This window comes from Aristolochia californica, unplaced genomic scaffold, assembly GCF_029961685.1.
Source record: "Aristolochia californica isolate CCGP_79_NKW_82.1479 unplaced genomic scaffold, dmAriCali1.0.hap1 SCAF_11, whole genome shotgun sequence".
Classification (NCBI taxonomy): domain Eukaryota; kingdom Viridiplantae; phylum Streptophyta; class Magnoliopsida; order Piperales; family Aristolochiaceae; genus Aristolochia; species Aristolochia californica.
The window spans coordinates 29,251,495-29,323,583 of NW_027181782.1; the positions used below are offsets into that span (position 1 = coordinate 29,251,495).

The window sequence follows — 72,089 nt, forward strand, 5'->3', positions numbered from 1 at the left end:
CAATTACAATAAAACTACCTTTGTCTCAATTACACCCAAATTCTAATACTTAAAGATAAGTCCTAGCATAATTAAATAACTCAATATAGATAAAAAACAAACATAACTCAAACTAGAACTCTTCTAGGACGTGACCATATGATAAAGATGCCTTTGTGAGTCTTTTTTGATCTTCCAACCTATGTAATAAGGATGTGAGTTTGTGGTAATCATGGTAGATCCTACTTCTTATGTGCTTGGGCCCATCTTGTGGCCCTTCCTTGGTTGTGTGGCCCATCTTATAATACTCTTAGATATGTGGGTTTTCCTTGGTTGTGTGGGCTTGGACCTATCTTCCAACAATATTGTTGCCACTAAAGATCTCTATCTAGAGCAGTTGGATGTGAAACTGTATTTCTTCACGGAGACTTGGATGAGGAGTTATATATGCATCAACCAGAAGGTTTCTTAGAAAAATGAGAAAGAGAATATGGTGTGCAAACTCAAAAAGAGCTTATATGGTTTGAAACAGGCCCCAAGATAGTGGTACAGAAAGTTTGACAGTTTCATGCATAAAGAAGGTTTTCAGAAATACAATATCGATCAATGTTGCTACTTCAAAAGGTACAAGTCCAGTTACATCATTTTGCTACTTTATATCGATGATATGTTAGTAGCTGGCTCAGATATGGATGAAATCAGAAGCTTGAAGCGGCAATGGTCAAAAGAATTTGACATGAAAGACTTCGGTTCAGCAAAGAAGATTCTCAAAATGCAAATCACATGAGATAAGCAAAAAGGAGTTTTGAAATTATCTCAAACAGAGTACATCAATCGTGTTTTGTAGAGATTCAATATGAGCAATGCCAAGCCAGTTGGCACACCCTTGGACAAACACTTATGCCTATCCAAAGATCAATCCCCTCAGATGGAAGAAGAGAGGGAGATTTTATGGATAAGATTTCCTACACCTTAGCCCTTGGTAGTTTGATGTATGCAATGTTTTGTACGAGACCAGATATTGGTCCCGTAGTGGGAGTGTTAGCAAGTTTAAGTCAAACCCAGGAGAGACCCACTGGAAAGCAGTAAAGTGGATCTTGAGACATCTATGAGGCACCACAGATAAGTGTTTGTACTTTGGTAAAGGTGAATTGAAAGTACAAGGGTACGTAGATGAAGATTTTGCAGGAGAAGTTGATCACTGGAGAAGCACCACTGGTTATGTGTTTACGGTGGACACAACGGTTGTTAGTTGGAAGTCGCAGATACAGAAGATTATTGCATTATCCACCACTGAAGCTGAATATATGGCAATAACAGAAGCCAGTAAAGAGATGATATGGCTTCAAGGATTGTTAACTGAGCTAAGATTCAAGCAAAAGAAGAATACTTTGTATAGTGACAGTTAGAGTGTGATACATTTGGCAAAGAATTTTTCATTTCATTCTAGAACCAAGCATATTGGACTACGTTATCACTTCATCAGATCTCTATTAGAGGATGAGGTGCTAACACTGAAGAAGATCCAAGGTAACGGGAATCATGCAAATATGCTAACAAAAACAGTGATTATAGATAAACTGAAGTTATGTTCAGCTTCAGTTGGCCTACAAGAATGACAAGACCAAGAAAGAGCTGCTACATTGATGTGTATGAAGACAGATTGATATCAATATTCAAGTGGGAGATTGTCAGAGGAGGCATGGGCATTGTCAGTGAAGGCACTCAGATAAAAAATTCAAATTTAACCCGGAATCCCGAATATCTAAATCTGGCAAAGGAAAAGTTGCAGGCGGCACTAGACTAAGCATGTTTGGAGTGAAGAGCAAGCTGCAGACAAATCCAGAGGAGAGCCAACTGCTACGACCCCAACAGCTATTACCAGAAGTAGGGTCGAAGCATTGGTACTTGCAACTTTCAGGGCGTCGCTTACGTTGTCACTTAGCTACCCAAGTTCGGGATATGCGCTTTGCCTATAGGGGACAATGATTGAGGGTGGCTAGAGAGAGCTAACCCATACCTATATAGAATGGGAGTATTGGAAGTTGTGAGAGGCTTTGGGAAGATTAGCTTTTGAATCTAGGGGAGCATCGCCGCCAGGGGTTTGGTGTTGATTGCAGGACAAGCTGATTAGGAAGCATTGGTTTTGTTTCTGGAGGGAACTCTTGATCGTATTGGAGGTGAGAGAGCACTACACTGCTCTAGTCCACGACGTCTTTGTCATAGCGCAAGGTCAAGCTTCACACAAAGCAGAGACAGTCCATGGTAGTTGAAGCTTCTAGAGGGACCAAGACGATCTCTGCAATTTCCTTCCCGCTCGCCAGGTCCTACTACATACCCGGAATATGAAGCAGAAGAGCTCATCGGAGGAAGAGGAGTTGTGACTTATAAGTGTTGTAAACACCCTGTGTATTTTCTTCCTATAATAAAATATCTACAACAACCTGTGGACATAGCCAGAGTTAGGCGAACCACGTTAAATTGGTATTTTGTTATATTTGTTTCCTAGTTAATCTAGTCATTATTACTTAACAACAAAACAAGATGGATTGTCTCCGAATTGCAGACTGGTTCTATTCCAGGGTTGATACCGGATGCCAAAACTAGACAAAGACCGAAATCTTAGAAAATCCCTGAATTGAGCTCTTCGAATAGGGATAGTTCCGTTTGGGCTACCTCCATCTAGCAATCCTATCTTCACGACGCTCTTCTTTTGATTGTTGTTCAAAGCTGTCATTAATCTCGTATCTCCTTGATCTTGTAGCAGAGGCTACTGTTGCAACTAGATTTCCATTACAAAAACTAGAGGATACGTAGCTGGATTTTAAGATCTTATTACTTGAATCTCCTCTCCAAAATCGTCATTGCCAGTGATTTATCTCTAGACAGAATTTTTTGCTTGATCAAATTGGTCCGACACACTCCAAAAAATTTGATGCTACCGTTTCATTACTACCAATCTGGCCAATCATCCGAGGTCAACTCTGCCTTTCCATACCAAGATACAGATTCCGATCTAGCTTGTTGTCATTATTCCGAGTTACTACATATAAACGATTATCTTTGTTTCTATTTTCTGTCGTTGCCTCTTTCAGTACTTCGTTGCTGCATATACCAAGAATATTGTCGAGTTGCTAATTATAACTGGTAGTTCTTCCACATTCATCGTTGTTGCTTCATTAGAAGATCTAACTACTACTTTTAGGAAACTTTTGATTCTTCTCAAAGCTGCTTCTCTGGCATTGTTGGTTCATCACCGGCGGCCACGACGATCCCTCTCATTTTTTGCTCTGTTCGGAAATGGGGACGATGACTGTTGTTGGATTAAATGTTTCCAAAGTTGGAAAACTTGATTTATAACCCGAGCCAAGCCTGTTCCCCCAACCCAGACCAGGCCAAGTTAACCCAACGAACTTGCCAACCTGAGCGTTGCTTCTATCTACTGGGTCAACTCAGATTGGGTCAACCCGACTTGGCCCACTAATTTTTTTGCCTCGGTTATATGTGCCCGGGTCCCGAGTTTTATACCTATTTCTTCTAAGACTCAGTTATATTGATCTAATACATGACTCGGCTCAACTCGGTTCTTTGTCTCCGAATAGATTATTATTTTAAAGTATGGTCAATATATTATTTGGTTCACAAACTCGCAACAGATTATTTATGGGTATTTTTTAAAGCTTTTAATTATTTGGTCAACATATTATTTGGTGCCCAATTCAGCTATTGCTATTGTGTCTCTTTGGCTGAGACATTATTATTGAAGGACTTCTTAGTTTCTGAATGTTGTCATCATTGATTATTCTGATGAAGAAAAAAACACATGGTGGCCCCAAAATATTATCTTTCGTGTGATTACCTGTTACTAGGGGTGGCATCGAGCTGAGCCGAGCCCGAACCTACCTATGTTTGAGCAGAGCCTAGCCTCGAGCCTAAAATTTTTACCTAGCTCGAGCTCAAGCCGAGTTCGAGCTCCAACATACATCTAAAACTTTTCAAAAAATGCAAGTCTTGAGTTCAAGTTCCAACATACATTTAAAACTTTTCAAAAAGTACATGTCAAATAAATTGTATACAAAATTATGCATACATTTTACATAAAATTGGGCATAAATTTTTCATAAAATTGGGTATGTTCTCTATTTAAAATTGGGCATGACCTCTATTTAAAATTGGGCATAATCTATGTACATAATACCTGCATAAAATTGGGCATGACCTCTACTTAAAATTGGGCATAACCTATGTACATAATACCTGCATAAAATTTTCTATACACTCCATAAACACTGCATAATATTATGAATAAACTTTATACAATAATCAAACACACAAAAATTAAATGAAATGTCAATATCAATTTAGAATCACCCAAATAAAAACTATAAAAACTATAAATTTATAAACTATAACTCTTTCTCTTCATGCTAGAAAATATAATACTTAGTCCCCACATGAGCAAAATCTCTACATATGACAAAAACAAAAAAATAAAACTTATTATTGTCAGATAAAAAAAATACCTTTCCACTACTAGTTACTTGATGTAGTTAAAAATATTAAAATTAACGTGATAAGAAAAACATGAAAAATCATGTAACTGGTAGCATTATCTCCACAATCTTCTTCTCATGCTTAAATAAAACTAAAAAAGATATACTAAAAAATATCATAATAAATAATTACTCAAAAAAAATTCACATTTTGATTTTCGTGACACCGTGAAGATCCCAAACCCAACCACTGCCACAAATCAAATCTTGAACTGTATTTGGTGCCAAGGAAGAACGATATGAGTCTATTACTCTACCACTAGCACTAAAGGTAGACTCTGAAACTACTGTGGATGTGGGAATTATAAAAATATTTGTTGCCATCTTAGATAATACCCGAAATTTCATATGATTCACTGTCCACCATTCTAAAACATCAAAATCATATTGTGAAGTTTTCTCACAAATATACACACTTTCTTCAAGATAATTTTCCAATTTTGACATTGGTGAATTAACTACTTCCACTTGTTTTACATAAGCCATTAATTTTGACCAACCTGAACTTCATGAACAATAAGACCTACAACTTGTGGTAACACCCATAGAGCTAGTACTTGAAGATCTCCCTTTATTTCTAATATCAATATTATATAAGGATACATATTTTAAATCTCATATAAGGTATGTCGAACTAAGTTTATATTCATCGCAGCTTCCTCCTCAAAACATATCTCTGGAAAACACATTTCGATCAACATTAATTTGACCCTTGGATCCAAAACTGAAGCAACAACCATCAACAAATTGCATTTACCCCAATACTTCTCAAATTTATCTTTCATTCTACTAACCATTGTCCTAATGAAAACATTTTCATTTGTAGAATAAAAATTTAGAACTTCTTTTACCCTATATACATTACTAAGGTACAAATTAGAAGTAGGGTAGTCACTCCCATAAATTATATTAATAACTACATTAAAAACTTCTAGAATCTCACACACCATTTCAACCTTTTCCCATTCATCAAAACTTGGCAAACAATCATAAGTTGGTTCACTAACTTGAAATCTAGGGAATGCATCTTTGAATTTTAATGCAGAAGACAACGTGTCATAAGTGGAGTTCCAATGAGTTGGACAATCAATAACCAACCTCTTTTCACCTAGTTCTAGTTTTTGTGCAATTTCAGAAAAAGTGCAAAGTATAGCCTCATACAGATTTATGAATTTGACACTCTCATGCACATTCTCAATCATATCATTAATATGGACAAGACCATTTTTTACTAATAAGTTTAGAATATAAGCACAACAACACACATGAAATAACTTCCTACTACAAATCAATTTCTTTTTTCATGAAAAATCTTCTTTCAAAACTCTCAGACAAACATCATTATATGCCACATTATCAACTGAGATACTAAATATTTTATTTTAAATTTTCCAATCTTTCAAACGCTTGTAAATAGCATCTATTATGTCAACACCACGACAAGGAAAAGGAACATGCACAAAACTCAAGACTCGTTTTTGTTCCAATTACTGTCAATAAAATACCCAATAATAACCATGTATTCAATCTTTTGATTTTGGGACTTCCAAAGATCCATGGTAAGACTAATCTTGTTAATCTCTTTTAATAAAAAATTTAATTTCTTGTTCTCTACCTCATACACCTCTATACACTCCTTCTTAATGGTCTTACATGATATTTTTTCATAATTCACATTTTTCATCTTCATTATAAAATTAAATCCTCCTCTTCTACTATCATGAATGGATATTCATGCATAAAAATCCAATGAGCAATGAGTACTCTTATTTTTGCTTGATCATATTTGCTTCCAAAATCCATAAAAGGAAGTCCAGATGGACTCTGATCAACATTAGACCCCACTAGTTGAAAGTTTATGGTTTCTTGTTTTCTCATTGCCACTTTTCTACCAAGACAACGTTTTAAATGTCGACTCGTATGTGTGGTCACTCCACTACTAATAACACTCAAATTCGTTTTACAATCAATACATTGAGCCTATTTTGTACCATTATGTGAGACTTCTTTGAATTCAAACCACACATGAGACCTTTTTTTGTCTTTTCGAACAATGGGTAGAGTCACCTTCATCCTCATTTAGGGTACCTTCATCTAGGCTCACTTCTGTTACAATAATAGTTCTAGAGGGATATGACTCTGGTGGAGTTGAGTCACTATCTATAGCCACACTAGAACTAGTGTTAATTATTGATGTCAATTGAGGGGAGGTGTTGATATTCTTACTTCTACAAAAAAAAAATTACAAACTAAAAACATAAAAAAAAGCAATCCAAGCAACAAAGATAAATCCAAACAACATTAGTAGTTCCATGAAAACTAGTTTTAAGCTCCAATTGAACCGGATAGATACAAAAAAACCGATCGCTACTAAAAGCTGCTAGTTATTCTTCCTATTTGACAACATTTTGCAGGATTTAGTCATCTAAATTATTTAAACATGGGGCAATGATTATTACCTTTGGATTAGCATAAACCAGCAGACCTACACAATCAATCTCATTGAGATTGAGATCATCACTAATTTTTTGAGCCTAAAACATAAAATATTGAACAAAAAATAACAAGATATGACATGTGAAGTCCAAAATAAAAGTTTATCAAATGTAAATAAGTTTATTAAGAATATGACAAGATAATTGTACATAACAAGGAATGACTGGACGTGTTGAGGTTTGTTTGGGTTTTGCTTGTTTTGATTTGTATAATTGACAACCGAATTACTTCAATGACCAAAAAAAGAAAAAAATCCCCAACTAGATAGGAAGTCATAAAGAGGAAGTAGTAGTGATGAAGGAAGTTGAGAAAAGGAATAGAGTCAATAGATGAAAGCGAAGAACCATATCCATATCAGAAACTTAAAAAACAAATGAAAGCAAAGTTAAAGGATTTAAAACTCAAAAAAGGCACAGAAACATAGTAGTGGAAAACACTTACAACTGGAAAACCAAATTAGCAGGTCCATCTAAAACTATAGATAATGTCTCAAAGGCTACATAACTCCTCCCATTTACATATGATCCAGAAAGTATAGGATCACTAGATTTAGCAATCAAATATGTAAACTTAAGTTCGTCTAAGAAAGAGATTGAGGATTTTATGAAATTTTTTCCATGTCAACTATGCAAATATAGATGCACAAGTACTACATTGTAATGGGAATTGTATCCACAACCAGAACCCATGTGAGATGATAAACCAAACAATCACCTCCCATTAAGTAAAGGAAAAGGAATATTTCACAGTAAAGCTTACGAATTTTGTCCAACTAATTACAAGATTCTCTAGGATGGGTGTGTATTACGATAAAGGGATTCTGGGTTTGCCTCATTCAATACCAAATGCTTAATTTTCTAAAGCCAATCAACAAGAATATAATGTACTAACTGCAAAAGAATGTCTCAGAAGAGCATTTCATCCACCAACTCGTACAATAACAGGGTACGAGAAGCTACCCATTATGTACAAAGATGAGTTCCATATGAAGGTGATAGACCAAAGATCAACTCTAACCCTCTTGATGATTATTTTAAGTTGGTTTATTAAAATAATTGTCATCAAGATCTATTTTCATGAATGTTGAAGGTTCCTAGAACATTGGACTAAGATCCTTTTAAGTAAAAAGAAAATACAAAGTCCCAGGACAAACTTCATATTTAATACTATAATGGAAGTCTCTTTGAAATACAACAAACAATAGTGCTCAATTTGGACTACTTCATAATATAGTTAAGAGTATAAACAATGGCTACCAAAAAATGGTAAATATGGGTCAATATGGTGAGATAGATTGGTCTCCATCAACTGGTATAAAACATATCGACATGTTACTTTTTTATTTTTGAGATAAAATCAACATGTTTAAGATCCTACACATAATCTAAGATACTTATCAGCAATAAGGAGAATACTTTAATAACATTGACAGGAAAAGACAAAGCAAGATTAACAATTCTAGGTGGAACACTATAATGACATTGACAGGAAAAGACAAAGCAAGATTATCAAAAATGCTCAAGTAGGAACTTGTATGTACCTCCTTAGGGAGGTTTCTAGATGCAATTAAGTGTATAAGCTCCCAATTTCTTCCTAGATGTCCTAATGCCAATATTTAAATTCCTATAATTAGGAAATGAGGAGTCTGAGATAATTTACCACGTCTTTGAGCTAGTCACTTCTCACTTGCAACACTTATCTTTTCTAAGTCCATAATTTCTTATTTTCTTCAAGCAAGTAAAGGAATATTTATTCCATTTTTAAAATCTTTAATATAGAGATAAACCTATAGCTTTTTGGCTTTCATCTTCCACATATGAGATGTCTCTTCCCAGAAAATGGAGCTCTCTGAACCTTTTAATTTGCAGTGAAAAGGTGAAGGAAACACACAGAGTGCCGAATCTAAGGAGAGGTGGTGAGTTAAAACATTAATACAAAACAATTAAAATACAAAATACAATAGAACAGTAAGAGCTAAAAAAATAAAAATCAACATTAGGGGAGAATGAGATTACCTTTGAGAAATAAGCTGGAAGGATCTCCTAAAAAAACATTAGAGGCATTTGTCCAATCGAACATAAATAATGGAATACATAAGATAAAAATGAAAAAAAAAAAGCAATGTTAGGTCGGCGATGAAAAAAACCCAGAAGATTAAGAATAAAACAACTTACCTCTTACTATCACTTCCGTTGGAGAGGAAGAAGTTTGGAGGAAGAAATCGAAGAGGAAAAAATTGGAGACCGAGACTGAGATTGAGATTAAGGAATCGAAGAGGGAGAATGAGGAATAAGAAGAAGAAATCCCCCCATTTTTTGCTGAATCGCTGCCTGACGAGTGACAAAAGCCGATCTTTGCTCCCTAATTCCCGCCGAGAGAACACAAGCGAAAGAAACAAAGTCTAAATCAATCGACCTGTCGCTCGCTGGTCACTCTACTCAGAGCTCCTGATTCCCCGCCCGCCTCCTGACTCCCCGAATCTCAGGCCGCTCATTAAGTTAATGAGCTGGGTCACAAGCTTTCGAATCGAACCATGGTTCGGTTGAGCTCGTCTCATTAACTTAAACAAGCCTTATTCGGATATCAACAGCGCCATGAGGAAACACATGTGTAACCTCAAATGGACCTAACCACCTGGATCTCAGCTTCCCTGGAAACAAATGCAATCGTGAGTTATAAAGTAAAACATTCTGCCTAACAGTAAAAGACTTGAAAAAAATAGATTTATCATGTAAAAGCTTTGTTCGCTCCTTTTACAGTTTGGCACTCCCATAAGCATCATGACGTATCTCCTCCAACTCATTCAATTGCAATTTCCTCTCCTCACCCGCTTGAGCCAAATCAAAATTCAAATCCTTAATGGCCCAATAAGCTCTATGCTCAAGCTCAACAGATAAATGACATGCTTTGCCGAACACTAGGCGAAAGGGAGACATCCCAATAGGAGTCTTATAAGCGGTTCGATAGGCCCATAAAGCATCGTCCAATCAAGTGGACCAATCTTTCCTATCAAAGCGAATCGACTTCTCCAAAATCCGTTTGATCTCCCTATTAGAGATTTCCACTTGCCACAAGTTTGCGGGTGGTACGGAGTGGACACCCGATGAGTGATGGAGTATTTCTTCAACAAGGTCGAAAATACTCTGTTACAAAAATGAGATCCCCCATCACTGATAATCGCTCTCAAGGTACCAAACTGATTAAAGATGTTTTCTTTTAAAAACTTTACCACCACTTTGTGATCATTTGTCTTACATGCAATAGTTTCAATCCATATAGAGACATATTCAACAGCAACAAGGATGTATTGATAGCCGAACGAGACAAGAAAAGGACCCATGAAGTCAATACCCCACACATCAAACAATTCAACAATAAGAATGGGGTTAAGAGGCATCATGTTCTTCCTAGACAAATAACCAGTCCGTTGGCATCTCTCATACACACGACAAAACTCAAGGGCGTCTCTAAATAATAAAGTCCAATAGAAACCCCAGTGCAAGACTTTAGTCGCGGTCTTTCTAGCACCAAAATGTCCACTACATGTGTGGGAATGACAAAATTCAAGAATGTTGGCAAAGTCTTGCTCAGGTACACAACGCCTAATGACTTGGTCTAGACACACCTTGAACAAATAAGGGTCATCCCAAAAAAAATGTTTGACTTGGGAAAAGAATTTCAACAGATCTTGTTTACTCCAATAATCAGGAATCTTAAGAGTTACAAGATAGTTGACTATGTCAGCAAACCAAGGCAACTGGGATACTTGGAGAAGTTGTTCATCAGGGAAGGGATCGTTCCTGAGGTGCTACACAGATCCTAGATAGATGATTAGCAACAACATTCTCACAATCCTTCTTATCTCGAATCTCAAGGTCAAATTCTTGCAATTGCAAGATCCATCTAATCAAGCGAGCTTTAGTATCCTTGATGGATAATAAGTACTTCAAAGAAGAATCAGTGAACACTATAACCTTTGACCCTAACAGATATAATCTGAATTTGTTCAAGGCAAACACAACATAGCAACTCATCAAACCATGGTTCGGTCGAGTTCGGCTCGTTAACTGAAACAGGCCTTATTCGGATCTCGAGCTCAGTTCGTGATCCAGTTAAATTGAATCGAACCAAGCCGAGCTCTAGCCACCCCTTACCTCCCTTAATTGGCATTTATTACTGCTACCATTTGAGAGTCGGTGTCCTGTGGAGGGACATTGTGATGGAGGAACTTTATTACACTTCTGAGCAATGGCCTATAGACTCACTACCTACAGAGGATACGAGTATGTCCAACATCTAGCATGAGTCATTTAACTTGAGTATGAAGCAATGTCTTACTGCTAGGAGTTATTTTACTCTCACTTATATTATGCCAGTTGGGCCTCTTGGAAGAGAGCACCAACTTGAGGGGGAGTGTTGGAAGATATGGTGGACTGACATTTTATTCGAAAAGATCCTATACACCACTTGCAGTAATTTGGGCGTTCATGATGTTTTCTCACCCCTAGCATAACAGGGAGTGTTGGAAGATGGGCCCAAGCCCACACGACCAAGGAAGGTGCACACATCCAAGTATGTTAAAAGATAGGCTCAAGTCTATAAAACCAAAGAAGGCCCACACATCTAAGAGATGTGGAAGATGGGTTCAAGGCCCATAACCCAAGGAGAAGCCCATAGGCCCATATAGTGATGGCAGGATGGTAAATAAAGAGTTATCTCATAGAGATGGCACTGATGTAATTAGGTTAAGTTCTAGGGGTATTATTGTAATATTTTAGTTTTATTAATCTATAAATTGAGCTTTATGGGGAAGGTTAGGATATAAGTCTATAACCTCTTTTTCTCTCTTATTTTCTCCAAATGAATTCCTCTCTCTTCTTCTCTATGAGCTAAATCAAAAGTTCAATATAAAGGTTTGAATGATAAGAAACCAACGGATAATAGGACATGAAAAAAAACAAACTAGAATACGAACCTAAACTACTAGAGTGATAAATCAGAAAAGGATCACATTATCTCTGTGGGTTGACAAAGTCAACACACAAAACCTGATCTGATACCATGTTGAGTTTCTAGAAAGGAGAAATATTTCATTGACTTACTATAATTTGAGTACGATGATCCTTTATTTATACTTGAGAAAACTAATAGAATTCAATTACAATTAAACTACCTTTGTTCCGATTACACCCGAAGTTAAACATTAAAGATAAGTCTTATAACAATTGAACATAAATAGAAGACTAATATAACTAAAACACCTTTAATTGAGACTCTTTTGTATAACCTCCTCCTGTGAGACTATTTAAGACTCCACCATATTTGTTGGAATATTTGTTTGTATCGACTGGGCCAGTCCTTGTATAAGATCCATGCAGTTACTTTCCTAAAAGGTTCGAGCCTTTTAGCGCACTGGTTTCAACATGGTATCAGAGCAGGTTGGTCCCGAGTTCGAATCCCGCTCCCACCGAATTTGTCCTGGGTTTTTTCAGGAATTTGTCTCGGGTTTTTTCGGTGAATTTGTCCATGGGTTTTCTCCGTGCGAGGGAGTATTGGAATATTTGTTTGTATCGACTGGGTCATCCATGGGGTTGCTTTCCTAACAAGTTCAAGCCTTTTAGCGCACTGGTTTCGACAATATTAATTCTTGTTCTATGAGACTTCTTATTGTGAGAATCATGTAAGACATTTTTAATACTCTTTGACACTTCCAAGTCTAGCTGATGAACTGAAGTGACCTGGAATAAGTGAAATGGATTTAGAATCGTGAATCATGTAACCGTGGTATTGATCCAAAACACAATGCACCATGATTTTTCCACGTTTAAGAGAGTTGAGTGAATCATATCAACATTTACGAAACAATTTCCTAAACGTAAAACAAAATTTGCAGCCTAACAGCCCATACCATTTACGAAAGCAAAGATGAAACTACCAATACACCCAAACCCTTTGAATACGATCCAGCATTTTCCTTGGAAGAGTCACTCTTCCATGATCTCCTGTGCCATCACAGTCGATTCGCCAGCTTCTGAAACCAGAAGAGCGATGACATCGAAAGTCGCGTATTCGAGAAAAATGTAGTTATTTGTCCTCCAATTAAAAAGTTTTTCCTTTGAAAAATGGAGAGTGGGCCAAATATGGCTTTATTCTCTTTGGTCGTACAGAAGCTAGCTTTCAGATGGGTTGTTAGAGATCCTTGTGGAGATCACTACCAGGTAAGAAAGCCCTTATAGCCTTTTCCACATTACAGTCCCATTGTTCATTTCACTGATTGCTGACCTCTTCCTACGTCAAAATGGAGGCGAGGCTCCCCTAGTTTAAAGTCCACTTCGCCACGCCCCTCTTTTCCACCTCCATTAAATGACAAGAGCGGAGACCCCCACTCCCTCTGCCCCCCAGCTGTATCTCCGCGTCCTGCAGTCGGTGAGGATTTACCATTTTTTCCCTTTTCCCCGCCGCGTACTCGCTATTGCTTATCGCTTTCCTCCCCCACTCAAGATATACTCCTTGCGGATTTGCTATAAATAAATCATCCGGAGGGGTGCCATGGCCCCATTGCAAAATCGTCCTCGTTTTGACGTTTAAGCACCTGCAATTCTGCAATTCCACTCCCTTCTTCCAGTCTATATATATTCGAATCACTGTCAATCTTCTTCGCGCACACAAGATTCTGGGAAATGGATAGCTTTCTCTTGGGTTCGCTCTTGCTCTTCTTTGTCTCCTCTGTCACGGCCTGTGATAGATGCCTGCGTCAGGGGAAAGCTGCGTATTACTCTTCTCCTTCGGCAATCACAGGTTGGCCTGTTGTTGATTTGAGTGGGTTGTTTTCTCTTCTTGGTAGTAGATGTTTGATGTGGGTGTTGACTTGAATTTGGTTTCTTGATGCTTGATATAGCCGGAACGTGTGGGTATGGTTCCATGGCTCTTGGGTTCTCTGGTGGACATGTCGCTGCTGCAAGCTCCGCTCTGTATAGAAATGGAATCGGTTGCGGAGCATGCTTTCAGGTTTTCGTTTTCATTTCCAGGTCCTGCTTTAGTTTTGGATGAGAATTTTGTTTTCATCAATTATTTATCTGTATCCGTTGTGTCCTTGCAGATGAGATGCAAGAACAAGAATCTTTGCAAAAAGGAAGGAATTAAGTTTATTGTGACAGACCTCAATAAAAGCAATGGTACTGATTTTGTTCTTAGCGGCAGAGCTTTCCAGGCCATGGCCCGGAAAGATATGGCATCAGACATGAAAAAGCTTGGAATTGCCGAGGTGGAGTATAAGAGGTACAAAGAATAATATTTCAAGAGATTTGCCATCCACTATTTTTGTGTTATTCTGAGGCGGGCCCCATATATTCGACAACCAAATATTTAATTCCAATCAAGCTAAATTTTTAATTTTCGTTCAAATTGATGCTGATATAGATAGGATGTTAATGGATTACAGGATACCTTGCGAGTACAAGAACCAAAACTTATCAGTGAGAGTGGAAGAAGGAAGCCAAAAGCCACACTACTTGGCAATTAAATTCCTCTTTCAAGGTGGCCAAACTGACTTACTGGTAGTTGATGTAGCTCAGGTAATATTTTCTCAAACGTTTGAAACTCGAAGATGAAACGATTTATATAAATGGAAACTCTGTTCTCACATGGAGCAATTGAATTTGAAGGTTGGGTCTTCAGCGTGGCAGTTCATGTCCCGTAAGTATGGTGCTGTCTGGGACACAGACAGGGTTCCCGCCGGCCCTTTGCAGTTCCGGCTGGTGGTGACGGGTGGATACGACGGCAAGTGGGTGTGGGCAAAAAAGGTCCTTCCAGCCGATTGGAAAGCTGGGCAGATATATGATACCGGCGTTCAGATAACTGACATTGCTCAAGAGGGTTGCGCTACCTGTGAAGGAGAGTGGTAGTGGAAGTGGAGTCTCTTCATATGAATACGTAGATTTGATCAATTTCATTGGTTGTTTACAAGAGTAATAAAGAGCAGAATGTTGTTTCATGGTTCTAGTACCCAGTGAAATTAACATTAAAGCCTATAATTTTTCCGCTAACAAAAAAAAAGAAAGAGAAAATCAAAAGTGAACTTCTGTTGCTGCTTTGCTAAATAGTTCTTGCCTACGGAAGACAAAGCAGGTCTCACAGTGAGTCCTTAAAGGCGGCTTCAATGGGGGAATTGCATCACTACTATGGAATCACTACTTCAAAAGTACAATTATTGCTCTTACTGAATTCCACTAAGTTTATTGGCTAAACTAGAAATAGCTGGAATCACAGAGTAGAAACGATGAAAGAAAGAAGAAAGGCACAAACAGGCTAAAAGCATCTCTGCCTTTGCTAACAAAATAGACCCATCACCAGACGCACCCTCCAGCTATCCATTCAAGTAATCATCTGGAATCAAAAGGAAAGAAAATCCTCCGAAAGGACAGAAAGACAACAACCAAAAAGATAAGAAAAAATAAAAAAACGCAACTTCCCCCACTTGATAAGCCACAAACCGACTCTAGAACAGAACCAGCAAAAAATTGCAGCTGGCCCATCAGTAATGATTTGAGGGTAAAGAGGCGGGGGAAGGAGAGGACGGTGGGGAACACTCGGTGGGACAGAACTTTAATAGACGAAACTGAGTCGGTTTGCTCCCGAGTCCTGAAGAAGAAGAATAAATTCAGGGGTAGGATTGGTCTAGTACGACGATAGCAGCAGAAGCAGCCAGCAGGTGCATCAGCACATGAACATTGTTTTAATTAAAGAAGGCTCCATGGGGAGGAAAATGTCAGCGTTGGCTGGCAAGGAACAAGGAAGCAAACAAGATTTTTCTAACTAGTGAGTGGATCGGAGAAGGTAAGGGCTTGGACCGATTCGGTGAGTGGGGTCATCTGATTCTGATCCGGTTCTGGTTGGGTAGGGACCAGATTTTGTCCATGTCCGCCAGGTATTGATAGTTCTAGAGCATACGACGCCGCTTTTAGGGGTTAGTCAAAATTGGAATGGAGACCCAATTACCCAATCAAGTGGCCACCTGTCTTGTGTGTTTACACAAACAATATTGTAAGTGATGCGACATCTAGTTAGTGTCATATGTGGCATATAATATATAAATGTCTAAGTGAATTATCCCAATTTTCACCATTATGGACCCTACAAAATTTTTAGTACTAAATTTAAGGACATAATGTTGTTTGAGTACAAACATTGCAAAAACGCTAACATCTTCCTCATCCTTCTTCTAGGAGATTTTTTTTGTACAATAAAAGTGAGGGCAGAAGTCCCCTTATATGCATTTTCCCATTCTTATATAACATACATGAAATAAATGTTATTTATGATGCCATTGACACCTGATTGGAAGTTGGTCAGATTTATGGTTTGATGCCTAATTTGATTTTGTAATTTTTTTTTAGATGAAAATGAGGTTTAATTTCTCTTTTCCCTATGAAAATGTGAAAATTATTCATTTTAAATATATATATATATATATATACACGTTGACATCCTCCTCATCCTTCTTCAAGAATAGGAGATTTTGTACAGTAAAAGTGAGGGCAGAAGTCCCCTTAGGACTGTTAGTGTGCCTCACTGTCACTTGACCCGGATGTGTTAGGGGATTTTTGAAGTTCATGTTCATCTCCAACATGAAGATCATGTCAGTCATCTACATGATCTTCATCTTCGCACTTGGTGTTAGGGGGGGTTAGTCAACTTGAAGTCTGAGATGATCATCAACCGCATGACGCCCTTAACAGTTGAAGTCGTTAGTGAAGCGCAGATGACATTTCATCAGGATGCAGGGGATGAAACGGTCCTTCATCTCCATGGTTAAAATCCTTCATCTCAAAGAAGACCATATTTAATCTTCTTTGAGATGAAGGACGTGTTACGCTTCCTTTTCCCCTCTCTCTCCTCGCACCCCCCTCTCTCGCGCATTCTCATTTTCCTTTTTTTCTTCCTCTCTCCCGCACTCTGTTTCAGAAACTCTCCAAGCGGCGAAGCCCCAACAGACTGCGATTCGCCACCGGAGAAGCAGGAGACTCCGTCGGCAAAATTTCCACAAGGGTTCTCTATTCCGAGGGCTGAGAAACAGAGCTTAACAGGTTTTCGAGAGCCCTCTGTCTCTGAAACTCTCAATGTGGCGAAGCCCCAACGGGCTGTGATTCACCACCGGAGAAGCAGGAGACTCCGTCGGCGACATTTTCGCTCAACCTCCGTCTCGGCAGCACAACAGCAAACGACCCGTCGGAGAAATTTCCACAGAAGGAGGAAGAAGGCTTCCGATTACAAAATATCTAAGTTAGGAAAATTTAATCAGCGCAGTACGCTGAGTCACGCGCCGGATCGGGCTTATTGAACCGAGTCAACCCAGGCCAACTCGAACCTGCCCAACTAAAAATAAAAATAAAAAATAAGCTCCAATTTTGGGCGTCCAAAGGGTGGACATAGCTATCTGGATGCTACTTGGGCACAGGTGGAGACGTCGGCATACAAACCCTACTTTCAAGCTTGAGGACAAGCCGTATTGATCTGCTCCGTAAATTCGGTTGGAGCTTAATTAGTTGCCTGGATTGATTTTCTCTGTTCATCGTGATCTCTGGTTTTTTGCTGCCGTGGGAAGAAGACACTGTTGGAAATTTTGATTTTCCTAAGTTAGAAAAAAATTAATGTGGTGCCGGTTCAGCGCTTGACGCAACCCAGCAACCTACCACTATATCAATTTTATTACTATATTAAACTTCATATTTAAGTCTCTGGTAAATAAAATATAATTAAAGTATGCATTTGATTAATTAATTACTTTTAATTTTGTGAAAATATATTATTAATTAATACCATGTAAAAATCTATCTTATGTTATTAATATAATACTTTTTTATTCATTAATCATATTTATTTTTGTTTACTCTATTGTATTAATGATTTAATAGTGGTAATTAAAATATTGTTAACTCAAACACTTAGTTTAATTAACTCATTTTTATAATTAATAAAATCAATGGTTTTAAATTTCGAAGATGAAGATGAAGATGAACTTGTCCACACTAACACCCTATTTCGAAGATTTCGAACATGAACTTATCCACACTAACACCCATTTCGAAAATGATGATCATGTAGATACATGAGATGAAGATCAAGATCAAAATTTCAGTTTGTTGACTAACCCCCCCACTAGTGTTGAAGATTTCATGTGCACTGGAAAACAATTTTCAGTGTTAGTGCCCCAACATAAGAAAAACATCCAAAACAAGAGAATGCCTACCCCAAATTAAGTAAAACAACCATTATTACTACACGAATAAGTTATTTAATATATAATTAAATATATTAATATATTTATTAATTGAATTAGATATTTTATTATGCATTAATATGGTAATTACGTGAGCCAATAAAATACGCACATGATTAATTACAAGTAATAAATAAATAACGTTATAAATTATTTTTTAATAACATAAGATATGTTTTAATATTAAAAACCACTAATTTAATACAATAATAAAATTTTAATATAATAAATAAATTTATATATTTATCAATAACATAATATATTTTATGTATTACTAATTAATAATATATTGTCACAAAATTTAAAATCATTGGTTTAATTAATTATAGCAATGGGATAATTAAACCAAAATAATTTATCAAATATTTATTTTAATAATATTTTAATTATGACTATTAAATCACTATTTTAATATAGTAATTATAAATATATATATATATATTAAATAAATAAAAATAATTATTTTATAAATAAAAATTATAAATTAGTGATTTTTATGACGATAGTTTAATTTTTTCTAACTTAGGAAAAATTAAACCATCGTCTTGCGCGTTGTCTTCCTCAGCGGCGAACTAGCGAGTAATGGCGATGGCGGCGGGCCAGCGGGCAACGCAGATAGAGGCGGCGCTCTAATGGTACGCCGATAGGGAGAAGAGAGGGAGGTCGAGAGGGGGGGGGGGGTTAGTGCCCAAATGGATTCTTGAAGATCAAGTTCATGTCCAACATGAAGATCATGTCAGTTATGTACATGAAGATCATCTTCGCACTTGGTGTTAGTGTTGACGACTTTATGTGCACTGGAAAACAGTTTCCAGTGTTAGTGCCCCAACATGAGAAAGACATAAAAAATAAGAGAATCTCTAAACCTTTACAGTGCACTTAATTACAATATAATCCTTAAACCCCAAATTAGGTAAAACAACCATTATTACTACACGAACAAGTTATTTAATGTATAATTAAATATATTAATATATTTATTAATTGAATTAGATATTTTATTGTGCATTAATATGGTAATTACATGAGCCAATGAAATACGTATATGATTAATTACAAATAATAAATAAATAATTTTATAAATAAAAAAACGAAAGTAATACTTTAAGTTATTAATTTATTAATAACATATGATATACTTTAACCTAAAAATGAATATTTTAAGAGAAAAATTGATCTAATCATAACTTTAACACACAATATATTTGTACATAATATATTTTATGTATTATTAATTAATAATATATTATCACAAAATTTAAAACCATTGGTTTAATTAACTATAGAAATCGGATAATTATGCCAAAATAATTTATCAAATATTTATTTTAACAATATTATAATTATGAATATTAAATCACTATTTTAATATAGTAATTGTAAAATAAAAATAATTATTTTATAAATAGAAATTATAAATTAATGATTTTTTATGAAGATAGTTTAATTTTTCCTAACTTAGGAAAAATTAAACATCTTCGTCTTCCTCCGCAGTGAGCCAGCGGGCAACGGCGATGGCGACAGGGACGGGCTAGGCAAAGGCGATGGCCGGCGATGACGGCGGGCAATGCCGACAGAGGCGGCACTCCGACGGTACGCTGAGAGGGAGAAGAGAGGGAGGTCGAGAAGCTCTGCAACAGAGCTGGACCTCCCGTGCTCTGCGGGAATGAGAGAGGGTTGTGGGAATGGAGACGAGAGAGGTTTGCGGGAATGGAGACGAGAGAGGTTTGCGGGAATGGAGACGAGAGAGGGAGCAGAGAATGAGAGAGGGTTGCGGGAACGGAGACGAGCGAGGGCTGCGGGAATGCAATGGCAGAGAGGTGTGCGGCAGAGAGAGCCCCGAAAGACAACCCCCGTGCGAGAGTCATGTAGATGATTCTCAAAATTGGGCGGAAAACTCTTTCCCCGTTTCATCGTCTTGCGCGTCGTCTTCCTCAGTGGCGAACCAGCGAGTAATGGCGATGGCGGCGGGCCAACGGGCAACGCCGACAGAGGCGGCGCTCTAATGGTACGCCGATAGGGAGAAGAGAGGGAGGTTGAGAGAGAAGAAAAGCTGGGAGGCCGAGAGGCTTTGCAATAGATGCTCGACCTCCCGTGCTCTGGGACAGAGGTCGAGAGGGAGAGGAGAGGGAGGCCTTCCTCCCTCGGTGATGAACTGAGTAATGCGGCTGAAGTTCATGTCCTGAGTCAAGTTGCATGCACTTGCTATTAATTCAAGTAGATGAATAAGTTCATCCACATGAACTTGCCTGTGAGTAAAATGGATGAATCAGGTTTCCCACTGAAATCCCAATTCATCCTCTTGAACTCGCAAAAGTGGATCTCGTTCTCCTCTCGGCACTTTTGCTCTTGATCATTATTAATTTGGTTCATTATCAAGTATTTTTGTTTAATTATTTTATTTTTATAATTAATTAAACTAGTGATTTTAAAATTTTGGGAAATATTTTATTAATTTATATTATGTAAAAATCTATCTTATGTCATTAATAAAATATTATATTATAATTATTTATTATATTCATTATTTTTATTACTATATTAAATTAGTGATTTAAGAGTGGTAATTAAAATATTGTTAAATTTAATTATTCTATTTTTTATAATTAATTAAAATAATATTTTTAATTTTGTGGGAATATATTATTAATTTATACTACATAAAAATCTATCTTATATTATTAATAAAATATATTATTTATTTATTTATTATATTTATTATTTTTATTACTATATTAAATTAGTGATTTAAGAGTGGTAATTAAAATATTGTTAAATTTAATTATTCTATTTTTTATAATTAATTAAAATAATATTTTTAATTTTGTGGAAATATTATTTATTTATACTACATAAAAATCTATCTTATATTATTAATAAAATATATTATTTATTTATTTATTATATTAATTTTTTTATTACTATATTAAATTATTGATTTAAGAGTGGTAATTAAAATATTTTTAAAGTAAACAATTGATCAGTAATTTTTGTTTAATTATTCTATTTTTTTATCATTAATTAAAATAATGAATTTTTATTTTGTGGAAATATATTATTAATTTATACTACATAAAATATATCTTATGTTATTAATAAAATATTTTATTTATTTATTTATTTATTATATTCATTATTGTTATTTTTTACTTTTTGTTATCTATTTTTTAAATTAATTAGCGCACCAATTAATTGTCACACGTAATTATTGTACTAATTTAGACTAAACTGCAATCTATCTTAATTTAATAATAAAATATCTTATTTAATTAATTAGTACATTAATATATTTTAATACTATATTAAATTACTTATTAGGGTAGTAACTATGTTTGTTAAGGTTAATTATCTGTTTAGGTATATGATCTATTTAGGTATATTATAAAATATAATTTATTTTCTTGTTTACACTACATTTTTTATTTTGGGCACTAACACATAAAAGTGTTTTTCAGTGCATTTTACATCTATTACACTAACACCAACAATTGATCCACTTTGACTTTCACTTACACTAGGTAAGTGCTCTAATCCCCCATTATATGCATTTTGCCATTTTTATATAACATATACAAAATTAATATTTTTTATGATGCCATTGACCCCTGGTTGGAATTGAACATTTTTGCCCAAGATTTAAACTTGAGTAAAAAAACAATTAACTAGGTTGCATTGGTGGATTCACTCGGTGAACCTAAAAATAAGGGGTTGGTCAACCCATCACTTTTAAGTGATCGAACCATTCTATCCTATTTAGAATTAGGCACAACTAATATGACATCTAAATAATTTATTTAAATTTAAAGTATTAAATAAATCGTACTTTGAAATTGGAAAAAACGGAGTATGGACATAAAATCCAGATAAGCCTAAGCTCACCCAATTTTTATTTTTACCCTTCAAACTTTTACCCAATGTTTTTCCTCTTAGAGTTCACCAATTCTTGTGTAGTTTCAGATCCGCCATCCAACGGCAGACGGCACCCGTTGGCATAAAACGGACCTTCGCTAGCTTACTTCTTCATCTGTGGTTACCAAAGCGAGCAAAAGGACCCAAGAGCTGACAGAAGCACTAAGGTCTCTCAGTCAGGGCGAAAGGCATACTGAAAGTGGGAGATGGGCGGTGGACATGGTGGTCCGGGCGTCACGTACAAAGGGTTGACGCTTCACCAGCCGAAGCGGTGGCATACGGTCGTCGGGAAAGGCATGTGCGCTATGATGTGGTAAGCAGCCAGAAGCCCTAATATGTACTTCTTTCGATAAGCGATCTTCTTATTCATCCTGATAATTACCACGACTTATGAGGATAATGTTAGAAAATTTAGATAGGCGATATTTAGTTAAAATTATTCTTGAAAAAAAGTGAAGATTTATAACCCCTGGGTTGTTGACATCGACCTTTTGGGGGAAGATAGTCTTACTTGCAGTTCTGTTGGGTTCAGTAGCATTGAGACATTTTATGTCAGGTAATTGTTAACTTTCGCATTTTCCAAATACTTTCTGATTCTTGAAGTCTTCCACTTTTTCTTCCTTTTTTTCTTTTTTTTTTAATGACTTTTTATGAGGAAAAAGAGAGGGACAGAGTGAAACTTCGAGGAAGTTATTTGGACCGTGATCTGTGCCTTGTTAATGTAGATTCTATATTTAAGTGGATTTTTATTTTTTGACATTACAAAGATCTATTTGAGGTTGTCATAATGGACATTTTTGTTATTTTAACCAATGCGTGCATGAAGAATTCGTATTGTTTAAGAACATCTTGATAAAGGTAGCACGACCACTAGATGTCCTAATTTTTATGTAACCTCGTGCTGGAAGATGATTCAAAATTTTATGTTATTTTCAAATTTCTGTCCTTTTTTAAGAGAACATTTTTTGAAAACTTTGAAAGCTGTGTGTCACGAGAATAAGTGATGTGATGATCATGTTTGTGCTTCATCTTGTTAAGCTGTCTTGTGTCATTTAGATACCAATTTCTGCTGCCTTGCTACAAGTATGATTGCATTAAATGTGAAACTTGTAAGCCCTGTTTGAGAACTTGCAATAGAGTCATGCATGCTGTCTCCTAAGAGTTCTAACTGTATTAGTAGGTTATTGGAGAGTGTCTATGAAGAGTATATATTCATTTCAGATGTACCTGACTGTTTGAAGTGAAAGAAGTGAGGCACAGGTCAAAAGGTCTGTTTTTCCAAAGGTGCTAGGTGCACAGATGTAAATGAGTTGAGTTCTCTAGGTTGAGAGCCGTATATTTCACTTCTCACTTATCAAAATACTAAAGCAAGTTATTAATGTATGTAAATACCACTTAGATGAAATGGCTGCATCTGATTTTTGGCAGAGAAGGTTCAATTCTACTTGTGTATTCGTTTAAACATTGAAATTGTACTTATTGTTATACCCCAGGTCATTGTGTCCCTAAAAATCTAATGAGTAAGATATATATGTTAGAAATAGAACTTCCTTATTTTATTTTGTACACTAATTAATTTTTGCTGTCAATGTCTTTCAGATTTAAAAGTTTTATTTTTATGTTTAAAAACAATTCAGCTATGTTTCTTCTCTTGCAACTTTCTCGTAAACTTTTGTGATGTAACCTTTTAATCATATTTCTGGTTTCTAGGTTTTGGATTTTTTACCGGGCTAAGCAAGATGGTCCTGTTGTGTTGGTGAGCTCATTTAATATACATATTCCATTTTTTTTTATTTTTTTTTGCTGTTGTTGTCTTATCTAGAGTTCTATATTTTAGTTTATATATGCTTTTTGTAGGGTTGGCGTCATCCTTGGGAAGGGCACGAAGATCATGCTCATGGGCATGGAAATGAGCATGAGCATGAGCATGAGGTATTTCATTTTCTGATGATGTTTTTGGTTCTTGGTTTATGTGTTCACTTATCTAACCAACTGATATCATATAATTTTGCATGACACTTGTTTTCAGTTGAACTGGTCTAATTATAACTTTTGGAGTCTGGATATCGTGAAAGAAATTAAATAAATTCATAGGATGCAACTTCAGGCTTGATAAAATTTACTGAACAAAGGCATGTAACAAAACATTGGGGTAGACAAGATCCTAGCTACTTATTTATCTAGACTCTTGAAGAGATCTTTAGTTTTGTTCCCACTATCATATGGTTTATAATTAGCTAGAAAAAGCATTATGCACCTCACCACATTGTATCTCTGGTTGCTTGGCTTCCCCTCCAACCTCTCAGGTGGGATGGCTGAAACTCTACTTTACGGGCAGTTCTAGGGGCAATCTTGGGCCAGTGGCCAGAGGGGGAGTTGTTCGGGATTCCTCGACTAGCTGCTTCCTTGTCTTCTCTGTTCTTTTTGGCCTGTACGAGTTCACTGTGGTAGAGTGGAGAGCCTTCCTACAGGGCATTGCATGTATAGGGATCACTTTTTCTCCCTTGTGATTGTAGAAGGTGATTCTGTGGTTCTCATGTTCTGGGCCGTGGTAAAGAAAGCCCCCCACAGGGATATATTTTTTATGTATTTTGATGAGATAGAGGATATTTTTAGATAGTTGACTATCTCTTGGCAGCACATGCCTAGGTCCAGCACTGTAGCTAACTCTTCGGTGAGAGAGCTCGACGAACACCTTGTTATCGGCAGCTCATTCCCATTGTGATAGTTTGTATTGGTTACCTTGTTTTTCTTTTAGCTTTTGGCTTTAGTCTCCTTCTTTTTATGTATTTTCTCATGTGCAACTTGCTCTGTTTAGAGCCTTCTTAAAGAATTCTTCTTCTCATTGCTCTGAAAGAAAAAGCATTACCTGGAAAAATTGCTGTGTGAACAGGTAGAGCTACTCCTTCGCCTGTCTTCCAGACTATCTACTATCTTTTATTCCTTGTCTATGCAGTGTCATTACAAAAGCTGAGGCTATCCAAATGAAATTTCTTTGTCGTTAAACCATGGATAAATTCTATTAGCCATTTGGTAAGCGGATTGATGTGCAAGAAATGCTGGATGGACGGTGAAGCATCCAAAGGTTGAAAATAATGAATTTACTTTCCTCACTGAGTGTTTGTGGAACTTTGCCACAGAAAATTCTTCTTTATGGTGGCAAATCTTAAATCACAAATATCACTATGATTCACAATGCTGGTAGTCCTCTGACATTCAGTCTATAGAACACCGTGTCTTCGGTAAGTCATCTGTAGGTGCAAGGGCAGGTAGCCTGATCTGATTTGAACAGACAACATACTTGCCAGCTTTTCCTTTAGCTCAAAAATTTCAAGATTGTATAATCTTGTGTTAAATAAAGGAATTTTGTGTTAGCAATCTAAGTACTTCAGGGGGGTCTTAGGGCTGCTTGGTCCTTTCATTTCAGGAGAGCCTTAAACAAGCAAGGAAGAAACCATAGAATTTGCTGAGCATGTATCTTTACTGGATGCTGTGTATATCAGATATGATGAAGATGAACTTCCAGACTGTGCCTTGGACTCTTTGGGATTATTCTCTGTAGCTCCACTCTATTCACACCTTCTTGGAAATTCTAGTAGCACCTCATCGTGACTAGCCTCTTTCTTGTGGAAATTGCTTGCTTCTTCCAAGGTGCCAAACTTTGTATGGTACGCACAGACAAAGATATGCTGTACAGACAGAGATACCTTTGGTTGATGAGCTTCAGAGGAAGGGATGCCTGGCAGTGAACTTTTTCTGCAAATTCTATGGCTAAGTCGAGGAATTGATAGCCGCTATTCTTTATACTGTTTTGTCAGTTTTTTTCTTTTTCTATTGAGAAAAGAGAAAAAAATTATTGAAGAAAAGGGGAAAATAATACAAAGCTAAGGGGAACCATCATTCACAACCAGGAGTTTGTTCTGTCAGTTTTGAACTGTGGGGAGCTGTAGCAAATTTTGAGTTCATATCTGTATCCCAGCCTGTTTCCCAGAGTATTTATCTCAAACCTACTCCTGATGCTTACCTAGAAAAGGAAAGAGCCTATTGATTCTTGCATGCTTTTTTTGGAAGAAAATACTACAGAAAAACCTTTGGAGGAATGTCTTTTGGCATATCATTGATTTCACAACATCCTACTGTTGATCAGCAATTATAAGGTCTTTCTCTCTTTCCAAGCTTGATCTTTGGATGGCGTTACAGACTAAACTCTGCCTTTAAGACTTTAAATTCTCCTAGACCCTCTCCTCAGAGAGATGATTCAAGTTAAACTTTGATGGAAGCTTGACAGGAAACCCAGGTCACACTAGGGTTAAGGGATGGGCATTGGGTCGGATTTGATGGGGAGCCTGACCTGACCCGAAAACCTTGGGTTTGGGTTTCAGGTTTCATCTTGTGGGTCGAGGAAAAAAACCTGTTGGGTTTCGGATTGAGAACAGGTTTCCCCAAACCTGACCCATGGGGATGATATGGGGATATAAAATGGGGTAGGGATGGGCTGGGTTTATGAGGACAGGGCGGGATGGGTAGGGTTTATGAGGACGGGGCGGGTCGGGGTCGGGCTTGACTTTTCAGGTTTCTTTGGTTTTTTTTGGGTTTGGGGTTTTGGGAAGCCCAACCCATGCCCACACCTAGCTAGGGTTGATGGAATCATCATGAGACATGAAGTTCTGTTATCCTTCTCTGGTCCTCTAGGCATATGCGATTCTGTTGAAGCTGAAATCTGAGCTTTTCTCTGGGGAATCAAGTTTTGTACTGGAATTTTCACTCACCTTCGTTACAGAAGGGGACTAAACAATTGTTATAAGTTGGACTCAAGGAAGATCGACACCACTTGGAGACTTGCTTATAACTTCAATAGAATCAGCTTATCTTCTCTTGGCGGCACACTTCTGGGCTGCAATTAATTTCTCAGATTCACTAGCTAAAGCCAGAGTCTCCTGTTCTTCTCTAGTGTTGAGCGACTCCTCCTCTTATTGTTTGTGTGTCGATGGTTTCTCTGCCCCCTTGCTGTAATCACTCTTTTGTTCTAGTAACAAAAGCCAAACAGAAAGCTGCTTTTGGAAAAAAAACAAAAAATGGAAATTAAGTTGAGCTTGAGTGCTGCATTATATTCTTTACTAGTGAAACCTATACTCAATTTTGTGTTTTTTTTTTCTTTCTTGAAGTTGGTTTTCATTACTTTAAAATGCAAGACTAAATAAGAATAGAGTGTAATAAGAATAAATAAGTACGAGTAATAAAGTGATTGTGATTGTAGACATATCTATTGTTCCTTTAATGTGGGCCCTCACAAATGATGTGGGACACGGTAAACCATGTACTGTAGTGACAGCAAATTTAGTGAAGGTTTCTAAGCATGTCTTTCAGTATCCATGTGGGGCCCATGATGAATGAGTGGTGCATAGTACTATTAAGTTATAATATCACTTTTACAATGATGCTTCATACTTTTTCTTGTTGATATTATTGTTAAGCTTAACAACAGAAATTTAACAATAGGGGCATGTATGCATTTTTGTGACAGGAAATAAATATTAGTTTGTAACTTAAAAGTATTTATTGAATTTTTGATGGGTGAGTGTAAGATAGTCCTTTTATATAACTTGCAACTCATAGTAGAATACTGTGTAATTGAGTAAAAGAGGTATTGAATTCAGTTTCTGAATGTGCTCTCAGGCTACTCACTGAGCATGAAGCAGGAAGAACATGGAATGTCGATCTCCTTCTCGTTCCTTGTAGAAGCATGATATGTTCAAATAAATTTTCTTTCAGATAAGAGAAGCAAAGCTTGTGGATGATGATTATCTGTTTTTGTATGTTCATGTCTGGACAATCTATCACAATACTAACTTTGACTCGTTCAAATTCTTACATGTACTTGTCTTCCTTTTATCATAGTATCATCTTTGGTTTGTCCAAACTCTTTAAATGTGTTTTGTCTGTTGTTGTTCAAGACGACATTGAAATAGGACATAGCCTTGGATCCCTGTACAGCAGAAAATAGTGGGCGATCTGACTTTCTGCGGTTGTTGGAACAGTCTGTGACGATAGAATGGAAGTCATTTGTTAATATTGCTATGTTGAATTCTTTCTGATGGCAATGTTAGTGCCGGCAAAGATGATGATTTTAAAAGAAGTTCGTGGGCAATATATGAACAGGGAAAGTGGTTCTCGGTGGGAAGATGTGCAGCATTCCCACTTCCCAAGCTGCAACAAGTAAAAATGTGAACATGTCTAAAACTGTTGACCTTGAACTGCCCTTTCGGATTAGAATGAAGTGACTGGCTATTTCTCGTGGGAGAGAGGAGCACAGCCGATGTAACGCCCAAGTAAATGAGATTTTGGATCGCTTATCTGAGCAACTGAGATTTGTTGGAATGTTTTTGGGAAACGAAGCACAAGGTTGTTTCCAATGGCGATATTTTTTAATCTAAGCTCTATAAACAACTGCGTAAAGAGCCATATTCTATAAGTTTAATTTTCATGCCCCAAAGTTTTGAGTTCTTACGAGTGGCTACAAGAGGCATGCTAACCACAACCTCCTACTATTTTGAACTTTTAAGTGTTAATTGGCATGCAATTACGAATGTAGTGTTTCCAGGACTCCAAACAACCCTGGGACATTCTCAACTCACTTGGGTCAACAAGCTGGTGTCACTGTCTCTACAACTTCGTTCTAGTTCACCTTATAAATCAAATAATTGAGCCTATAATTAAATTAATAACTTATTCAACAAGCAATTGTTATCAGGCATATAGCGGGGATAGCTCAGTTGGGAGAGCGTCAGACTGAAGATCTGAAGGTCGCGTGTTCGATCCACGCTCACCGCAATTTTTTGAGTAAAGTGTAACTAACTCAAATACAAATTATTATGCGCTTAATGGATGGATAACAAATAAATTTAATGGCTTGTTATTGATATCTAATAATTGAATTACCTTTTTTATTATATTCATAAAATAAAAAATTATTTTGTTTATGAAAATAATTTCAATTGCAGAAATTACAAAATTAATTTAACTAAAATTTTAAAATAATTTAAATTATAGGTTTATAAAAATGAAAATTTAAAATAAAAATAATTTAAATTAAAAATATTAAAATAATTAACTGAGACTTTAAAAAATAATTTTAAAAATATAAATTTAAAAGAATTTAAATTAAGAAAAAATATTTAAAAAATTAATTATTAAAAAATATATATATATATATTTTTTAACACGCAAAGTCTAATACACATTGTAGTTGACAGGCAGTTGAATTTGTTCCCATAAATTATGATATCTAAGACAAAAATGTCATCTTAGTCTCTGTTACTTGCAAATAAAACTCATTTCTATTCAATCCAATGTAATAATCTTTGCAAACATTTCGGAGATTATACTTGATGATAGTTGAGACTAAGTCGATAGTCTCAATAATCCATGCGATTGTGCCTGAAGAAAGAGAATCAAATAGCACAACTTGCAAACTTATAATAACAAAAAAACTTCAATTCATTATCTCATCCAAATAATTGACACTCTTGGATTTTATCCAAATCATTGAAAATTGTTGAAAGGGATGGATTATCTTCTAATTCAACAAAGATAATCTATAATCATGCTACAATTAGCATACTTATGTTATATAAAACATAAAATAAAAGAAAATCACACAAATATTAAACACTTTACCTTGCATTTCATTTTTATATGTTGAAGAGCATATATGGAAGAATCTTTTATGACTCACAAAAAGATGTTTCGTACAAGGACAATTAATATGACAAAGTCTAACAAGAGTATCATGGGAAGAGTTCTCGCATAATTTTTCAAGTTCAAATGTCTTTTAATTTTTCTTTCTATGTTTGTTTGAGTATTTGTTTACTTTGATTATGGTTAGAAATTCTATTTTGGGTGTAACGTGATTTGGGTAATTTAATTTCATCATGATTCTTCCATTTCTTTGGTCTCTCAGTCGTTCTTTTGGCTTGCAACATCGAGTGTGGAGGTTAGGTGGAAGATCCGTGAGACAAGGAGGCTGACTAGTTCTGGGAAGAGCTAGGCCGCATGGGGTAGATATTCCGTTGGGCTAGACGGACTTAGCCCGAATTTGAACGCGTGACAATTGGTATGTATTTTCCCTATTATAAATAGAGGTCTAGAGTACCAAATTACATAAGCTAATGAATTACTTTTTTTTTTCTTCAGAAATTCAACATTGTCCAATCTTGTGTTCAAATTATAATTTATATTATTCTTGGGTGCAAGCAACATCGATAGTCATCCAAACCCCAACCTCTAGAGCTAAATGCAGCTTTTGATGCAACCACAAATACTAGAATTACTAATATACACATGACATTCTTACCATACTAGGATATATTGATGCATTTTCTTTTTACAAAGTTAAAATACGAAAGTTTTCCTAACTAGAACCTGTTTGGGGTTGACACATCATATTTTCCAAGTATACAAGTTCAATTTCATGTTTTCATTCATTGGTATTTCTGTAAGAAAATTACGAAATCTTTCTTCATCCCAACTACTAAAGAAAAAAGATCTAAAAGTAAATCTAGCCTCTATTACATCCATATTTTCCTAAAATTGTGAACTAAGTCAATTGAGCATTCACTTGAAGAAAAGTCTTATTCAATGTAAAGATCTCTCAATTCATTATAAATCTTTTAAAATTTGTTTTTTGCTTTTACTGAATAAATCATCTCAAAGAAAAATTACACTGGCTTGAACTTGTTTTTTGGATTCAAAATAAGAGAAATGACCAATATTTTACTAATTATATCCTAGCATTTCTTAAAAATTTTCATCACCACAGTAGTCATTGATACAATGAATGGTTCTACACAACAACAACATTTTCTTAAGAGTAAATAAATTTTACAAATCTTAACAAAGAAGAGATTTGCTATTAGAATTTTTGTGTTTAAGAAAGTGAATGCTTACATACATGATACATTTTTTCATTCTTTAATTGATGTCAAAAGGCACTCTCTCATAAGCCTCATCAGGTTAAATGCGTATTCGAACTCTAATGTTGTGCTCAACATCAAATATATTGAGTTCCATCTAGTTGGGATATCTAAAGATAATGACTTTTGTAGGCTCTAGACTTGCTTTACCACTTCTAATTAAACTTTTGTTCCTCTGCTGTAGAAGACTTGATATATTTTACAGATCCATGTTAGACAATCAAGTTAAAAATATGCATACAATAAAGCACATGAAATATAGCACCATTCAAAAAAAGTCTACGACCAAGTTTCTCCTTAAGTTCCTTAACCACAAAATCCTTATTACTATAATTATCTAAAATAAATAATGTCAATTTTTTTTTTCAATATTTCACTCAAACAATTTGCTTATTACCAGTCTTGCAATCTCCTCAATTTTTTTAGTTTTTTATTTATCAATAGAATGAGTAGTCAAGCACAAATCACTAGTAAGGCTATTGTAAGATAAAATGTCTTCAAATGAATTACATAACTTCTCTTTTCTATTATAAAAAAATGGTAACAATATGATTTGATTGTATTACATGAAGCCATATTAGGTTTCACTGTTTAAAAAGGATGCTCAGGTAGTATTATCATGTAAGGAAGATTCAATTCACTATGATCTTTGTTAAAAGTTTGTCTTGTTACATCACCTCCCTAAACACTCATAGAATTTTAATTAGGTTTTCTAGACATGTCTCAAGATGTTTCTCAAGTGAAATGCACCTAACTTATTATTGGTTTAAATATCCTATTGCAATACTTACAAATGGTTTTTTTGTTTGTCTCATCTTTTTTAAAATCAGCCTAAAATTTTATTTTTAATTTTCTTTTTTACTCATTGGTGATGTCGAATAACTAGTATTATGAATTTCATCATCAAATAAACTAACACCCTCTAGCACTTTACCAAGAAAAAAGACCCATAAGGGAAAAAAACTGAGAGGCATCATAAATTCCCAAAAAGTTCATGCCACATGGTAAAAGCATTCACTTGGCACGTCACTATACTAAAGAAAATATCATTTCTCAAACAAGATTGTGGTGATTAATGACTTTCATCATTCAAATACAACCAATCACTCATAAATTTCAATTGAAAACAAATTAGATAGCATAAATATAGACACCACAATGGGTAAATTATTTAAATATTTTTTTACCAAAATTCTCCAAAGAATTTGAATAGATCACATGTACACATCAGATCACCTGAAGTCATAATAATACTAAACATATCACCAATGAAAGTTCAAATTTGTGCACAATGCAAAATCTTTGCTTTAAGTGCACCAACAACCAATAACATAGTTGAAAACCACTAAAAGATTAGTTGATTTAGCACTATATTAGTTTCTCATCTACAAGAAGTCTGCACCAATGAAACATTTACACCTAAATTGCCCATTTTGTTAGAACAAGGTTTCAAGATTCCTCCAAATGCTCCAATTTTTATGATAACAAATCTAAGCCTTTAATAATGATGTATGAGTGTAATATTGCATAAAACAAGGGCCATTCAGTCATTCTGGGATGAAGAGTTGACTCCATACAGAGAAGTCAACCCTAACAGCATGAAGAAAGAAAAAATGAGACGAGCCCAAGAAAAAAAAAGTTTTGAAATAAAAAAGGGGTTGACCCTTAGTAAGAGTCAACTCCATTAGGTAACAAGGAACAAAAAAATGATTTAGACTCTAGGTTACAAAACATTTGAACAAAACAAGGAGTTGGTCCTTATATTTAAAGCAATATATAACAGGAGTTAGTATAGAAACAACAAAAGATCATAGAATTGAACTTAACTAGGCATAGCGACTAAAGAATTTATCAGAGGAAAAGAGAAAAATCGGTCCAAAAAACAAGAATACGATAGTAAGACAATGGTAAAAAAAAAAAAAAAAAAAAAAAAAACGAGACGACAACATACAAATATCTTAATGAGATATCCAAACCTCATGCGTAGTTAAGAAATGCTATGAACAACCCATAGTATCGTCATTCTTGTACTTGTCTAGATTAACTTTAGATTTACAATTTCAAAGGAGCTAGCTAGGGCATGGCATTAGGTAGATGGTGGAAAGAGAAAATAGGGGGTAAATGCAAATTAAAAGAAGAGACAATCTCCCTTGAGAGAGAGAGAGAGTACTTGTGCATCTATGAACTAATGTTCTATCGCTTGTTGAATCCTCGATAATTAAGAGAAAACCAAATAACTTGAGCTTTTGAATGTCATCCATCGCCAAAACACAATTTGGGAGAAAATGAAAAAAAGTAGTTGGAGCTTTGACTTAATAGAGAGAATTCGCTTATCAGGTTGAATGGATAATTCATTAGCTTAAAGGGTAAATCCAATATCGAGGTGTTAAGAAAAGGAAATCATTAAGTGCCTTAATGGATATCGAATGCTAAATGGTTCATATAAGAATATTCACTTAACAGGTTGGACTCCAACCCATTAACACTGCTAGGTGAGAGTAAGGGTGGCATTGAGCCAAGCCAAGCTCGAACTTGCATATGTTTGAGTTTGGCTTAATTTAAATACTTCAAACTCGAGCTCAACCTCAAACCTAAAATTGGAATAGAGCTTGAGCCCAAAAACTTTAACCAAGTTTGAGGAGCTCAAGCCGGGTTTGAACTTGTCTCATATTGCTTGTGAAGTTTGTCAGCAACAACAAGTTCGTGAAGGAAATGATAATCTAATTCAACATGCTTAGCTCGCTTGTGATAAACCGGATTGGAGCTCAAAAAGATTGCACTTTTGTTGCCACATAAGTGAAGAGGCCGCTATGGAATAGTAGCATGAAGATCACAAAGGAGATGCGTATGCTAAAGAAGTTTGGCTACAACATGCGCTAGAGCATGATACTCAGATTCACAACTAGAACAAGATACAATAGGCTATTTTTTAGCACTCAAAGAAATCAAATGGTCACCAAGATAAACGAAGTAGCCAAAGGTAGAGCGACGAGTGTCAGGACAACTTGCCCAGTTAACATCAGAGTAATCAACTAGAGCACCAAGAGTAGCAGATAGGCGAAAAGTGAGGCCAAAGTGAATGGTGCCTTTGACATAGCGAGGAATACGCTTAACAACGAGAAAATGATCTTCAATGGGAGCATGCAAGAATTAGTTAACAGAGTTGACCGCATGGGCAATGACAGATTGCATGATGGTCAAGTATTGGAGTGCGCCAACGAGATCCCTGTAAAGAGTGGGATAGGAAAATAGAGGACCATCAGTGGACATATGCTGGAAAACGACCATAGGCGTATGGATAGGTTTGTTGCCAAGTAACTGAACTCTAGTAAGAATATCCCATGCATATTTGAGCTGACTAATAAATAGTCCATTGGCAATTGACGAAGCCTCAAGGCCGAGAAAGTAACTGAGATGACCCAAATCCTTAGTGGCAAATTTAGAATTGAGCTTACGAGTGAAGTTGTATAGAAGAGCTGAGTTGTTTCCAGTAATAATGATGTCATCAACATAAAGGAGTAGATAGATAATATTGTAGTGCTTATGCAAGATAAACAAAGAAGTGTCAGCACAACTGTATGGGAACCCAAGTTGAGTGAGAAAGGAACTGAAGCGTTGGAACTAGGCACGAGGAGCTTTCTTGAAACCATAGAAAGATGTCTGCAATTGATAGTCATGATGAGGGAAACGAGGATCAATGTATCCAGGAGGTTGTTCCATATAAATATTTTTAGTGAGAGTAACCTTGAGGTACGCATTCTTGACGTCAAATTGTTGAATATGCCATTTGTTGATCACAACAATAGAGACCACAACTCGAATAGTGGTAGCCTTTAAAATAGGACTAAAGGTGTCAATGTAGTCAAGACCAGGTACCTTAGTATAGCCCTTGGCAATAAGGCATGCTTTGAGATGCTCAATGGATCCATTAGGCAGATATTTGGTCTTAAACATCCATTTGAAGCCCACAATGTTGGTGTTGGCAAGTCGAGGGACTAAAATCCATGTGCGATTATTTTTTAGAGCTTGAACTTCTTCATTCATGGCAACAAGCCAATCAGGATTCTTTGTAGCAGATTTGAATCCTTTAGGCACAATAGAGACAAGGAGAGAGGAGAGAAGTCCAATGGATCCCATGATACCGAGGTTGGTCGGATGGCGAGTTTTGAAAATACCAGCTTTAACTCATGTAAGCATAGGGTGAGAACCCAATGGAAATGCAAAAGCAAGAGGAGGAGTGATCTATGTTTCTGTAGGTTCTGGACTAGAAGTCGGGTATGACAAGAAAGGACCAACAAAATAATCAATGGCTTGCAAGGACTCATCTAGTGGATCAATACAAATAGCACACGGGTTAAATTTGGATTGAGTAATGGGCAGAGAATGGTGTACAGAGGCAAAAGGAGGAGGTTCTGTATGGAGAAGACTAGGTTCAAGAGAGTTGGAAAAATGGAGAGAGGAAAGGGTTGAGCCTGATAGGTTTTGATGAAAGCAAAATTGTGTTCATCAAATTGAGCATGGCGGGTGATATAGAGCCGAGTGGTAATGGGATCAAAGCAACAAAACCCTTTATAAGAGGGACTATAACCCAAAAAAATGTAGGAAATACAACGAGGCAAAATTTTATTAGACATATAATCACATAAACATGGATAAACACGACAACCAAAGGGATAAAAAATTTCATAGTTTGGAAAGGAACCATATAAAAGTTCAAATGGTGATTTACCTCCAAGAAGTGATGAGGGAAAACGGTTGATGATATAAGTTGCGGTGCTAAAGGCGTCAACCCAAAAACAAGGAAAGAGATGAGAGTGAAAAAGAAGTGTCAGACCAGTCTAAGTCTCAGTCACATGATGATGTTTGCGTTCAGCACAACCATTTTAAGGAGGAGTATATGGACATGAGGTACGAAGATGGGTTTTGAAGCAATTGCTAGTGCTAGTAAATTCTCCCCACCATCATTTTGAAATTTTTTAATATGGGCAGAGTATTAATTTTTCACAAAATTTTGAAAAAATATCATAAAAGTCAGATTTTAATTTCAAAGGATAAAACCAGGTGAATAGTGAAAAATCATCAATGAAGAGAACATAATAGGCAAATCCTAAATTGGATTTGACGCGTGAAGGGCCCCATATGTCACAATGGATAAGATCTAATACATTAGACGACCTATGTACATGACATGAATATGGCAAATGATGATTTTCACAAGTTGATTTGTTAGTCATAATGATGGAGAGGGCAATAAGGATGTAAGATAAAGATGTCCTTGTTTATATAAGGAAGAAATAACAAAATGATTTACAAGTCCAGGGCAACCATGTCGTAAATCATAGGAAGCATGTAAAGAGTTGCCACACTCCAGCTCAATATAACCCTCCATCTCTCTTATTGGTCACCACCACCCTTCATGTGAGATGATTCTAAATAGTGAAAAGACTTTTAGTAAATGTAACAGATGAAGGAAAATCAAACGTTAATTTACTAATGGAGAGAAGATTTTTGGTGAGATGAGGAACAACTAAAAGAGCCAACAACTGAATATTTGGGGTAGGAGGTGGTAGAGGGAATACCAATGAGTGGAATAGGTAAGGAGGCATCATTCCCCACAATAACAGTCTTTACTCGTGTACTAAGTGGACTGATCCAGGATGGATGGGTCATTGGATATTTGGGTCGAAGCCCTAGTGTCCAAGAACCAGTCAAAGGGTGAAAATCTAGTGAGAGAGCATGATCCAGTGAATGCCTCAACAAGATGGGCTCAAGACTCACTGTGAGCATAACGCTAATTGCAATGATCAACATAATGACCATCAAGACGACATATCTGGTTGCAAGGAGGGCAGTGCCCTAGACAAAAATGGGTTCAACCTCGATTGGCATAATAACGAGCAAAATCATTGGTTTGGCCATTGGTTTGACCAGAGCCGTGTTGGGTTGACCGGTCAGGACCACAGAGTGCTATAGTAAAAGCGACAACGTGAGGAACATAGGCCTCAAGAGATTTTTGGAAGAGCTCAAAGCTCTCGGCTTTGGAGACGAGGTCAAAGAAATAGGGGAGAGGCGTAAGTGCCATTTGTGTGGTGGAGAAGGAGGAGAAATCGACTTCGAGTCCATGGAGAAACTAGTGGAGTTTATCGGTGTTGTCAATAGGTCTATTGATCGCATGAAGTTGATCACAGAGACCCTTGAAGACAAGGGTGTAGGCGAAAACGAATTGGGTATCATGCTTTAGTTGCTGGATGTCATCCATGAGATGGATTTCTCAAGCCTTCGATTGGTGGCTGGAGGTATTTTCCAAAGTCATCCAGACCTCACGTACAGTAGAGAGGCCAACAACTTCAGCTATCGTCTCCTCGGTGAGGGAGTAAAAGAGGAGGCTGAGAAGGCATTGATTGATAGCTCTCCATTCCAAATATTCGGCAACAGAGGTGTGAGAATTAGAGGCGACAAACTGAGGTTGTGGTGATAGGGTTTCGTCCACATAACCGAGGAGATTTTGGCTCTCTAGAAGGGGAAGAAGTTGGCTTTTCTAAAGGAGATAGGCTGTAGAGGAGAGAAGTTGACTCTGATACCATGTAAAGATTAATTCATTCTTTAATCACCACTTAATTTATGGTGAATATTCATATTTAATTTATACAGTTTCATATAGGTTACAATAGAAATTTACATAGTGATTTCCTACAATTTACAAAGTGATTTCTTGTCAATTATGCCTTAGGCTAAGGCATAATATTCTGCCTTTGATGCAAGCGTAGAATCCTCACTAGGTCTTTTGTTATGCCTGTGATTCAGGTATGATATTCTCCACAAGTTCTACACCTTTCATTAGGTTCTATGTATAAGGATTTTTAATGATGTGCTTGACTTCTATGTATCAGTTTGACTCCTTTAGTCTTTGACACTTCATTTGATTGTCTTCTTTTACCTAGTTTACTTTTCTTGTGTTATGGACTCGATAGCAAACCGAGTCATCCAAAGGCAACGCAGCTGAGTTGGTAACTCGTTAAGAATTATGTTTTCATTTTATTTAAGTATGTGGTATGATGTAAACCATAATGGCAGAAGTGTAAAAACTCTTATCTTTGGGTTTGGCTTGGCGTGATTAGGCTTAAGTGACCTCACAGGGGTAAGAAAGGAATCAAGCAAAAATTACCTCAAGGATCAGCGTTCTCCTCCAAGGAACGTAGGGTCGGCATTCCCCTTGAGGAACCCAAGGTTCAGGTCTCCCTTTGACGAGCCTGGTTATCCTTCTCCACTCGATTCTCAATTCGTTCTTCCTTATCCTCCTTCCATTCCATTTTTCAATCACAACCCGTAACCATAGGTCAACCAGGAAGATCAAGACGACCTGGTTCTACCCCCGAGTTGCAAGAAGATCTCTCCCTTCGTCAAAACACTAGGTCCATGGTCAGAGACCACAACACTTTGGTATCAGAGCAGGTGAGTATGGGAGAGTCATCCTACAACGCGGAATTGTTAGCCAGTATTAGAGAAATGATACACGTAGGGCAAGAAGAAAGTGAGAGGCATCTAGCTGCATTGGTGGACAACAGAGTTTCTCAAGTTTCTCACCAGGTAAATGCACAAGTTCAAGTTTTATCTAATAAGATAGATGAATGGATGGGGGTAAGAAACCCAACCCCTCGGGAAGGAGGGAGAAGCCCTGCGACCACGCAAGGGGACCATTTTGTTGGACGAACAGATCATCCAACAAATGGCGTGAGTTTTGGTCCAGGTGGTGGGACCATTCCGAGATATACAAAATTGGACTTTCCAATTTTTAATGGGTCTGAGGACCCTTTGATTTGGCTTTATATGTGTGAAATTTTTTTTCTCACCAAAGGATGATTGAAATAGACAAGGTGGGGTTGGCCGCCTTTCACATGCTCGATGAAGCGCAACTTTGGGGCCATCAGTTAGAAATGGAGAATCCGAATTTAGATTGGGAGGAATTTAAAGAGCTGTGTACAATTCGGTTTGGGCCACCAGCTCAAAGCAACCCGTTGGGGGATTTAGTGTTGCTACGCCAAACAGGTATTGTCTCTATGTTTAGAAGTGGAACTTCTTGATCCCCCTAATTTAGCATGAGCAATGAATTTGGCCAAAATAGTAGAATTCAAACAAAAGATTCAAAATCGCAGGCCTAATTGGCAAGGAAGGAGATCTAGTGCTGGAGCCACATCCACAGGTCAACCATGGCGCACTAATGTTTCTATAGGCACCCCTATCACCCCTAAGCCCAGTCTGTCTCAACTAGCATTCACTAGAAAATTGAACAGGGCAGAGATGGAAGAACGAAGGTCAAAAGGTTTATGTTATAATTGTGATGAGTTGTACACGTTTGGGCATCAATGAAAAAAAATATTCTGGTTGGAAGTGGATGATGAGGAGGAACCAGCTCCAGAGGTAGAAGAACTGGAGGTGGAAGAACCTGCAATTTCTCTCCATGCCATCACGGGCCTCCAATCCACCAAAACCATGCAAATATGTGTCATGGTCAACGCCCAACCACTCTTATCTCTAGTGGACTCTGGTAGTACTCATAATTTTTTGAGTTTCACTGCTGCCCAGCATTTACAAGTTCAGATTCAACCTCGGCCAATAGCTTCGGTTTCAGTGGCTAATGGAGAAAAAGTTCAACGTTATGGGGTCAGCCAGGCAGTTTCTGTTTTCAATTGAAGGTCACCAATTGTCTGCAGAATTTCTCATCATACCACTAGCTGGATTTGATATGGTTTTGGGCATTAAATGGCTCCAAAAGTTGGGACCTATCTCATGGGACTTTGCTGCATTGACCATGAGTTTTGAGTTGGCAGGGGACAAGATCACTTTACAAGGTCACAAGGCGGACATTCCAGCACATTTATATGTACTTCAACAACAACACCATCCACCTACCACCTTAGAAAATTTATTGGATGAGTTTACTGACCTTTTTCAAGAACCTACGGCTCTACCACCATTGAGACATTGTGACCATCGAATTTGTTTGAAGGCTGGCTCCGAAGTGGTAGTTGTGCACCCTTATCGCTATCCACACCTGCAAAAAGATGAAATAGAATGGCAATGCAAACTTACGCTCGAACAGGTCTCATCCGAATGAGTAAGTCCCCTTTCTCTTTTCTAGTCTTAGTGGTAAAGAAACATGATAACGCATGGAGGTTTTATGTGGACTACCGCGAATTAAATGCCAAGACTATCAAGGACAAGTTTCCTATACCAGTAGTGGATGAGTTATTAGATGAATTACATGGTGCTCAATTTTTCACTAAGTTGGATTTGCGTTCGGGGTATCATTAAGTACGCACGTATCCTCTGGATATCGAGAAGACAACATTCCGTACTCATCATGGCCACTTTGAATTCATCGTGATGCCCTTCGGTCTCTCCAATGCTCCATCCACGTTCCAGGCATTAATGAACAAGGTATTTAGTGCCTATCTCCGAAAATTTGTTTTAGTATTCTTTGATGATATCTTAATTTTCAGCAAGTCATGGCCTCAACATTTACAACATCTACACTTGGTTTTCCAACTTATTCGAGCCCATCATCTTTACTTGAAGAGGACCAAGTGTACATTCGGTAGAAAATAGGTGGCTTATTTGGGGCACATCATTACCGCATCAGCGGTTACAATGGACCCAAAAAAAATTACAGCTATAACACAATGGCCTAACCCGAGCAATATTTCAGCTTTACAGGGTTTTTTGGTCTTAGTCTAGTATTATTGAAAGTTCATTCCCAATTATGCGCCCCTAGCAGCTCCATTATCCAACCAACTACGACGCAACACCTTCCATTGGAATGATGAAACAAGCACAACTTTCACAACACTCAAGCAAGCACTAGCCATTGCACCTGTCTTACTGTTACCGAATTTTGACGATGTGTTTGTCATAGAATGTGATGCCTCAGGCGGAGGAGGCGGAGGTATTGGGGCGGTGCTGCAACAATCTCAACACCCTATTGCTTATTTCAGCTGTCAACTAGCACTACACCATCATAAATTACCTACCTACGAATGTGAAATCATTGGCTTAGCTAAGGCCGTCCGCCATTGGAGACCTTATTTATGGGGCAGATATTTTATCATACGCACTGACCACTTCAGTTTGAAATATTTGTTGAATCAACGCATCTCTACTTCTCCTCAACAACATTGGATTAGTAAACTACTGGAATTTGATTTTACTGTGGAGCATAAGATGGGTAGACTGGATACTGCAGCTAATGCCCTCTCACGCAGATCCGAAGCTTCAGTTCAATTGTGTGCCATTAGCCATCCCACTCCGATCTCCAGCCTTTCCGTCAAAATTCTCTGGCCGGCAGTTGACACGAGCTTTCTCCAAAATATTTTGGGCCCTTCAAAATTACTCAGCGGATGGTTCAAGTCGCATATAAGTTGCACCTTCCTTTGGACTCTAGACTCCACGATGTTTTTCATGTTTCGCTCCTCAAGCCATTCAAAGGCCCCGACCCCCTCCCACTGCCTCTTTATCTCCCATTGAGGACGGACAAGTTGCTCTCATGCCAACTAAGATTTTGAGGGCTCACCAGAATCAGAATCGCCGAGAAGTCTTAGTTCAGTCGTCTTACACCGACGCCACCAATGCCACTTGGGAGGACTTTGATGTCTTTCAGCAGGTCTACCATACATTCGAGCTCGCAGACAAGCTCGTTTTCCACGAGGGGAGTGACGTTATGGATTCGATAGCGAACCAAGTCATCCAAAGGTGACGCAGCTGAGTTGGTAACTCGTTAGGAATTATGTTTTTATTTTATTTAAGCATGTGGTATGATGTAAGCCATAATGGCAGAAGTGTAAAAACTCTTATCTTTGGGTTTGCCTTGGCGTGATTAGGCTTAAGTGGCCTCATTGGGGTAAGAAATGAATCAAGTAGAAATTACCTCAAGGATCAACATTCTCCTCCAAGGAACCTAGGGTCGGAGTTCCCCTTGAAGAACACAAGGTTTAGGTCTCCCTTTGACGAGCCTAGTTATCCTTCTCCACTCGATTCTCAGTTCGTTCTTCCTTATCCTTCTTCCATTCCGTTTTTCAATCACAACCCGTAACCATAGGTTGACCAAGAAGATCAAGACGACCTGGTTCTGTCCCTGAGTTGTAAGAAGATCTCTCCCTTCGTCGAATCACTCGGTCCATGGTCAGAGACCACAACATCTTGCCTTTTCTTCACCAGATTACTTCACTAGTTTTTATTATTTTATAACTACACATCATTTTTTAAGTAACTAATTTTTATTATTTTATAAGAATATATCATTATTTATTTAAATACCATGAGTATATTAGCATTTTTTGTGGTTCTATAATAAATTAACTCTTACTCTAAGTATCGTGAAGTCAAAAATTAGAAACACCCATGCTAAAAAGTCATTATTATCTTTTTCTTTGGTATGGGTATGTGAATATATACAGTATGTTAATGAAGGACTCCAACATAAGATATGGCATGGAGAAATGATTATTGACTTTTTTGGAACCAATTGAACAAATAAAATTCAATTTTCTAATATTTGAAGATAACCTATTTAATTCTTTTCTTATAATTGCAAGTTTTTTTCTTTTCTCTCTAAGAGTCCTTTGTAGTTGTTTATTGTAAATTGTAACGAGAAGATAGAAGGAAAACATCTTTGTTAAAATCCATGCATGTAATAGCTTTCAAAAATTATTGGCATTCAAAACTCGTTCTCTTCTAGTTGTTCATTTGTTTTAAAAAAATATATATTTTTAATCTGTTTATACATCGTCTTCAAGGGTTTTGATGCATACATATGGAGGATATTTCGCTTCATAAGTTGTATTTGTGCCATTAGGAAAACATAGAAAAAAAGTGCAAATAATATTCATTTCCATTTTACTACAAGTTTTGGGAGCTTGTATCATATTTAGGGCATAATTTTTTTAATATAATTACTTGTTAAATATTTTCTTTTGCTTCCATAATAGACAAAAATACTTGGAGAGAGCTCCAATCATTTGTTATGGGAGCATAATTTTTTTTAAAAAAAAGGTAAAAATGATTTGTTTTCAAATAGAAATTAAAATTGTTAAACCTAAATAATTTTTTTATTTATTTATTTTCCCATGGAAGCATCCCTACAAAGTCCACATCCCAGTAGCCCACGAGGGGTTGATTAAACTAATGCAGCATAATTCTCCAAATATTTTTGTTTTCTAAAAATTCACATCAAGTAATCCAATCTGTGGTTTACGCCTCTCAACAGATGTTTGTAACCATTTATTTCAAGTAAGTAACATGACTGTTGAATTTATGAAAAAGAGAAATACTTCATTGACTTCATAAAACTTATTATAATCAGAGCACATGAATCTCTATTTATAATAAAGCAAGGTAGTAGAGTCCAATTACAATAAAACTACCTTTGTCCCAATTACACCCAAACTCTAACACTTAAAGACAAGTCCTAGCATAATTAAATAACTCAATATAGATAAAAGACAAACATAACTCAAACTATAACTCTTCTAGGACGTGACCATAAGATAAAGATGTCTTTGTGAGTCCTTGATCTTCCAACTTATGTGATAATGATGCCAGCTCGTGGTAACCATGGTGGGACCTACTTCTTATGGGGTTGACCCCATCTTGTGGGAATTCTTTGGTCGTGTGGCCCATCTTATAATACTCTTAGATATGTGGGCCTTCCTTAGTTGTGTGGGTTTGGGCCCTATATTCCAACACTCCTCCTCAAGCTGGGGGTGAGAGAACATCAAGAACTCCAAGCTTGTTGCAAATGATGTATAATTTTTTTTTGTATAAAATTGTAGTCCTCCAATCTTCCAACACTCCCCCTCACGCTGGTGCTCTCTTCCATGAGACCCAACTAGGCAATTCAGGGGGGTATAATATTGGTGTAATAATAAGTTCCTTCGTCATGGTGTCCCAACAGTTGACATTTGATATTTTTTACGGGGTATTAAGTTCCTTCGTCATGGAATCCCAACCATTGATACTTGATATTTTTGACGAGGTATTAAGTTCCTCCGTCATGGAATCCCAACCATTGACATTTGATATTTTTGACAGGGTATTAAGTTCCATCGTCATGGAATCCCAATCGTTGACATTTTTTATATTTTTGACGGGACAAATAAATAATCGTATGAGGAAAGATACCGATGCCACCTCTTCTTCAATAATAATGTCTCATCCAAAGAGACATAATAGTAGCAACTGTAATGTAACACGATCATCTTCTAACACATATAACACGAACCAAAATAATAAACCTTGTAGAAGGACCCATGAAATAATCATAATCCAAAATAAATATTTTTTCTTAGATGCATAAGCTTCATCTTTTGTGCTCCCCCTTTCTTGAATATTTTGGTCACATAAACTTATCTACAACATATGGAATAAAATATCTATTTCTTGTACTTCTTGTACTTCTCCCCCTCAAGCTAGGAGATAATGGCAGTGATCCCAACTTGAACCAAATATCATAGATGCAGCAATAAGCCCAACTAACATAGATGTAGTAATAAGTCCTTAAACCATGGAGAAGTGAGATATTTTCCTGATATAGCAACTCAAATAGTGACGCAAAACAAAGGGCATAAATTCGGATTTTTCAATACAATAGAAGACCAGCATGACCTTTGATTCTTCCAATGCGAATATATCTTTAAATATAGATCAGATTGGCATGAAACTTTCTCCTTATGAAACTAAACTTAAATACCTTTCAACGAAGTATAACTTCTATTCATAAAATATAAATAAAATAAGATAAATAATCTGATAGATTTCGGTCTCTGTCATCTGGCCGAACTAAGTATTGTTTCTCCTTTTTTTTTCAGAATTACCATTGAATCTTCTAAGATCAATATCTCCTTATAAAAAAATCATACCGAGAATTGGTTGAATAGGTAAGAAAGTATACTAACATATCTTTCTTTTTATATATAATTCTCCAAATAAAGTCTCTTTCTTGATAACATAAAATACCTCAGAATCTGAAGTTTTCTATTGTTGCTCGAACCTTTTTACAATCTGACATTTGCTTATTCAAATATCGATATCTCTCTGTAGATAACTCCAATTGGAAAAAATAATTTTTTCTTGGAAATTAAACTCAAATATATTTCCACCAATTTTTCAATATGAAAATCTCAATTTAGAGGTAAAAAACGCAAAATAATCTACGAGTGTAGGGACTGAAAAAAAATAACTACGAACCTAGACTTAGGGTTTAGGGTTTAGAGAAAAGGATCTCATTATCTCTGTAGGTTGACCAAGTCAACTCATAGAACCCACTCTGATACCATGTTGAATTTATGGAAAAGAGAAATACTTTTGACTTCATAAAACTTTTTATAATCAGAGTACATGAATTTCTATTTATAATAAAGGAATGTAATAGAGTCCAATTACAATAAAACTACCTTTGTCCCAATTACACCCTAACTCTAACACTTAAAGATCAGTTCTAGCATAATTAAATAACTCAATATAGATAAAAGAAAAACATAACTCAAACTAGAACTCTTCTAGGATGTGACCATAAGATAAAGATGCTTTTGTGAGTCCTTCTTGATCTTCCAACTTATGTGAAAATGATGTCAGCTTGTGGTAATCATGGTAGTAACTACTTCTTATGGGTTTGGGCCCATCTTGTGGGCATTCTTTGGTCGTGTGACCCATCTTATAATATTCTTAGATATGTGGGCCTTCCTTGGTTGTGTGGGCTTGGGCCTTATCTTTCAACAATGACTAATGCGTAAGTAGTGATATTAATTAAGTAAAGTAAGTATCCAAATCCAAATCGTTTTCTAATGATTTCTTCTTGGAAAACTCAGTCTGAGAGAGCCGTTTTTGGTTTTTAAACCATGTCAACTGAGGTGGTGAGGAAGCTTATGAGATGAAATGCAGAACAATGAAGTCTAGTAGATTCTCAATCCTGTCAATTGAGTTGGTTTCGCAAAGGATTTGAACTCTTTAAAGCTTCAATAACTATTTAATCATCATCCAATAAAAAGTCGTAAGTCCACCAGTATTTGTTCAATCAAAAATATGTTTTTCTTGTTTCTAAATAAATAAAAATTAATATGAAAGAGCTCCATCATATGTTAAAGTTAGATAAGCTATAAAATGTACTGGTGGAGTTGGGGAATTATTCTAGTACTCACATGCATAATTCTTTGTTCCTTTGAATAAACTCAATTATATCCATGGTAGTAAGGTCTCACTAGAAAAATGCTGCTATAACAAATTTTCCAACCTCACTGTCGCTTCTTGTCCGAGTCCCAATTTTCAATGCCTGTGGTTTTCCTCCAGTTGAGTTCTAACCAGAAGATGATGGTATTCTTCATTCTTCCGCAAGAAAATATAATAATTGTCGACCTAAGAGACTTGTTGAATCAGGTTGAACAGGACAGTGCTGAAGCTATCAACTACCTGACCTGAAATAAATGGAATTTACTAATCAAATGCAGACAACAACACAGACCATAGTTCGCAATCAGTTGATAGAGGAAAACTGGTACGAAGTAAATATCGACAACAGACAAAGAATCTAAACAGACGACGAGACGATTGCTCAAGTTCTTCCCCTCGTCTTCATTTGTCAAGCTGAACACATGCATTTCTCAGTCTGTTTCTGTTATGATTCCGTCTGGTGTGCTTCAATGGACAAACCTACTGCGGCCATTGTTGAGGTTGGACGAAACAGGGAACATTGGCTTAACAATAATCTAGACAGACAGACATGAGGGCAGGGCATAAAACTGCTAGCCTTTGAGACCCAAAAAACGGGCGTGATACAGATTACAGACAGAAAGAATCTGATTCACAACTGCTAATAAGGGCGTCAGACTTATGGAATCAAAGAGAAAAAAAGGCGTGGGAGATGATACATTCAGAGCTCTGCACGTTTCTTCGCCATTCATGAACAGTAAAGCTTATTTATTTATCTGACATCTCGATTCTCTTCATATTTTTTTGTTTGCTTTGTTTATTCTGCGACTCACACACGAAAGTCTTCTCTTTCATCTTCTTCTTCTCCGCAGCAGTGGTTGTTAAGAGAATTCACGAAACAGTAATTTCTGTAATCTGTGGTTACGGGTCCAAGTAGTAGTCTGTAACAATGGTGGCTTCATAAGAATGACGTGGTTAGTGCATAGAAAGTGCTGTTAATTAATATTTAAAAGTATCCAGATCTAAATCTAACTCTGATTATAATTTGCTTGAGCTATACAAATCATCCAGCTAATAAGCTAGAGGCGCGGTTACAGGCTGGTGTGTAAGGAACCTTGGGAGTAACAAGGGTAGAATAACCAGAAAGAATCTTGTAGATATGCAATACTGTCAACTGATTAATTGGTTTGGCAAAGGTATCCATACCTTCAAGGCTTTACTGTGTGGCTTATTGGCTTCTTTTCATCAAAAGAGGCATGCTATATAGACTAAGGATACCTGAGGTCAATGAAAGAACAAATGCTCAAGATACCTTCCCAAACTCACTAATCTCAAAGATTAAGGTAATCCTCCGACAAGGGGACGCAAATTTTGTTAGTTAGATTTGTCGATACCATGAAGCAAACAAGAAGAAGGTGAATAAGTTTCACTTTGTTAAGTAATAGTCCCATATGGATTAATGAAGAAGAAAAAAGGAAACTGGGTGTGGTCCTCACTGTTTTACCCATTAGACAAGAACCAATCTGGAAATCTTTTTAAACATGGGAATAGCAAAGCCAATCTAAACGAACTTGCTTTTGAAGGGGTGCAATTATATAAAGATTTAAACAAAAGCCAGCATTGTTGATTCCTGTTTCTTCTTCTTTGGAGTAGTTTCAAATAATGGCCATGTGGGATTCCCGTAGAAGAGAGCAAAGAACACCAGAATAAGGTTACTTTGATTAAACTGAAGCTGGATACTCGTCTACTATTATCAATCATAATAGAGCATCAGATTATTCCCTCCGTGACACTTCTTGTTTGGGTCTCAAGTCCCATCCCTTAATGCAATGTCTTCCAATAATTAAATTATAACCAGAAGAGGAAACTCTATTGATTATAGTTGGATCCTACATCAAAATAGTCAGAAAGTAAACGCTTAAATATGCTTAAAAGTTTGATTCAAGCGAAGCACAGGTAGATAGTGATAGAGATAAATATACATGTATGGATGAATGGAAAACATCGGAAAATTATTCATTCTTCTTATTCTATGTGGTGTCAGAGCTCCCGATCGATTAATCAAAACCTGTCTACCATCGCTGAAAATCCTTATCTTTATCTTTATCATATAGGGTTTTGAGTCTTCAACAAATTTGAGTTCAATTAAGATAATGAGATGGATTGAGTGACAGCATTTGCGTGACCCATGCTTCCTCTACATAAGAATGTTGCCAAAGGTGGTGGCACACAACAAAGGAGGCACAAGCCATGGGTAATGCTTCTATATGGCTGCCGTGAATCCACTCACATGCACAAGTAGAGGCATGGCCTGTAACATTACAACTCTCTCTCTCTCTCCCTCCTTCTCAGACATACTCCAACCTAATTCACCTACCTATTATTTCCTTTCTTAGCGCTTATGTCTTATGGCATGCATATTTTATTGATTAGAGGAACATTCGACAGTGAAGGGAGCCAGCATTCAGTTTCAAGTCCCTGGTAGCCTGTCCTCCAATTGACTGGGAGGGACTTATTTGCTAATCAATTTGATGACGAAGGAAGAGACTTATTAGGGAGGCTGGAGACACGAAGAATCCGATTCAATAGAAATGCGTGCTTCACGATGCTTCAAACTCCTCCAATCTGTCATGTTCTTTTTGACTGATCTCTCTCTCCTGCATCAACCCCATTTTGTTTGTTTATTATTCTTCTTCTCTCTCAGCATCTAAGAACTGGATGAATTATTTGTTTTCGTCTAAAATGTCGATGACGTGATGACGTAAGCCGGCCACGAGGTCTTATCTGCCCTGATCGGCGGTCCCACCAGCGGTCATGATTTCCGCCGGTTCCAGAGCCGAATACGCGGACGCCCTGCACGGGTCCCGAGATGCGCTTCCCCTCAAACGAGAGATTGTCCATATTGGGTCCCGGAAGACTTGCCAGCTGGAAGTCGCACTTGGTGTTCCCTCTCCGCCAAGAAGGGTGGAAAACCGGGCTCCCTCGAGCGCCCGCGAGCGCCCACATGCTGGCGACCTGACACCCTGTCGTTATTCGCGGATCCAGCTCCCTTCGCCAATTGCGCCCCGCTCGTGCGCCCTCTTTCTGTTCCTCGGTTGCCCTATATAAACACGCACGACCTCCATCTTCTCTTCCTGTTCCCTTCCTCGATTTCACAAACGAAGCCATAAGCGAAGAAAGAAAGAAAAGAAAAGAAAAAAAATGGTGGTCTCTAGTTTTCGTCGCTCGATTTCTCTCCCCAAACCGACCCCACCGGCTCCGGAGAAATCCCTCCATGTCCGCTCTACCAGTCTTCCCAATCGCTTCCACCCAGTTATCGCCCAGCTGAAGGATCAGATCGACGGTCTCAAGTCCTGGCTCTTTGCCCCCGAGCGTTCAACTTCTGACTGGGTTTGCAACGGTCTGAACCGCCTCAAGCTCATGCACCAGTCCCTCGACGACTTCATTCAGCTTCCTCAGTCAAGGGACTCCCTCCGCCGGAGAACCCACTGGGTCGAGAACCTCCTCGAACACTTCCTCCGGTTCGCCGACGCCTTCGGGATCTTCCGATCGGCGCTGGTTGCCCTCCGGGAGGAGATGCAGGTTACCCAGGTGGCGATCCGGAGTCGCCGGCGGGAGAGCGAGTCGAGGTTGGATGCATATGTCATGTGTCGACGGAGGCTCAAGAAGGAAGTGTTGCCGCTGCTGGCGGTACTGAGGGAGATAGCAAAAAAGGCTACAGTGGCAGCAGCTGAGGAGGAGGAGGAGAAGGAGCTGGCCGGAATTCTCAGGGAAGTGAACCTAGTGACAGTGGGGGTGTCGGCGGCGGTGTTCGGTGCCGTGGTGGGATCACAAGGGTCGTCCAGGTCGTTCATGGGGTTGAGGAGGAGGAAGCGGGAGGAGAGATTGAAAGAGTTTGAAGAGGCGTCTGGGGAGGAAGTAAGAAGGTTGATGAAACGGGAGGAGAAGACGGCTTTGAGAAGGTTCGAAGCATTGGAGAACTGTGTTGCCGGGTTTGAGAGGGAAAGCGAAAGTCTCTTCAGGAGCTTGATCGGTACAAGAGTTTCGTTGTTGAATGTTCTCACACAGTAGAAAAAGAAACACAAGTAAAAGAAGAAAAAAAACCACCTACCCCAAAAAGAAGGAGACAGGGAGAGCTTGTACAGTCGTGAGATTGTCAATACTGCGTTCCAATTTCTTAGCTGCCACTATATTTTTTTTCTTATTACAATTCAGTGTTGCCAATCATAGATTTCCATTTCCAGTCTTGCAAAAGTACAAACAAGACGAATTCCTCAGTTTGAAAACCGGACCATCCTTCTCCTTAACAATCCAGATCTCAGAAATTATGATTTGCAGACATGTCCAGATTTTCTATAAAATTGGTCGTAAGAGTCTGATAGAGCAGACGAAGACGAACCAGCTCCAACCGTTTTGCATGGTGGCGAGCCCACGAGATACAGACTACCGAGTATAAAGAGTACAGAGCTCCCACGTAAACTTCACATGCTGATGAAGAAAAAACTAGTATTCTACTCAGCAAAGGTAGCCCAAGAGACAGCAATAAGAGGCCTTGTGATTGGTTTTGCTCACAAATAATTGGTTTTAACGGCAACGCCGTTTTCTGGAATGATTCCTGGGTTGGTATGTAAGCTCTGGACAGAAGGTGGCAATCTGCATGCAAGTGGATATAAAAATTGAGCTCTATAGCAGTTGCACATGAAGAACTTGGAGCAGTGTTTGGCTGGCCAACTTTGCAGTTTTTTCTCTATTAACAGCTCGACATTCTTCCTTTGCAACAGTTGGGATGAGCTGGTTTAGCCCTTTAAAAGACTGATTATCGTGAACGATTAAGGAACTTTGTCCATTGTTGTCGATCATTGGCCCCCTCCTTTTTCTGACTACTCACATTTTACTATTGTCACCTTTTCAGTAGATAATGTCGTTTGGTTTGGTAATTGTAAGCTTCCATGCTCGTTACAGGAAGGTTCACTTTGGGTATTTGTGTAAGCTAACAAGAATTTCTATTTATCCACATGAAATTCATTGAATAAACACTTGGGTATTTGTGTAAGCTAACATGAATTTCTATTTATCCGCATGAAATTCATTGAATAAAAATGTAAATTGACACCTGAAATCTTACCTCCCTCCATAAGATCAGAGTCCGTAGAAATCACCGCCTTTATCTGTTTCTGTTTGGCGCTTCTGCTCTCTGATCACTCTCAGTGATGGTGTAAACTGAAAGGGTGAGTCCATGAACGAGATTGTGGACCAAACAATTTATTTATAAGTCAAGCTTCCATCAAGCTTATTGGCTTCCTGTAATTGCTGATGGGAGGGAGTTATAACTCCTGATAGACGTGGGTCATAACTTGGGTCATAACTTCCGAAATGGAAGTTGCTCCAATTTACTCCATGAGAGAAGTTGCAGTTAACAATTTGCTCTTCAGATATGAGAAAGTGAAGTACTTAACATTGTTAATTAGCTTCCATTTGCAAGTAAAGTGCATTAAAGACTGGGAGAAGATATATGTTGTAAATTAAAACAAGGGTGAATGGATCCAAGATGCTTTAGAGAACTGAGAAGCAGATTGGTCAAGTGAAGTCAGAACATAATCAAAGACAAGCACAAGGGAGTAGAGATTTGTTGAACCGAGGTTCTATATTTTCTTGTTAAAAGATAATTTGGTTGAAGTTGGACCAGCTTCCTCATTTTCAATCGTTTCACCAATTCAACCTTGGTGATCAGCTATCCAGCCCAGACGTGCCCATTGCTGCTTCAATTTAATTGGAGCATGTTACATTTTTTTTATCTACTAATTAGTCTTGTTGAAACCTTTGGCAGAGATGTAATAAGCAATGTTTAGTTTAAAATATTTTATATTTTCAATTTTTTTGCCTTTTTTGTCTAAAGCTTTGATTGGTTAATCTTGTGCCAGTTCATATTGGAAGGCTCTTATGATCTTGTTTATTTGGAGAATAATATCAAAGAAAATTTAGATAATACTTTTGGCAGTTTATTAAGAAGGTAATCTCTCTCTCTCTCTCTCTCTCTCACTCACTCTCTCTCATTCACTCAGCGAGCCATTTAGGACCAGTCCAAAAATCATTGGGCTGCTTCGACTGACTTGTGAATAGAAAATTTTCAAGTTTTCCAATAAGGTTGAGCTAGTAGGGCACAAAGTATTAGGGGCTCAAACTTTGGCCTTAGTGCCTATTTCATCTGCTATGTAACATTAGTTCTTTTAGTTTCAAAGAACTATTTCAATTGTTATCAATATTTATTCCTTGAAATGTTTTGTTACTTTCATATAGTATGTAAGATTGTATAAAAAATATCTTGACCTGTTAACTCAACTTTTTAATACTATTACTACAAAATTCTTCCCATTCTTTAAAAAGGCCCAATAAAGGTGACGTGGATATCGATTTTTATTTTGAGTAGTTTAATTTAGGATACCTATATAAAGGAAGAGGTTTGAGACATTTTCGATCACCTAAATTTTGATGAAAACAAATACTTAAATTTTACACTAATCCTTGGGTGAGGTTTTTCATAGAAGAAAGGTTTCCGAAAATTTTGAAAAAAGTGAATTTGAACCGATCCTAATGAAGAAAAGAACAAAGGGAGTCCCCTACTTACAGAAAATTTAAGGATTACAAATGGTGTGGTAATAGGATTTCTAGTGACTAAAAGAAGCATCTAAAGAAGGAAGGATTCGAACTCAAGTGACAAGATGTGAATTCCCAAGCAAACAGAGAAAGAAAAAAGGACATGAACCCTAGGTACAAAAACTTTTGGTATTAAAAGTGGATATTGATGCTAACAAAGGTTGGTTTTACGCTGTTATATTATGGGACCCACTATGGAGTCACAAGCTAGTGGGACCCACCAACATAGGTTGACTTTACTCTATTATATTGTGGGACCCACCATGGAGGCACAAGCTAGTTAGACCCACCATGAAGACATGGGCAAGATTTACTCTACACCAATGTGGGACCGACCATGGAGGCATAAGCTGGTGGGACCCACCATGAGATTTTGTGGGACCCACAAGGATAGCCACGAGTTGGCAATCTATCCTAGAAGGGCAGGCAGGTATAAGATCTTGTGGGATACACAAGAATATCCACGATTTGGCAACATATCTTGGAAGATCTCGTTTGCATTATATTAGGATTCTATTTACATCAAGTTGTCGTAATTAGTTTTTTTTTAATTGAATGTAATTAGGGAAGGGATTTATTCTACCTAGATTCTACTACGTCCTCCATTATAAATAGAGGGCTTGTACAAGGATTCGAAAAAACCTTTGATCATTATTAAAATTGAGAGTTATTCTTCTTGAGTTCTTAAAAGAACTTTTTGAACTTATCAAGGATTTCCTTGTGGCATCTAATATCGACTTATCAAATGGATTGTCCATCCCCGTGGCGTCTTCACTATACCAAGGTTCTTGTTTTGCTAAGCAACGGGTCGCGGTTTCCATCCAAACTTGAAAGGTCTTGGGGACGATGACCAGATTTGGTATTCGGTTTCGTCCCAGGTTGATGTGGTTCGTCTCAATTGGTATCAGAGTTTTGGTTTATCATGTTTGTCTATCTTTTTTGTTTTATTTATTTATTTATTTTTTATTTTTTTTGCGGTTTTTGCGTCTCTATTTTTCGTAGCCAAAGGATAACTCTACGCCTTGCCGAAGAAGGAGAAGTCTATTCGTGCCGACGCTGAAGAAGGAGGATAGGAGCTCAGCTCCGTCGCCGTCGCTGGAGAAGGAGAAGCTCTGTCGGCGCCGTTGCCGAAGAAGAAGAAAAAAAAAATTTACGCCGGCGAAGACCTCTGAGCCAGTCGGATTATCACCGAGCTCTCGGCTGATTCTTCCGAGCCATTATGAAGTTCCTTTAGCTTCGAAAGATCATTGGGTTGCTGTCGCTAGTCTTCCGTTCTCGTCGGTGTCGTGAGGAAGATTTCCCCTCTGTTCGGTGCCATGAGGAAGGTTTCCGCTTCGGTGTCGTGCGGTAAACGTGAGGGAAGATCAAGTTGTCGACAAGATTTCCCAAACTTACGGACGCCGCACTGTTCGGGATGGATCGGCAGAAGGAAAGAAGGAAGAAGACACTATTGCCCAATTAAAATTTTTCCAAAGTTAGGAAAAATTTAATAAGCTCGGGTCGGGCCTCTTCAACTCAGTGTGCTGAGTCTCACGCCGGGCCGGGCTGACTGAACCGAGTCAACCTAGGCCAACTCGAACCAGGTCAACTCAGGTAAAAAAAAAGAGAGTATTCCCTGTCCAACTCAGACCGGGTCAACTCGGGTCAAAGCAAAAAAAAAAAAAAAAAGTACTTGACCCATTCTCTTTTGCATCTTATTCTAACCTTGTTTGCAGATTTTCAATCATGCCGCATGATCAAGAGATTTCATCAACCAGAGTTCCGAATCTGCCATGGCAAGCATTAGTGGGGGAGATGAGACAAATGATGAAGGAGGAGTTAAAAGATATACATGAGAGGTTGAATAGGGCAGAAAAGGGAGCACAACGGGTGCAACAATCACTTATTCCGAATATCCCAAGGAGGAACAAGTTGTACCAAAAAAGAAGTTGAGGATATAAGCGAATTTGACGATTTCGAGGAGTATGATAGGATGTCAATGGCCAGCCATAGGAGATATGATCAGATCGAGAAGCTAGGAACCGGGTAGATCACAACTTGGGAAGTATCAAGATAAAAATTCCCACGTTTTAAGGCAAAAGTGATCCTAAAGCATACCTCGAGTGAGAAAAGAAGATAGAGTTAGTTTTCGATTGTCACGACTACTCCGAATTCAAGAAGGTAAAACTCGCTATAATTGAATTTACTGATTATGCTATTGTGTGGTGGGACCAGTTGTGCATCAACAGGAGGCGGAATGGAGAACGTCCTATTGAAAATTGGGATGAGATGAAGAAAGTGATGAGACGACGATATGTGCCAAGTCATTACTACCGGGATTATTATAAAGGTCTCTATCAAGGTAACCAAATTGTTTATGATTATTATAAAGAGATGGAAATGGCTATGATTAGAGTCAATGTGGAGGAGGATCGAGAGGCGACAATGGTCAGGTTCTTTAATGGATTAAACTGAGAGATTGCAAACAAAATCGAGATACACCATTATGTGGTGGAATTAGAGGATTTGGTGCATATGGCAATCAAAGTTGAGAGGCAACTTAAGAGGGGTGGTATACGGCCAAGACCAGCTCCATAGAATTCAAGTACAACACCTTGGAGGTCAAGCTACCCAAAGAAAGAAGAAACTTCATCCACCTTCAAGGCCAAACAAGAGTCCAAAACAGTCTCCACTACCATGGATTCTCAAGGTAAATCATCCACTATTTCGACTCCTTCTAGTGATATTAAATGTTTCGAATGTCAGGGGAGAGGACACATAGCTAGCCAATGTCCAAACAAACAAGTTATGATGATCCAGGAAAATGGTGAAATTGGTTCTGAAGACGAAGTTGATCTAGATGACATGCCACCATTGGAGGACGCCCCCATCGAAGATGAGAAGTTTGGGACAGATAATTGTGAGATGGTTGGACTAGTCGCACGAGGTGCCTTAAACTTGTCAGCTAAAGAAGAGGAAGCAGAAGTACAGCGGGAGAATATCTTTCACACTCACTGCCACATGAAAGAAGAGGTATGTAGTATTATTATCGATGGTGGTAGTGGCACTAATATTGCTAGTCCTTCCATGATTGAAAAACTAGGGTTCACAACTCTTAAGCACCCTCGTCCATACATGTTGCAATGGTTGGATGATATTGGTGAAGTAAGGGTTACAACACAGGTTGTTGTACCATTACGAATCGATAAATATAAGGATGAGGTATTGTGTGAGGTGGTACCAATTCAAGCTGGACATCTCCTCTTAGGAAAACAGTGGCAATTTGACACACATGTGCAGCATGATAGCTTCACCAACAAGTACTCATGCGTGCAATCAGCAAACAATCACTCTAGTTCATATGACACCAAAACAAGTATATGAGGATCAAGTGAGGCTGCAATAGTTGAAAAAGATCGACCATGGCTAGAATTTGAGGACAAATCCTTCTCAAGAGGGAGGAGAATGATGCAAACAAAGGTTGGTTTTATGCTGTTATATTGTGGGATCCACCATGGAGTTACAAGCTAGTGGGACCCACCAATATAGGTTGGCTTTACTCTATTATATTGTGGGACCCACCATAGAGGCACAAGCTAGTTAGACCCACCATGAAGACATGGGAAAGTTTACTCTACTACAATGTGGACCGACCATGGAGGCACAAGCTGATGGGACCCACCATGAGATTTTATGGGACCCACAAGGATAGCCACGAGTTAGCAATCTATCCTAGAAGGGCAGGTGGTTAGAAGATCTTGTGGGATCCACAAGAATATCGACGAGTTGGCAGCATATCTTGGAAGATCTCGTTTGCATTATATTAGGATTCTATTTACATCAAGTTACCGTAAGTAGTTTTTTTTAATTGAATGTAATTAGGGGAAGAGATTTATTCTACCTAGATTCTACTACGCCCTCCATTATAAATAGAGGACTTGTACAAGGATTTGAAAAAAACCTTTGATCATTATTGAAATTGAGAGTTATTCTTCTTGAGTTCTTGAAAAAAAATTTCAAACTTATCAAGGATTTTCGTATGGCGTTCAATATCGATTTATCAAACGGATTGTCCATTCCCGTTTGTGGCGTCTTCACTATAGCAAGGTTCTTGCTTTACTAAGCAACGGGTCGCGGTTTCCATCCAAACTTGAAAGGTCTTGGGGACGATTACTAGATTTGGTATCGGTTTCGTCACAAGTTGACGTGGTTCGTATCAGATATGAACCCTGTACTAAAGATGCACACTGTAAGAGTCAAACCTATTGGTGGGTTTGACTTCACCTAGGTGAAAAAACAAACAAAAAGGATGTGAACCCTAGTTACAATTTTTTTTGACACTGATGATGGATTCAAGCCCTAAAGGAAATAGAAGTCTAAGGAGTCGAACCCAAGGGAAGATTTGACTATAAAATCATATCGTCGAAAGGAATGGTTTCAAATCTTGGGCACAAGATTTTAACTCATGCTACAGATTTCAACATTGTAGAATGTCAGAGATAGGTTCATACAGATATAGGTCTCCAAATTTTATAAGTAACTTATCAACATGTTTACAGAAAAATAGAATTTATTATATATTTTTATAACTTTTGGAGCAAATTTTCACTTATCTTTAAAAAATACCAAAAACAACTTTATCCACTCATATTGGCTAGTTTTTTGAATGCTGAGAAATGTGCTATATATATCAAACTCGACCCAAACTTCAAGATATACTGCTCACATGAGTCTCTAAGTTCTCAAATGCTCCCATGTGTTTTCTAAAAGTGGTAACATTAAGAGTAAAAAAAGAAGTATTTGTTGTAGAGTTTCCCATTTTAAGCTAAGTATTTATGGGTATTGATTTTAAGATCTGATTTGAATGCTTGATTTTTTACTTATGAATGTTGATTCTCTATGGTCACATCAATTAGGCTCTAATTTTTCATACTAATGAACATTTTTAAAAAAAAATCTCACATTGTCAGCGTTTCCAAGTTTTTTGTGCTTTGAATAGAAAAGCATGTCACACTTGCATGTAGCTCAATCAAAACTTGTATAAATCAATTGGAAATTTTGAAAATCCCTCAATTGGGTCTAGGTGCTTCTATTTAGGAGTTGCTAACTATAAGTCCCAAAGTGTTTTGGCTAGTGCTGCTATTGAATCTCTGGAGACTATGTTGTAGATGCCATTTAGTTGTTTATAGTGAAAAGTTTAATTCCAAGTGTTAAAGAGAAGATATGGAAGACTCTTACGTGAATTTTACTGTAAGAAGTCTCACAGAGCCAGAATTAATATGGTGGAGTCTTATAAGAGTCTCAGAGAAGGTCTCATAGAAGAGTGTCAGTTTAAAACCGTTTTAGTTATGTTAGTCTTCTATTTATGTTGAGTTGTTTAATTATGTTACGACTTATCTTTAAGTGTTAGACTTTGGGAGTAATTAGGACAAGGGTATTTTAATTGTAATTGGACTTTATTACTTTTTTCTATTATAAATAGGGGTTCATGTACTCATATTACAACAAGTTAATAAAGTTTTCCTTTTTTTCTAGAAATTCAACATGGTATCAAATCAGTTTCTGTGAGTTGACTCCGTCGACCCACAAAGATAATGTGATCCTTTTGTGATCTATCATCTCTAGTAGTTTAGGCTCGTATTATATCTTTTTTTTTCTTTTTTTTTTCCAATAGTTATTATTTTCTTGGCATTCGCACCTCCATACTGAACTTTTCATATGGCAAATTATATATTGATGGAAAAATATTTGAGTCTACTTTCCAACACAAAATGATTTTTTTAAATTGGAGTATCCTACAAAGAGAAATCTATATTTGAAGTTACAAAAGTCATACTGTAAGAGAGGTTTGAGCAGTAGTAGAAAGCTTCAAATTTTGAGTTGTCTTATGCCATTAATAACAAGACTTTACATGGAGAATTATATATCCAAAGAAAGATCTATAAATATATTTTCTTACTTATTCAACCAATTCTCAATCTGAGTTTTCTATAGGGAGATATCGATCTTGGAAGAGTCAATGGTCATGTTAGCCATAGAAGAAAGAGCACTCGGTTCGGCTAGACTACAAATTCCCCAAACATATTAGCTTCTTTATCTCAAACTAAGTATATTTTATGAAGTTCACTAATAAGCTCTATTAGCTGAAATTTTACCCAAAGAGATTTCAGCTCTCTTGTAAGTCATGTGTAATGCTCAAATACACGATACAAATCTCTCCTTGTGATTTTATAGCAAGATTACAACTCTAGCAAGCTTCCCTTTCTAAATTCTAGGGTCTAAAACACTCTTGCTAGAAATAAGTATTCCAGACACAACTTTCTCCTAGTGATTTCTAAGTACCCAATTTTTGTATGCACAAGTGATGAGTGTTTTTAGCTTGAAATGCTAGGATACACAATAATTTTGAGAGAGGAAAGAAGTTTTTGCAAGAGTATAGTTCAATTTCTCTCAAATAGGGATTTTAAGGAATTTCAAGTAAATTGGTTTTTGAATGCAATGAATTGCCAATAAATGTGCACATGACTCTCCTATACGTATTTGGATGGGTATTTATAAGTTTTTCAACAAAACTAGCCTTTTTTGCCTGTTTTCAAAAGGCCGCAAAAAATGTTGATCGATTACTAGAAAGTAAGAACGATCAACCATATATAACGACTATATTTTTGAGTTCCCTAGGCTTGTTGATCGACCAAGTCATTGATTAGATGAATTTTCAACTTATCATAAATAGTTTGTTGATTGATCAATACATGTAGGTTGATAAATCATACTTTATGGGGCTGGCCATGCAGTTCTCAAGATGATTGATCATAATATAGAGTATAATTGATCATGCTTTATAGCTCATACTAGCAACTCTTGGAATGATCAATCATAGTATAGGTTATGATTGACCATCCTTTATGTGCTCTACCAAACTTCATTCTATATAATCGATCATGCCAAATGATTGATCGTGCTATATGCCAGAATGAAAATTTATGTTTTTAGCATAATAATAAGTTAGTCAAGGGATATTTGTAAGTCTAAAAATATTTTAATGCATTGATTAAACATGGTTTTGAAAAATCAAATGCCCTAAAGCTTTGATGCTCTTGCTTACCTTAAAGTCTGAGTTTGGTGGTTGTCCCCATACATGGTTAGAGGTCTTGAGATATTTCTAAACAACTTAGTCTCTAGTCTTCAAATCTTCGATCCATGTGCCCTCTGCAAGCCCCATTCACGACCTCACACCTCACCCATCTCCATCACCACACCACACTCCAAACCACATTCCCACATCGGCCGACCCACACCCATCATCCCTACCTGCTTCCTCACCTCCCCCTGTTATTATCACCAAATCCAAGAACAACATATACAAACCCATCTAAAAACTAAACCTCACAGCCAAAGTTCTTGCAATTGCCAATCGGAAATCCACAACTATAACTCCAGCTCTCACCAATCCCAAATGGCATCAGGCTATGTCTAATGAGTATAATGTTCTTGTTTGGAATGGAAGATGGGAACTTGTTCTCTCAGATCCCTCGCAGAATCTAGTTGGCTGCAAATGGATTTTTTGTACTAAATATCTTTCTGATGGCTCCATTGACAGGGCTTGTTTAGTTGCCAAAGGGTTTCACCAGTGCCTTGGAGTTGATTATCATGAAACATTTAATCCTATTGTCAAGCCTAACACTATCTGCATTGTTCCTAGCCTTGTAGTAAGTTGTGGCTTGTCGCTTCAACAACTTGATGTTAATAATGCTTTTCTCCAAGGTACTCAATCTGAGGATATCTTTATGACACAACCACCAGGTTTCATTGATCGTGATAATCCAATTATGTCCATAAACTTTGCAAGGCCCTCTATGGTCTCAAGAAAGCACCTCGTGCTTGGTATCATGAGTTGCGCCAGTTTTTCTTTACCTCGGGTTTCACCAACTCTTGTGCAGACTCATCTCTATTTATCTCTCATACAGGTTTAGTTGATGACATCATTATTATAAGAAACAATGATCAAGCTATGGTGACATTCATCCACCTGCTTGCTCAAAGATTCTCACTCAAGGATCTTGGCCTCTTGGCTTATTTTCTCGGTATTGAAGTTGTTCCTCATTCTCAAGGCCTACTTCTGTCTCAACGCGGATATATATTTGATCTCCTTGCTCGTACACGCATAACCAATGCAAAGCCTATTGCTACATTGCTTGCCACATCATCTACACTCACACTTCAGTCTAGCACGATACTCTTCGATGCATCTAAATATCGGACTATTGTTGGGAGTCTGCAATATTTGTCTCTTACTCGCCCTGACATTGCTTATGTGGTAAATAAGTTACCTCAGTTTATGCATTGCCCTACTACTGATCATTGGGATACTGTAAGCGTTTGTTACGATATCTATGTGGGACTCTGGATCATGGTATCGTCTTACATCGATAATTTTATTTATCACTTCATGTGTTCTCTTATGCTAATTGGGCAAGTAACGAGGATAATTTCACTTCAATTTGTGCCTATATTATTTACCTAGGTCACAATCCTATCTCTTGGAGTTCTATGAAGTAGCGGACTGTGGCTCGATCCTCTACCAAGGCAGAATATCATTTTGTTGCAACCACTATAGCTGAGATCTGTTGGATTTGCTCTCTTCTCACTAACCTTGGTGTTTTTCTTCCGCTACAACCGGTCTTTGATTGTTACAATATCGGTACTATAAATTTATGCTCCAATCCAGTCTTTCACTCGCGCATGAAACATGTAGCTTTGGATTACCACTTCATTCGAGAACACGTTCAGAGTGGTGCTTTTCGGGTGACTCATGTCTCCTCTGCTGATCAATTAGCAGATGCTCTTACCAAACCGCTTCCCCAAACACGCTTCCTCTTCTTGAAGACGAAGATTGGAATCTCCTCTCGGAGCTTCATCTTGCGTGGCATGATAGAGATAAAGATAAGGATGAGAGAAATTGAGTTTGTCTCAACTTGTAACTCTAAACCCATATAAACTCTCTTAGTGATAATGCCTATCATGTAAAACCTTATATCTTTATAACTTATAAATACATGTATCGATGAATGTAAAGTATCGAAAATCATTCATTCTTTTATTTCTATACTCTTTGTAGTATGGGAACTCTTCTTGTAGCTTAGAGCCATCATAACACATCAACCATTTGCTGCTTGATGGCCTCCTCACCCCTAGGATTGTCCATCATAATGAACCAATGATTATAGTCGTATCGGGGGAAGAGTGGAGCATCTCCATCAGCGGCCAATCGCTACTGAAGTTGGAACCTAAGTTCAATGGTGAGTATACTGAATCACTTCCAAAGTTGTTTACCCTACACCAAATAGTATTGGACCGATTGACTAATTGCACAACATGGAAGCGCGAGGGCACCACTCGGGCCTTTTGCATAACCCAGTGACAATGCTCCAACTCCAAGAGGCATCATGCTGGTGAAAAGATGCCTTGAAAGTGTCAGAGTGGTTCCGTCCACTCTTGTTAGAGTTTGTGGTCTGAGTTAGGTACTTGGCTTTCCGCACCTTAAACGGCTAGTCTTTTCGGGCTGTATTGGCCAGGTATCTGACTCAGAACTTCGTAGTTAAGCGAGTCTGGGCGAGAGTAATTCTAGGATGGGTGACCTCTTGGGAAGTACTCTTGCCTAGGACTTTGACATGGTATCAGAGCTAGGCACGCCACGGCCCGCGTTCGTATCCCGTGAGAAGCGGCTCCAGAATGGGCGGGGTGGGTGTCAGAGTGGTTCCGTCCACTCTTGTTAGAGTTTGTGGTCTGAGTTAGGTACTTGGCTTTCCGCACCTTAAACGGCTAGTCTTTTCGGGTTGTATTGGCCAGGTATCTGACTCAGAACTTCGTAGTTAAGCGAGTCTGGGCGAGAGTAATTCTAGGATGGGTGACCTCTTGGGAAGTACTCTTGCCTAGGACTTTGACAGAAAGGTGGAGAGAATTCATTTTGGATTTGGTTTTTGTTGCGGTATTAGGGACAAGGAGTTCTCTTGTTCATGTCTGAGATTTTCCTTGTCAGTGAAGAGTTTCACTCCTAATAGGAGAATCCATAGGAGGACAATGATTCTCAAGAGAGCTTCTTTGCAAATTGGAAACGAGAAAGGACTTTAACTTCAACTTTGATTCCTACTTTAACACCACATTCTTCAATGTTGTACCAAGGTAAGTGTGGAAGCTGATTTGCCAAATATTGTTTCATGTTTAAGTGTCGAAGTTGAATATTGAACTATGACATCGACTATTTGTGAGTTGATTTGGCTCAGATTAGTTCTTAATCAAACACGAGCCCAATAATTTTAACCGAATTAGAGTTTGAGTTCGAACTCCAACATACATTTAAAATTTTGTATAAAATACATGCCAAATAAACTGTATATAAAATTATGCATACATTTTACATAAAATTTGAGCTTGACCTCTACCTAAAATTGGGCATAATTTCTGTACATTAACCCTACATAAAATTATCTATACAGTCTACATAAAATCTTTTGCCCAGATAAGTATTTACTTCATTATTTACATAGAAGTTATTAAGTCAAATAAACATGAGTAAATATTATTTTGTATCTTATTATACGGTTACTTGATAATTCGAGGGACAAGGTGATGGAGGAGTTTTATTACACTTCTAAGCACTGTGTATAGACCAATTACCTATAGAAGATAGGAGTGTACCCTACATCCAACATGAGTTATAACTGGAGTATAAAGCGATGTCATATGGCTTGGAGTGATTTTACTCTCACTTATCTTATGCCAGTTGGGCCTCATAGAAGAGACCACCAGCGTGAGGGGGAGTATTGGAAGATATAGATGACTGTCATTTTATGCAAGAAGATCTTATACACCATTTGCAGCAAGTTGGGAGTTTATGATGTTCTCTCACCTCGAGCTTGAGGGAGAGTGTTGGAAGATGGGTCCAAGCCCACACGACCAAGGAAGGCCCACATATCCAAGAGTGTTGGAAGATGAGCCCAAGTCCATAAGACCAAGGAAGGTCCACCCATCCAAGAGATGTAGAAGATGGGTTCAAGGGTTATAGATCAAGGAGAAGGCCCACAAACCCATACAACGATGACAGGATGGTAAATAAAGAGTTATCGCATAGAGATGGCATTAATATAATTAGGTTAAGTTTTAAGTGTATTATTATAATATTAGTTTGATTAATCTATAAATTAAACTTAAAGAAGGGTTAGGAAATATGTCCATAACCTCTTCTTCCTCATATTTTTCTCTCAATGGGTGTCTTTCTCTTTTTCTCTCTTCGTAATCTAAAAATCAACAACTTTATAAATTTAAACAATAGGCGTCATAAATTGTTAATCATTTTGGAAAAGAATGTGACTCAAACATAACATATTCTGGTCTATATCTTCCTTCCACACTCAACACCGTGTAGTCTTCATATAGTCTCAATACCCAATATTCTCAACACCGCGGAATCGAAATATCTATACTGAAACGTATTAGGAATCATTTTCATACACTTTTGATCATCGAAATCCAGAAATCATATCCTTCAGTTTATTTTGTTTTATTCTTTCACTCTTAAACGGGCGGACTGTAACCGGATTGGGTAGTGAGAGAAGCGTAGAGTCTGAGTGAGTGGGCAGAAATGACGGCTTCAACCAGCAATCCTCTACTTTTCTCCGCCTTCCATGGCACCAAACTCCACCGTAGAACAAAATCAAGCCCGTCTTTCTTGCTTCCTAGAAGAAAACCCACAACGAATCACTTTTTCCTTTCTCCTCTGAGCAAAAAACCCGATTTCTCGAAGCCTTCAAACCTAGCGAATTTCCCCTCTCAAGTTACCTTGGCCACCTTCCTTCTCTCCAATATATCTCTCCAGGCGCCTTCTGCTCTTGCTGCAGACCCAGATACAAATCCCCCTTCGCAACCGCAGTTTATTCCCGAGCTCCAGTCGGAAGCAACGAAATCCAATTCGTCGTTTACACAGAACCTGCTTTTGACGGCCTCTAAGCCACAGACGGCAGCGTCGGACCTTCCGGAGGGATCTCAGTGGCGGTACAGCGAGTTCCTCAACGCCGTAAAGAAGGGGAAAGTAGAGAGAGTGCGGTTCAGCAAGGACGGGAGCGGCCTCCAGCTCACCGCCGTCGATGGCCGGCGAGCAACCGTGATTGTCCCTAATGACCCCGATCTTATCGACATCCTTGCGATGAACGGGGTGGATATTTCCGTTTCTGAGGGTGATTCTGGAAATGGTTTGTTTGGTTTTATCGGGAACTTGATTTTCCCCTTCCTCGCCTTCGCTGGGCTCTTCTTCCTATTCCGCCGTGCTCAGGGCGGCCCCGGCGGACCTGGCGGCCTAGGCGGGCCAATGGACTTCGGACGCTCCAAATCTAAATTCCAGGAGGTTCCTGAAACTGGCGTCGCATTCGCTGATGTTGCAGGAGCTGATCAAGCGAAGCTTGAATTACAGGAAGTTGTCGATTTCTTGAAGAATCCCGATAAGTATACCGCATTGGGAGCGAAAATTCCAAAAGGGTGCCTTCTAGTAGGTCCCCCTGGGACAGGGAAGACCCTTCTGGCCCGTGCAGTGGCCGGAGAGGCGGGGGTTCCGTTTTTCTCATGCGCGGCATCAGAATTCGTGGAGTTGTTTGTGGGTGTGGGGGCGTCCAGGGTTCGAGATTTGTTTGAGAAGGCGAAATCAAAAGCACCTTGCATTGTGTTCATAGATGAAATAGATGCTGTTGGAAGGCAGCGTGGAGCAGGGCTCGGAGGTGGAAATGACGAGAGGGAGCAAACTATTAACCAGCTTTTGACGGAGATGGATGGGTTTTCTGGGAATAGTGGAGTGATTGTATTAGCGGCCACTAACAGGCCAGATGTTCTTGATGCGGCGTTGTTGAGGCCGGGAAGGTTCGATCGCCAAGTTACAGTCGACAGGCCTGATGTTGCTGGTAGAGTAAAGATTCTTCAGGTACGTTGAGATGATGAAAGATCTTTCTCCATTTTTCAGTTTAAGTGCTCAATTCATACACTACCACTTTGAAACCTTAAATCCCTACCAATCGTCTGACTGAAAAACTGAAAAACTACACTCAAATTGCTTTTGAAGTTACCGGAAAGTAGTGTAGAAAGTTCTCAAAAGTACTTTTGAGTGGGAAACCATGGAATAGATTTTACATCTCAGTTCAGGCTGCTCTATCATGAATCACTAATTCATATGATATGACAGGTTCACTCGAGAGGCAAAGCACTAGCAAAGGATGTTGACTTCGAAAAGATTGCTAGAAGAACACCAGGTTTCACTGGAGCAGATCTGCAGAACCTAATGAATGAAGCTGCTATACTGGCTGCTAGACGGGATCTCAAAGAGATTAGCAAAGATGAGATATCTGATGCCCTAGAAAGGATAATCGCTGGACCTGAGAAGAAAAATGCCGTAGTCTCAGAAGAGAAGAAGAAACTAGTTGCATATCATGGTAATTCACTCTACCGCAATCTTCTCTGCCCGTTTTCTTGGTGATGTTTGGCTAACCGTGTCAGTCGTCCTTTGCAGAGGCCGGGCATGCTCTGGTGGGAGCATTAATGCCGGAGTATGATCCCGTTGCCAAGATTTCCATTATCCCTCGTGGCCAAGCTGGTGGATTGACTTTCTTTGCTCCAAGTGAAGAGAGGCTCGAGTCTGGGCTCTACAGCAGAAGCTACCTGGAGAATCAGATGGCTGTTGCTCTTGGTGGAAGGTATTTTTACTTCTATTGGTAATCCACATATTCTAGCTACAGTTTCTTGTACATTTAGTTGCTCATTTTGAACTCTTTTATCTCCCTGCAGGGTTGCTGAAGAAGTCATATTTGGAACAGAGAACGTCACAACTGGAGCTTCAAATGACTTCATGCAGGTCTCTCGGGTGGCAAGGCAAATGGTTGAGAGGTTCGGCTTCAGCAAAAAAATTGGACAAGTTGCCATCGGAGGCCCTGGTGGCAATCCCTTCTTGGGTCAACAGGTACTGAAATTTTAAACCAAGATTTGCTCCATGATTGCCCTTGCCCAAAATTTTCCTGTGTTCTAATTAATATGCTCTTGGGTCATCAGATGTCGTCTCAGAAAGATTACTCCATGGCAACAGCCGATGTGGTTGATGCAGAAGTAAGAGAACTGGTTGAGATTGCTTATTCAAGAGCCAAGCAAATCATCACCACGCACATTGATATTCTCCACAAGCTTGCTCAACTCCTGCTAGAGAAGGAGACTGTCGATGGGGAAGAATTCATGAGTCTCTTCATCGATGGGCAGGCCGAGCAGTTTGTTGCATGAGTCCTGTGATTTTTGTTGTAATTTACACTGAGGCTCAAAACCACCACTCCTAGATGGGAAAACCACATGCATTAATGTAAATCAAGTCTTTCTCTATATTACATTTTTGTTGAGAGGGCTACAACCCACCAACAATCGGATTACAGATAAATTGACATGTTCGTGAAATAAAAAAATTAAAATAAAAAAAAAGGCAAAAGGTGGTATTACTCATCACTCAATTATTACAACCACTTCGCAGTGCCTATCTTCACGATCATCTCCCTCCTTTTTGTCTCTTCTCTTCTAGTCCTGCCGCTTCATTCAACATGTCTGCGGCATCCTTGTCCATGTTAAGCTTGGCCAAGGCCACTGCTTGCATATAGAATGCAGTAGGCCAATCTGGGTAGACACATTGCGCTTGCATTGCATCTCGTAGAGCAGCATCAGGTTGGTCGCACAGAAGATGGCACAAACTCCGCCTAGCATAAACTGTGGGAGAGACCATGGTCCCCACATCTATGAACTGCAAGGGGGTAAACATGAAGATGAAAAAGTCAAGAATGAGGACTAACAATAAGCATCACAATCTGCACTTGAACAGAAATTTCCATTCGTCGTAATCTTCAAGACGAAGGAATAAAGGAGCATCGTAGAGCATGAAACAAGTGAAGAAAAAATAACATAAAAAGGAATAACATTCAACCAGTTTTACATCAAAATGAAGTTTCGTTTTTCTCTTTCTATTATATTTTATGTCCCTTTTATGCAATTGACAAGTGAGACTATTTTGATTCACTTGGAACTTTTTCACTTTTTCACCAATTTTCTTTGCTTTTTGACAGCTCTGTCACAAATATATTGTTTTTTCTATGATTCCGGATAGACTTTAAGGGGGCAACTTGAGGAGGAAGGCTTAAATAACCAAAACTTCTATATTATTTTTGCCAAGCCACATCTACGTCTAATCTAATTCGTCTCCATGTTACATAGCAAATGAAATTCCATTCTGTCCGTTTGATAGGTCCAGCTGCAAGTGCCCCTAAACGATCACCAACTACACATAGTTGCAATTTGTATACAAGATTCCTACTTAGAAGCTTTGACCATGATCCTAGACATAATCTGCTCATTGTTGTTTAGTGATTTCGAGATAAAACACATACTGCATTGATAATAATACTCTCACTGCATTCAGGAACAACAGATCAGAGACAAAATGAAGATGTACCTGGGTATAACAGTCGATGGCTGTTTTAAAATCTTTGTCACGAAAAGCAAAGTCCCCTCTTTTTCTAGCCTCTAGCATATCTCTCATCTGTTGTGTCCATTCTTGGAAAGACAACTGAAACCAGAAGAACAATTGTAAACTCCAAACAAAACATTCCATAGATTGCTGCAACATTTCTTTGAAAAATCATGGGTAGATGAAGAAATGACAAATACAACAAATACCTCATTCGTTCCTTCATCATCCCGGTAGTAGGTCATGACTAGGATCTGATGGATTGCAGTGAGGTCCATGCGGGAACAAGCTTCACCCATGGGAGAAAGAGGATGCTGAGGTAGTGAGGGAGGAGCATCCTCATGCTTTGGAATGCCCAGCATGACATATGATGGTACCTGTATACCACAAATTACAGTCATACAGCAATTTATTTGCCATTGGAATGTGTTTTGATTCATTCAAACTCTACCAAGGGAGGACAAAGTTCACATTGTGCCAAGAGGTCAGCACTTCTACGCTCTTGACTTCTAGAATAATGCTGATGCAGAAACAGCAGGCACAGACCAATAGCAATGAAGCAAAAAGTAAATCTAGGAAAACACAAAAACAGATAAGCTTTTCTCCTCATATGCCATGGTATTGCATGCTCTTTCATAGAATGGTATCAATAAGTCCCACTTGAAATTGCTTGGGTATCAATTGGTACTTAAGTTTGAACAATAAGCCTCCTAAGTGATAAGTTATTTTAGGATACAACCATGCTCAAACTTATTATGGTATCAGCACTAGGATTAGGCCCAAACTTGTTTGTCTGTGGCTCATTTATATGGCCACATTGCAGGCCTATCTGTCTGTTCTATCGGGCCTGAATCTGAAAGGGGGTGTTAGTATAGGTATTACACCTCCTATGTGGGTAGTCCTTTTAGGATGGAACCAGACTCAAACTTATCAGAGTATCACTGACAGAAACACTAAATTGTCATACAATTCAAGTTGTCACTCTGGAGGATTTCAAGCGTAGCCCTATCAAATTCACAAGATCTGGACAGTTCATCCAGAACTATAAAGGTAAAAGAATGGCACATCAAAAAGCAACAACAAGTTAGCAAAATTAAGCCAGCACCAAGTTTTTTTCTTTATTTTCTATTTACTTATTTAAATTTGATTAGGATAGACTAATGAGATGAATGTCTTCCCGTTACATATTCCAGTTTTCTTATTCTCTCATTCAGAAAGTACATCAATGGATTACAGATTGTTGGAAAACAAACATCAAAGTGCAAAAAACATGACAAAACTGAATTTAAGAAACCAAGTACATTCTTCATGGCTATGTTCATAAAAATAGGTAACAAATTGTTGTTGCCAGGTGGATGCATATCTAAGTTTACCTCAAAATTATTAAGATACTTGATCATTACACACCGATTAACAGATGTTAACTTCCCCATATCCTTTTTTTTTCCCAGATTCACCCAAATCCTAGTTTTTTGGGTTTGTGTTTTTTATATTCTGGATCTTAGACATGTTTTTAGAATCAAGCTACCCATTCACAGGCTTTACAAGACATTCTGGTTATCTGAGCACCATTTTTTGAATCCACAACCTCTACATGTATTTTAAGGTGATTGATATCTTCTGTAATTTGAATTTTCATGTGTTCAGAGAAGCAATCAACAAATATGAATTTCTGTGAAGTTCTTACAATAAGAGTTCAACATCACCACTTCTTGCGATGCACATCACATATAATTGCATATATGTAATCATATGCTAAAGATGGTCATCATCCAGCGAACAAGAAGGACATACCTCTGGTTTGGTTTGCAATGGAGCAAGTGTGGCAACAAGGTCCTTGGGATTCGGCCGTTCTCTAGGTTCATATTGCAAACATCGAGAAGCAAGGCCAACAAGTACAGTTCCCTCTTCTGTTGAGAAGTTACCCTCTAGATGTGAATCCATCAAAAGTAGAATATTTTTGCCCCTTATCATATCAAGTGCCTGGAGCACACAAAAGCATGGAAAGAATAAAACCCTCTCATATACTAGATTTTAGATAAGAGGGAAGTGCCTCCAATAAAGAACTCATTTTACAATAATGTTTTACATGATCAACACAAAAATGAAAAATAAAAAATAAAAAATAGCATAAAGTATTTGCTTTTCAAAATCTCTCAGTTCACTAGCACCTGAACTAGCAAGCCAGTCAAAGAACTTACATGACTTGGAGGGATGTGCTTCCCACTAAGAAGATCCAAAAGGACAGTACCAAAGCTGAATATTACACTTTCAGGAGTAACTCTCCCTACAAGAAAGAATATTGGTGATTACATAGAGGAAAATGTAGCTGAAATCACCATGTGCTTTTACATGAACCTCCTCCTTTGGGTAGCAGACTACCAAAAACTCATGTTCCACATAAAAGTGGGATCCGCAGAGTTTTTGTATTAAATTGGCTCTCGCTAAAATTGACAATAATTTACAATAATTTTACCTGGTGCATATGAAACTATGCTACTTCATTGTCGCACATAATGAATATAACATGCTACATTTGTATGTCTATGTTTTCACTGACATAGATTTTCAAAAACAAAACAAAAAACAAAAAAACAAAAAAAGAAGCTTTCATTGACATAAGTTGAATACCATTTCTTAGATACTCCGGAGGAGTGTAAGCCAGATTTGTGCTGTAACTTTTGCCATCCCGGCTATTTTTCATCAGTCCAAAACATGAAAGCCGTGGATCACCATCCTAAAAAGAAACGTATAATAATAATAAGCTGAGTGTTTCTGTAAGAAATCAACAGCAAGAACTCCAGCAACTATCCTGTCCAAAGACCAAAACCTGGTGATAGTTTCAATAAAAAATGAAGAAGACAACACAAACAATTTCACATTGCATGTAGCAATGAAATGTAGAATGCTTTCTCACCCACAACTTCAAGTTTACAAGACAATCCCAAAGAGTTAAAGGAACAATTTAAAGTTTATGAGAGAGCCCTTGCCTAAAAAGACTGCCTTCCTGACTGTCAGCATTATCTGAAAGAGTTAAAAGAACAATTTAAAGTCTAGGAGAGAGTCCTTGCCTAAAAAAGCCTATGCCTTCCTGACTGTCAGCATTATTGCTGTTGGCATAGACATCCCTTATCCCTACTCCCTTGGTGTCAGTGTCCCTTTTCTCTGTTGGCACCACTGTCACCTCACCAAAAGAATAGTGGGAGTATCACTAAGGGGCTTACATTGAGAAGCTAGAAACATTTCAGATGAAAATGCATTCAGCATTGAAGTCCAAACATGTGATTTAGGGAATGAAGAGAAAACGAAAGACGAGCTTAGTTTTCTTTCTTCTGTAGCCAAAACTAAACTTTATTTTAACAGTATAAGAAGTATATAATGATCAAAATGAGAGTATGTACATCAAATGAGACGAGACTGACATCTGTTGAAAGTCTGTTCCAATGCCTACTTAACCTGACCCTGAACAGAACATTCCACCACTGAGAAAATTTTGGTTTCTAGTTGCTAGAGAGAAACATGAAGAAAAAGAAGCTACCACA

General features: G+C 37.8%; 5 protein-coding genes and 1 non-coding gene across 6 annotated transcripts in view; 5 read left to right on the forward strand and 1 right to left on the reverse strand.

Annotated features, from left to right (window-relative positions):
- The first annotated feature begins 13,707 nt into the window (after positions 1 to 13,707).
- On the forward strand, positions 13,708 to 15,077 carry LOC137944620 (expansin-like A3). The gene is made up of 5 exons (XM_068790316.1): positions 13,708 to 13,826; positions 13,927 to 14,036; positions 14,128 to 14,306; positions 14,470 to 14,602; positions 14,693 to 15,077. The coding sequence occupies exons 1-5, from the start codon at positions 13,709 to 13,711 to the stop codon at positions 14,930 to 14,932; spliced, it is 780 nt and encodes a 259-aa protein (XP_068646417.1). The 5' UTR covers position 13,708; the 3' UTR covers positions 14,933 to 15,077.
- A 7,228-nt stretch (positions 15,078 to 22,305) lies between these two features.
- LOC137944614 (NADH dehydrogenase [ubiquinone] 1 beta subcomplex subunit 2) lies at positions 22,306 to 28,136 on the forward strand. Its single transcript, XM_068790309.1, has 4 exons — positions 22,306 to 22,528; positions 23,926 to 23,971; positions 24,073 to 24,147; positions 27,892 to 28,136. Exons 1-4 carry the CDS (start codon positions 22,422 to 22,424, stop codon positions 27,901 to 27,903), a joined length of 240 nt encoding a protein of 79 aa, XP_068646410.1. The 5' UTR covers positions 22,306 to 22,421; the 3' UTR covers positions 27,904 to 28,136.
- An 837-nt stretch (positions 28,137 to 28,973) lies between these two features.
- TRNAF-GAA (transfer RNA phenylalanine (anticodon GAA)) lies at positions 28,974 to 29,046 on the forward strand. The gene has a single exon. It is a non-coding gene; the product is annotated as a tRNA-Phe (tRNA).
- Positions 29,047 to 49,583: 20,537 nt separating this feature from the next.
- Positions 49,584 to 50,453, forward strand: LOC137943740 (uncharacterized). The gene has a single exon (XM_068789178.1). It carries the CDS (start codon positions 49,584 to 49,586, stop codon positions 50,451 to 50,453), a length of 870 nt encoding a protein of 289 aa, XP_068645279.1.
- Positions 50,454 to 64,602: 14,149 nt separating this feature from the next.
- Positions 64,603 to 67,322, forward strand: LOC137944716 (ATP-dependent zinc metalloprotease FTSH, chloroplastic-like). The gene is made up of 5 exons (XM_068790438.1): positions 64,603 to 65,982; positions 66,241 to 66,487; positions 66,565 to 66,748; positions 66,840 to 67,011; positions 67,101 to 67,322. Exons 1-5 carry the CDS (start codon positions 64,657 to 64,659, stop codon positions 67,320 to 67,322), a joined length of 2,151 nt encoding a protein of 716 aa, XP_068646539.1. The 5' UTR covers positions 64,603 to 64,656.
- Positions 67,323 to 67,353: 31 nt separating this feature from the next.
- Positions 67,354 to 72,089, reverse strand: part of LOC137944717 (serine/threonine-protein kinase BSK1-like) — a 7,958-nt gene continuing 3,222 nt past the window's right edge. Inside the window, exons 4-9 of the mRNA XM_068790439.1 lie at positions 71,179 to 71,284; positions 70,749 to 70,834; positions 70,342 to 70,530; positions 68,757 to 68,924; positions 68,533 to 68,646; positions 67,354 to 67,827 (exon numbers count right to left, since the gene is read on the reverse strand). Of these exons, the coding sequence (XP_068646540.1) occupies positions 67,579 to 67,827; positions 68,533 to 68,646; positions 68,757 to 68,924; positions 70,342 to 70,530; positions 70,749 to 70,834; positions 71,179 to 71,284 (912 nt within the window). The 3' untranslated portion in view covers positions 67,354 to 67,578. The remainder of the gene's footprint in view (positions 67,828 to 68,532; positions 68,647 to 68,756; positions 68,925 to 70,341; positions 70,531 to 70,748; positions 70,835 to 71,178; positions 71,285 to 72,089) is intronic.

Excerpts from the sequence above, each read along its gene's own strand:
- LOC137944614 (XM_068790309.1), top strand. The coding sequence starts at position 22,422 with ATGGGCGGTGGACATGGTGGTCCGGGCGTCACGTACAAAGGGTTGACG. Across the intron at positions 22,529-23,925 it reads GGCATGTGCGCTATGATGTG|GTTTTGGATTTTTTACCGGG; the intron begins GTAAGCAGCCAG and ends TCTGGTTTCTAG. Across the intron at positions 23,972-24,072 it reads AAGATGGTCCTGTTGTGTTG|GGTTGGCGTCATCCTTGGGA; the intron begins GTGAGCTCATTT and ends TGCTTTTTGTAG.
- LOC137944620 (XM_068790316.1), top strand. The coding sequence starts at position 13,709 with ATGGATAGCTTTCTCTTGGGTTCGCTCTTGCTCTTCTTTGTCTCCTCT. Across the intron at positions 14,037-14,127 it reads GTTGCGGAGCATGCTTTCAG|ATGAGATGCAAGAACAAGAA; the intron begins GTTTTCGTTTTC and ends GTGTCCTTGCAG. Across the intron at positions 14,307-14,469 it reads GCCGAGGTGGAGTATAAGAG|GATACCTTGCGAGTACAAGA; the intron begins GTACAAAGAATA and ends AATGGATTACAG.
- LOC137943740 (XM_068789178.1), top strand. The coding sequence starts at position 49,584 with ATGGTGGTCTCTAGTTTTCGTCGCTCGATTTCTCTCCCCAAACCGACC.
- LOC137944716 (XM_068790438.1), top strand. The coding sequence starts at position 64,657 with ATGACGGCTTCAACCAGCAATCCTCTACTTTTCTCCGCCTTCCATGGC. Across the intron at positions 65,983-66,240 it reads GTAGAGTAAAGATTCTTCAG|GTTCACTCGAGAGGCAAAGC; the intron begins GTACGTTGAGAT and ends ATGATATGACAG. Across the intron at positions 67,012-67,100 it reads ATCCCTTCTTGGGTCAACAG|ATGTCGTCTCAGAAAGATTA; the intron begins GTACTGAAATTT and ends TTGGGTCATCAG.